Raw genomic sequence first — 72089 nt, forward strand, 5'->3', positions numbered from 1 at the left:
AAGCAATGCCCGCGGGTCAACCAGAAGCCCCTCATAAGGCACCCGCGGGACATATAAACCATCCGCATAAATCATTTGAGGAAGAAACACTCTCATAGCACATGCGGAAGCATCCTGGCACCCTCAAAAGTCACCCGCAAGAAGGAATACCCTTCCGCGTAAATAACCACGAGGTAATGCCCCGGGACAGCTGTCGAATAACCAGTTGCCTTCTAGAAGATTTGTCAAGATGCTTTCTTGGGCAATACGTGATCCTTCGGCCAATCAGCCAGTGACACATGGCGTTACAACCATGCACATGGTTAGTATTACTCCTTTAACCAATATCAGAAGGGCACGTGTCTAGGTTGTTATACATGCACATGCAACGTATAAGATGAACCTATCATGTGAGGATACGTGTCCAGACGGTTATGAGAGCATCTTATGAAAAGGACAGCTGGCCCTATCACCTTCCCACACCCTTCGGCTATAAATACCCTGTCAATCATCATGAGGTATTCATTCACTCCCACTGTACTCTCTCAATTTACTTAAGTGCTTATCTTCTACATAACAGTACTTATTCTCACGCCGGAGGGTGGTTACGGGAAGACCTCCCCTCTTGTCCTTCCCGTAACGAGCTCATGGTGTCTGTTTTGCATGTCTTCGTCACTGGACTTTGGGCAATTGGGTTCATATCGTATCGGCAGTTAACCGTATCCTACCTTGTTGACTTGTTGGATCTAGGACCCATTAGTGGGGAGTAGATCCGTGTTTCTTCAGAAACCTATATATTCTTGGTAGAAAATATATAAAACACTGAACCTAAATCTTTGAAAGACCCCGGACCTGGCAGCCCAACTGGACGTTAAATTCATTCATAAACACAACTCTAAATACCAACGTTAAATAAACTTTCACGGAATATAATATTTTTTTTTTAAGTTAGCACAGAAAACAAAAATCATTCATCCTAACACATTTATGTTACAGTTGAGTGAACGTACAATTTAATGCTTTAATTATTAAAAGCTTAATATGGTTTTACCACAAGATTTAATATTCCTATATCTTATTCTATATTATGTTAGAAATAAGTTTAATATTAGCCTTTCTTTTTCATAACATGGAATTTACCAGTTGTCCTATTTGTGAATTGTGATAGTATAGATTATAAAGGTAGATTTGTGTTCACCCAAAGTTTTTGTTTAGGGTCTAAAGTGACATTTAATACATTTTTTTTTTTGAAAGTGACAGAGAATTTTAAACCAGGTCTTCTGGAAAACTCCAATAAAATATCTTTGGGAGTATATAAAACAATTTTGAAATCAATTAAGTACACATCATGTAGGTCCCATGGACCACCCCAAATTCATATAATATGTCATCCAAACCATCCATCATCAAAATGTATCATACGTGTAGAACAATAGGACACTCTTTGAGGTGACTATTTTCCAAATGTATGTTCCCCACCTTCAATAATTCAAGAATCCATCAAATTAATGTACATCCTTTATATTTAGACTCTTCTTGAAACCAAGAAAAAAATGGACCTTGAAGATGAAGAGTGGGTAAATATTCCTCATGATCTTGGACTTCCAGAAGTCCAAGATTACGAGGATCAAAAGATCTTCTCAGAAAAATATGTCAAGAGTACGGAAAAATATTACAAACCGAATTACTTCTATACAACAGAAACGTTTCAAGATTATGTTGAAGATGAACCAATATTTGAAAAGCGATCGGATCACGAAGAAGTCAAAGAAATCATCAAACATCCAATTTTGATCGAGGGGTCTAAGGAAAATTCGGAAAATTCATTTGAGTCTGAGTTAGACTCAAATGATCAAGATCCGATCTTTCATGTTTTATTTAAGAAAGAAAACCAATTTGTCGAAATGAAAACGGGTTCTCAAGAATCTGATTTGTCTCGTATTGAGACGGTTCCATTGGAACAACATGAAAAGGATGGTGACAATTGTTCATCACCATCAAAGATGATCAAGAAAGAAGTGGTTGCTTGGAAAGAAAGTGATCATAAGTTGAATTTTTGGAAGTGGGGTTTAAGTGGGATTGGTGTTTTTTGTTCTGTTGGTATGACTGCTTTTACCATTTGTGTCATAATATGTGGAAGTGGCAGAAGGCACAAACAACAAAACCAAAAGCTTAGGATTCAGATCTACCCTGACAACAAGGTTTGGTTACTTTTTTTTATTTTCTACATTTTTACACAATATTACATGCTTTGAATTTTTTATTTAACTAGTCAATGGGTGTATTTATATACAAGTTTTTGAAGTATTAGAAGTATTGTAACTTCACACGCTACTATCACTATTAACCAAACTAGTTGTATAACTAAGTAAGTGACTTACAATTCGCTTGTAGTTAACTTGGTAAAACTCACTCCTAGCTCAACTTAATCTGGTTTGACCGGTAAAAATTAGGGGTGGGCAGAAAACCGAATTAATCAAACCGAAACTGAATTAACGGAAAAACCGCACCGAAAAACCGAACCGAAACATTAACCGACGGTTAATTTTTTGTTTGTTTGAAAACCGAATTTTCGGTTTCGATTCGGTTATCCATTTTTAAAAAACCGAAAAAACCGAACCGATTGATGGTGATAAAGATTATCAAGATGATGTGAAATTGACTAAACCTTGAAGATGAATAAGACGATGAATAAAAACTGGACTAAACTTATAATGTTTTTTAATTAAGAACTTTGTTGAATTTTAAACTCTATTTAACAACTTTGTATACGTATGGTTTCACGTAACACGTGTCTAATTGTGTTTTTTGAATTCAATATATATGTCGTACTCTAATAAGCTTAAAATATGCATTTTCATTTTTTTAATTTTTTATTTGCAATGTTTACACATAATTGAAAAAAAACCCGAAAATAACCGAACCGAAATAAAAAATAACCGGAAAATCAAACGGTTTGTATATTCAAATAACCGATTACTTCGGTTTCGGTTTGGGTTTCGTCTAATAACCGAACCGTGCTCTGCGCCTCTGCTCTAGTAAAAATATTTAAGCTGCCGCTAGCTCACTCTTGCACTGATTTTTCTTATATAACTTAGGTTCTTTGTCAACTTGACTTGTATTTATTATAAGCTTGAATTCTTAAGTTAAACTAGTAATTACTAGCCACATAACATCACATAACAAGTATTTTCGATCATATAAGTATTGACGTCAAATCTGGATGTGTGATTAGAGGATAAAGCAAGTGGTGCAAAATGCAAATGAAGCAATGTCAACAATGAGAGGAGTTCCTCTGGTCAGGGCTGAAATCACATATGGTGGACACTATGAAAGTATCTAGACCAACTTGCCATCTAAATTATGTACATATTGTAATTAAACTTTATGTATATATAATTTGTATATATATGTATTTGTGTATATATGTAAGAAATAATGTTTGTAAATATTATTAGGAATGTTAAGTTAGAAAACTATGGAAAATAGTTGAGGTGTTGTGGTGACCGTGCTCGACCCCATGGCTTATGCTTTCTAGCAAGTTAACCTTGTCGCATGTCGGGTTGTCGTTGGCGACCCCACCCTTGATAATTTCTTCTTCCTTTTACGTTTTGAGTAAATTATATAACTAGTCTTCGCACTTTATATAGTAATTCAGATTATTTTCATTTTTAAAATCCACAAAATATCATTATTGATTATCCACTGATTCTGATTGTTTACCGTCAAAACTTCAAAAAAGTATATAAATATTAAAAACAAATAATGTAAACATCCCTCGTAATACGATAAAAACTAGTATTAACATATAAATACAGTTAAATTTTTGTGATCAATGTAATGGGTAGATAGATACAAGATAATATCAAAATTTCATGTTCATGTGTTATATTTGTGTACATCATTTTTATCATCTTAATTGTTAGTGATCAAAACACCATCAAGGTTTCTTTTCTACACTCTTTTTTTGCTTTTACAAACTTTTAAGCAAGGTGTTTCATAAAATTTCGAATTTGTCATCACTGTGTGGTTACGACAACTAAGTTTCCATACAAGTTTTTTTCAACGCCGAGCCAGCACCTGTGTATGGCCATACACTTCGTCTTCACGAATGAATATAGTGTTAGGAACAATGGCAATTTTGAGGTCAAGTGCATGACTATTAAAAATGGATCCACATGATTTATGAATTGAAAAGAAAATAAGAGCAAACGTACAAATTCATTGTTTCCTCAACATTCATATCCACTTTGTGAAGAATATTTATTTAAATGGTTATTAGAATTTCATGATTTCATATGCATGCGAGACTGTTAAATTAAAGACGATAACAATTACATCTTTTTATTAAAATATGTTGGTCTCAACTAAACCAAAGGCATAGACAAGTGGTTCCATCGAGGCAAACGCCAGAATAAACTTCTCTTCTAGTGTAACATTGTTTATGACATTCCTCAAACTGACATGGATCTAAGTTCCAAGTTTCTTTACACGCTTCAGCAAACAACCCCATGCTCCTTGAATCAGTTGGGCGTATAAAAAAAATTAATAATAGTAATAATAATAATAATAATGAGTCATTAGAAATTTGTTATTAGAAGTAAAGCATTAACAATAATGTGTTACTTACTGGCAAATACGAGTATAAGAAATAGTGTAATATAAAGTTTTGTAGATGACATGATTATGAGTGGTTAACTAAAAGATTAGATAATGAAATTGCTCTTTTGGAATTTGGATGCCATGAGATTATGAATTTATAGTTGATGAGAATGTAACATACATATATTTTGATATTATGATATTAAATAATAAGTTAATAACCATAAATACGTGATATGGTGTCACACCCCGGCTTATGGTCTAGGCGTGTGACCAACAGTTGGTACCGGTTTTGTAAATATATCAGAGTTTAGCGGAAGTCTTTAAAAAGTATTAATATTTTGAAATATTAATTTATTTATAAAGCCTTATTTATAATAAAATATTAATATACCTTTCAAAACATTTTATTAACAAATCTTTATTTTGTAATAATATTTAATTTAAAAAAACTTTTCAGATATAAATATCCGAGTGTTTTTATTTATAAACCTCGTTTGATTTTATAAATCATATTGTTTATAATCTTTCTAATAATTAAAACAATGAGACATCTCTACCTTGCGAACATCCACTTCATGAATAGCTCCAATTCTTGATACTTTACTTTTCCTGAAATGTTAGAAAATACGTCAGCGATATGCTGGTGAATGCGCTGACGCTAAAAATATTTTCTTTTACTTTGTTACCCCTCGAGACTACGCCTGCCTCGGCCCATCGTGGCTTAGGAATAACAAAGTTAAAACAACACATTTATAAATTCTGAGTTTCTACACTAGGTAACCTCAGCAAACACCGCAGCGTTCGACTTAGTTAAGTACCCGTATGTATACACATGGTCGTGCTTCCTGCAGGAAAGCGTCCTACGACCAGGCGTGGTGCGATGTGCCCACCGCGTACTACCACATATGTAAGGATCCAGACAAACGTATACTACAGCCTGAGGGCTAGGCTTATACCCTTATTTATAACGGTTTTAGGAACACGTATTTCCTTGTAAATAATTTTCATATAATACGTTTGACTCGTTTAATATAAGTTTGTAAAAGTTTGGGGGCGTATTCACCTTTTGATTTGGATTGGCTTCAAACACCGTCCGAGGGTCTTTCCCGTTACTACCTCGCACCTATAGTACGAGTATAGCATTTTCTTTTGGATCAGCTTTAATACACTGTCCGAGGGTCTTTCCCTCTTCTTTGTTATCTCGCACCTATAGTACGAGTATAACTTTTTGTTAGTCGGATATACAATCTGGCTTAAGACCTCTAGTCTCTTTTGTAAAATCTTTACCTCGATTTTATTTTCTTTATGAACCTTTAGTTCAAAACATATTTTCTTTATTTTAAACCTTTAGTTTAAAATATCATTTCTTTCTTTTCTTTTTCAAGTTAAAATTATTTCTTTTTAACTTATTTCCTTCACGAGATAAACTTTTAGTTTAACTTGTTTTCTATGTTTCTTCTTTATTAAGAAACGTATTTTTTTCTTTTACTTATTATATAAGAATAATAAAATTAAACTATAACTATCTTCTACTTTTCTTTTCCTTTTCTTTTATAATATGTTTGAACCTATAGTTCAAATCATATATCTCTTATTCTCATATTCGGACTTTTAGTCCGTCATGTTTTCTTTTCTAAAATCTACATTTTTCAAAACGTATACTTATATATACATCGTTTAGTTTATATTAACGATGTATATATTTTCATTTACTTATTATTATTTAATATATCTTTAAATAATACTTTTATCTTTATTTATTAATAAAGATTCTTTCATTTATTTTCTTTATTATTTCTCTTTTACTATTATTTAAAATTTATTTAAATAATAATCATTCTTCCTTTATAATAAAGAATTTATATTTTTATCTTTATCTTTATTTGTTTTATTTTATTTTCTTTTGTTTATTTTCGAGGTATTGAGTATACCATTGACTAGGGTCTAAGCCTTATTATTTTATTAATATTTTATTCGGACATTATGCCTACCTTGTTTGGCTTATTATTTTCTAAACTCACGGGCAGCACTTCGACGTTGACACGCATATCGAGAATCTTGATCAACACTTTCTTGGCACGCAAATCGAGGTACGCTGGTCTTCAAGTCTCGCCGACACGCACTTCGAGGAGGGTCGTCGGTTCGTTTCGGGTCGGCACGCACTTCGGTTTATGGCACAGATTACGAGGTATAATGTCAGAGTTTTATGGTTACGGAAGACGAGGTGGTCGGTACACATTTATCGAGGTGATTTTTTTAGAGAGATGTTAGAGAGAGAAAGAGTGTGTGAAATGGGTGTGAGAAATGAAAGGGTGGAGGTTGGTATTTGTAGACTTTTTCTCGGGACCCATCGCGTATCGTGATGTAGGCATGATGAGTCACGGGTAGGCTTGCCACGTGGCGGTCTTTGTGCCACGTGGTGACACGTGGCAGGACACGTGTCACCATGTCATGCCTTTACGCCACGTGGTGACACGTGGCAGGAGCATGGTGCTACCATGTGACACGTGGAGGGACACATGTCACGTTGTCAGACCATGTCATCGCGTATCGCGATGACACTGGGTTTTGGTCCGTCGCGTATCGTCGTCTTCCATTTCTTGGGTTTTGAAAACATACCCATCGCGATACGCGATGGGCTTGTTTCTGTGACGTTGCGTATCGAGACCAGACAGGAAACCAAAATTTATATTTTAAGTCCTTGTACTATTGAAACTTAGTATTTTTATCTCGTTATTTTCATGATGTTACATATGACTAATAACAAAGTAATTGGTTGGCGGGTAAATATATTAAAACGAATTTCTAAATTTAAAGAGTGACGAGATTTGCTCTTCTAAATTTATAAAAAATGACTTTTTATTCTAAAATCAAATATTAAAACAATTTTCTTAATTCTCGTAGAATAATGAGGGGGACGGGGCGGTGCGTGATGGAGCTCCCATCATGCGTGGTGAGCCTCTCCACACCGCCGCCGCCCCTTTGTCACGCGGAAAAAATGGATTTTGCGTGATGGGTGTCACGCGTGATGAAGGGTGATGGTGGGGTTCTCGAGGAAAAAAATGACCGTTGGGAGGTGTTGGGGGGGGGGGGGGGTTCACCGGAAAAAGAATCAGGGAAGAAGCTGCGTTAGTATTATTATTATTATTATTATTATTATTATTATTATTATTATTATTATTATTATTATTATTTTAAATACAATTTACACATTTAACCCCTTAACTTTCACATTTCTTTTACACGGAATTTAGAATAATTTATGAATTAAACCTTGAACTTTTGAATGCTATAAAAATTATATAAAAGTCGGGTAAGTTGGCGGAAACGTGACGAGGCCTATATCAACCATTTTTTTGTCGGTTTTTATTTATTTATTTATCTTTGTAACATTTAATCTTGCAAAAAAACAAAAACAAAACAAAAACAAAAAAAAATTTATCACACACCACCACACCACCCCTAGTAAAAAACCATCACATGTGATGGATTTGGGGTTAGTGATGTGACATCATTTTGTTGGGTGGAGTATGTGATGGTCCCCCTGAGTTAAGGAAATCAAACCTAATAAAATAATAGTTTAAAAATAACTATAAGTATGAGTTTTAATACTTTTATTATTATTTTAAACTTTAATAATTAATGTTTTTTTAATCATTCCTATTTATTAAAAATTTTTAACTTGAAAAATTATTTAGTTTTTTAATATGCGAGGATTGAAAAACAAAAGTTGTTTTATGTAGTTTTTAAGTATTTATTGATTTTTTATTAAGTTATTAAAACTTTAAAATTTTAAAAAGCAATTTAATTTTCATTTTTCTTTTTTATTTTAATGACGAGAAAACACAAATTATCCTCTTATCTCTTTTTTAATGGCAAGATATCCCATAATATCTCATTGGCTAGGCAATACTTGTTTTAAAAAATTATCTTTTTAATAAAAGTGGCGATATATTATGGGGATTTCTCATTTTCTCGGTAGCATGACGAGAAAATCCCATACTTTATCGTTGAGAGAGTGAGAAATGAACGCGTGTAAGATCGCTGGTGGTTAAGCAAATTTGTAAATTCAAAGGTCAATATTGTGTTATATATATCTTATTTGGTTATATAACCATATGATCTCTTTTATCTGAATATGTTAGGTTAACCATATGATCTCTTTTATCTGAATATGTTTAACGGAACCAACATCCTCTTCATGCAAAACCTAGTGGTCAAGCAAACCCTAGTTCCGAAGGATCCGATAGGAATGGGGTTCCTTATGCATCAGTTGGTAATGGGCGTTCTTTTGTTGATTCTTTGTTAAATCGGAACAAAGTAGATGAGATTAAGGTGGATGATTCGGTGGAACGGTTTTCTCATTGGAAGGGATGTGCTCTTACGGGGAGGGTGGTGAATCTTCACACGTTAACTTCTTTGAAAAAGTTGGTTCGGAAGCATGGTTGGAGATCATTAGATATTAAGTATCTGGGAGGGCTTTCAGTGGTGTTGGTATTCTACGTTAGTGGGGATAGGGATGCCTTCCTGAATGACAAAGGCAAATGGTCAGACTGGTTTGAGTTTTTAGAACCTTGGTCTGATAGAACTAGTGTGGAGGAGGGTCGGATCGCCTGGCTCCAAGTTCATGGGGTTCCGGCTCAGTTGGTGTTAGACGAGGTATGCGATTTGATTGGAAGCAGATTTGGCAAGGTGGTTCAATCGGCTTCATTATCAGGTGAAGAGAACAACTTATCGTATACTCTCATCGGTGTGTTGAGTAAAGAGTGCAAACGGATTGTGGATCGGGTGGACATTAATTGGAGGGGAAAAATTTTTAAAGTGTGGGTGGATGAAGATGTTGGGGAATGGATACCTGAATGTGTAGTAGAGTATGAAGAGGATGTTGGTTCCGTTTTACCGGAGGAGGATAAGTGTGATGATAATATTGTGCAGGATGAGTTTCATAATGTGCATCGTGAAGAGGGCGAATGTTCTCAAGCTAATGAGTTTTCTGTCAGGGAACATGTTGTTAATGGTTTGAATGGTTGTGTGAACGATAATTCTAACGTGATGGTCGGTGAGTGTTCGAACTCTTATGATCATTCTAATGAGGAAGTGGTCGACAATGGTAACGTTGATAGTACAAATGTTTCTGTGTTGAAAGGCAAGGGACATAAGAAGTTCAGACGGAAGTCTTTATTTTCTAATCGGAGTGGGGGTAGTGGTTCTAGGAAGCGTCCTAAGAAGAGACCAAGGGAGGATAAAGATATGTTTGATCTTGATAGGTTTATCGGTATTATGCACGTGCCTTCGGATGTTACTAGGGGTATCGAGACAGGTGTTGAAGGAATGTTCTTAACACCGGATCTTAACAAAGGGATGTCTACTAATACGGAGGTGGTTCGAGACATCGAGGGAGAGACTGCGGAGCCCTCGATGATTGGTAGAGGTATTGATCCGGTGCAACACCAAGGTCCGATTGAGGTGGAGTTGGAGAAGACCATTGAGTTGAGTAAGGCGTTAGGTGTTGAGAATTTGCAAGATTTTGTTTCTAATGTTAAAGAGGTTCTTGTTTCCGAAGGCTATCAAGAAGGTGTTCAATGAATGTTTTTTCTCTGAACATTCGTGGGTTAGGGAGTTCTAGCAAAGCCGACTGGATTCGAGGTCTTCGAGTCCATCATGAGGTTAGTTTTATTGTTTTACAAGAGTCGCAATTTGTTTCCTTGGATTCTGTGGATGCGGGACGGTTTTGGGGTTATGGTGAGTATTCATTTGATTGGGTTCCTTCGTCTGGAAGGTCGGGTGGGTTATTATCGATCTGGGATTCCCAAGTCTTTCGTATGGAAAGGGTGGTCAAGAATAATAATTGGCTTTTAGTTTCGGGCACTGTGAAAGGAAAGAGTAGCTTGTTTCATATTCTCAATGTTTATTCTCCTCAAAATCTAGTTACTAAACGAGCACTTTGGGGGGAAATTCGTGATTTAATCGGGGAGGGTAATGGGAGGTGGATTGTGGCAGGAGATTTTAACTCGGTTCGGTGTGCCGAGGATAGGCGGAATTCTTTGTTTAATGTGGGTGAGGCCAATGAGTTTAACGATTTCATTGATGATTCGAATCTTCACGAGTACTCCTTGAAAGGGAGGCGTTTTACTTTTGTTGCAGGAAATAAATTAAGCCGTATTGACAGAATCTTCGTTAATTGGGATTTCTTTATGGAATGGCCGTGTGCGGAGTATATTGCTCTCGAAAGGAATAAGCCGGATCATAGTCCGTTGGTTTTGAAAATTGGTTCTTCCAAGAACTATGGTCCCAAACCGTTTAGGTTTTTCAATTCTTGGCTTGGTAGAGAGGATTTTGGGACGTTGGTTAAGAAGACGCTTGTTGATGGCTCGTTTCATGGTTCTCCGGACGCGAGATTGTTGTATAAATTTAAAGCTTTGCGTGATGCTATCTCTAGATGGGCGATCGATTGTAAAGCCAAAGAAAAGGAGGAAAGGGTTTTATTGGAGCAAGAGTTGCGTGATTTGGACCAAACCATGGAGGTTCGGGATTTGTTGGAAGAAGAGACATGGTCTTTAAGCGAAATTAAAAGACGGCTAGGCGAGTTGGATAATCATTATTACCGGGATTTGAAGCAAAAGGCTCGGTGTAATTGGGCGATTCATGGAGACGAAAATTCACGATTTTTTCACGGTTTTATTAATAAACGTAAAGCTTCAAATTATTTTCCGGGTTTGGAAGTGAATGGGGCGTGGGAAACAAACCCGGTTCTCATTAAAAAGGAAGTTTTGCGTTTCTTTGCTGGGAAGTTTAAAGAATCTATTACACATCGGCCTCGGTTGATTGGGTATGGGTTTTCGGTCTTGTCTTCGGTGGAGGCGGATTTTTTGATAAGTGATTTTTCCGTGCATAAGATCAAGAATGCGGTTTTTGAATGCGGTGGTGACAAAGCTCCTGGGCCGGATGGTTTTAATTTTAGGTTCATTCGGTTTTTTTGGGAGTTGTTCGAGAAGGATTTTGCGGATATTCTTGATCATTTTCATAGTGTTAAAAGTTTTTGCTGGGGGGTTGGTTCGTCTTTTATCACCTTAATTCCTAAGGTAAACAATCCGTCATCTTTGGGGGATTTTAGACCGATAAGTCTCATTGGTTGTATTTTAAAGACTGTGTCGAAGGTGTTAGTGAATCGACTCAAAACGGTTATGAATAAGATTGTCTCAGAGCATCAGTCGGCTTTCTTATCCGGGAGATATATTCTTGATGGCCCTTTGGTGGCTAATGAGGTTATTGCTTGGGCTAAGAAGAGGGAGAGAAGAATTTTTATGTTCAAGATTGACTTCGAGAAAGCCTATGATAATGTGAATTGGGAGTTCTTGTTGTCGGCTCTTTCTCAGATGGGTTTTCCTTCGGTCTGGTGCGATTGGATTAGTGGTATTTTGTTGGCGACCAGATCATCTGTTCTTGTTAATGGATCTCCTACATTCGAATTTGGGTGTCATAAAGGCATTCGTCAAGGTGACCCGCTATCGCCTTTTCTTTTTATTATTCTGATGGAGGCTTTTTCAGGTATGTTGAAACAAGCCTGTGATATAGGTGCGTTTCATGGTATTACTCTTCCTAATGAAGGTCCTACTTTATCCCATCTTTTTTATGCGGATGATGCTATGATTATGGGAGAGTGGTCTTCTTTTAATTTTGATAACTTGAAACGTATTCTTCGCATATTTTACTTGTGTTCGGGGCTAAAGATTAATCTCCATAAATCAGTGTTATTTGGAGTAGGTGTAGAAGATGGTGAGATCGATATCCAAGCTGGTTTCATGGGTTGTAAGCCGGGTAGAATCCCGTTTTCTTATCTAGGGATTATGGTTGGCGCTAACATGAATAGGGTGGTTAATTGGGAACCGGTTGTGTCCAAGTTCAAGAAGAGGCTTTCTAAATGGAAAGTTAATTCGTTATCTATTGCCGGTCGGTTAACCCTTATTAAATCGGTGCTGGATAGTCTTCCCACTTATTATTTTTCGCTTTTTAAGGCACCCAAGAAGGTTACCAATGATTTAGAAGCTTTGATGAGAAGGTTCTTATGGGGTGGTTCGGATGAAGTGAGGAAGATGTCATGGGTGGCTTGGGAGGTAGTCATCAAACCTATAAAAGAAGGGGGTTTAGGTATCGCTCGTTTAGAGGTTAATAATCAAGCGCTGATTACTAAATGGCTTGGGAGATTTCTTAATGATCATCACGCTATGTGGAGAAGAGTAGTGTTGTCTATTCACGGGTCCTCGCGCTGTTGGGGGCTTGCTCCGGTTAATAATGGGGTTTCTGGGGTTTGGAAGAATTGTGTTATGTTTTGGAACAAATTTAAGGTTGATGGTGTGGGTTTTAATAGAGTGATCCGGGCCACAGTTGGGAATGGTCGCCAAGTTCGGTTTTGGATGGATTTGTGGTTGGGTTCGGCGCCGATTATGGACAAGTATCCGTCCTTATATGCGGTAGAAAAACATAAAAATGTCTTGTTAGCAGATCGGTTGGTGGTCACTGGATCCTCTCGTCGCATTGTGTGGGATTGGCTTAGAGCTCCTTGCTCCCAACAGGAGGTGATCGAGAAGCAAGAGTTGGAAGATCTCCTTCAAGGGGTGGTGATGGTTGACCGTGAAGATTCATGGTCTTGGGCGGTTGGTAGCTGCAAAGAGTTCGAGGTTTCGTTGATTAAAAGATGGATGGTGCGGTCCGTTGTGGATGCTGGGAGTTTCGGTTTTCAATGGAGCGATTGGGTTCCGAAAAAATGTAATATTTTTATGTGGAGGGCCGTTCTGGATAGTCTTCCAACAAAGGAAACTTTAGCTAGACGTCATTTGCATTGTGATGATCATAGTTGCGCTTTATGTGAGAGTAATGAGGAATCGCTCGAGCACTTGTTAACCAGGTGTTTCATTTCTATGGCCGTTTGGAATGCGATTGGTTCATGGTGCAACATCCCTAGATCTTTTGTTTTCCATGTCAATGATTTGGTGGAAGTGCATAAGGTTTGTGGTGCGACGGGGAACAAGAGATTGATTATTCATGGCATTGTCATCATTACTTGTTGGAGGATTTGGCGGGCTAGGAATGAAAAGATTTTTTCGGGCAAGAACACTAAGGTGGTAGAAATGGTTGCGGATATAAAATCTTTGGGTTTTCTTTGGTACAAAAATAGATCTAAGATAGGGGTAGTGGATTGGAAAAGATGGTGTTTATTTGATGTAACGTGATTGTTGTTTTTGGTTTTTGGATTTCGGCGTCTTTCTCCGTCTTGGGGAGAGTCGTTGGTTGTGTTTGTTTTTAATGAAAGTCAATTTTCAAAAAAAAAAAACTTATCGTAGTTTTTATTTTCTATTTCCTCCGATCCCTTCATTTATAACGTCAATTCACTTGTTGAAAACATAACGATATTCAATCGTTATAACATACCTGTTAAACGTAAAACAATATTTGCTTGGCGTTCAATGGTGGTACGATTCGATCTCGTAGGGGCGGTAGGAGGAGATCAAGATTCAAATAAAAAGATAATAATTAAAAATTTTGGTTTATCTTTTAATAGTGTTTGAGTTTATCTTTAAGTGTTTTTATTTAGTTTATTTGAATTTAAAGTCGTAGTTGAGTTTGGTTAGGATTGCTATGTATGGATCTATATAAACCCATTAGTTTGTTTATGTTTATTGTGTATCTAGTTTTCTTTATCGTAAGTCGTTTAATAAGAAATGCTCTTCGAGCAAACCGTGAGTCGGTGCGCGTGTGTTGCGTTGTTCTAGATACCCACTTCCAAGTTCAACAATACCGACCTCTTGATACTCCGTTTATAACACAAAACAAGTTGTGTGTCAAAGCCAAACTCATATTGGATAGTTAGGTTAACCTCTTAAAAAGTGGTACATTAGATAGTTAAGTTAAACATATGTGTGCATACAAACATGTGTATTGTGGTACCACAACAACATTAGCAACTCATTATTCTTCAAATAAAAAGCAAACACGATCGGTCAATCATACTAGTGAAAAGCACTGGCTTACACATTTACACTAACTAGTAACCAATTAACCATAAACACTAGTAACCATAAACATGATCCATGTTAATTAGATTTCAAAAGATGCTCACTTGCAACGCTTATAAGGTTAAGGAGAGGTTCATTGGTGATAAGAGTAGCATTAGCAGCAAACTCTTCCTTAACCTCGTACTCAATCGTTAATTTCTGAATACATGATGAACCTGTGGCATCATTTGGATTCTCTTTGATCTCAAACCTTATCCTATATAAGGTAAATCCGATATCAAGAAAACCCCCTTCCACAACTTCGGTTTCTTTGATCATATTCTCATTATCGACCTTTGTAAACTTCTCTTTGTAATTTGGGAAACCTAACCCTGCAAAATGATACTATACCGTCATTTATTCGTGTACAATATATCTACACTCGTTTAAAATATAAATCCAACTCAACCTAACAATTTGTCAATCTACTATCAAATGATATAGCTCACTTGTCCTTAATAAATACGCGGTGAGAGAATAAAAGGAATCCATTTTTGTAACATTTTTTTCCAAGTCTAACTGTGACATGATTTTAATTGCCCCCATTATTTGACGCTTCATGTCAGATTGAAACCAGGCTATCAGTAAGTCAAGTCAGAAAGCCTATTGATTTTATTATATATGATAATAATCAAATACGTACCGGGCTTAAAGGTGAGTTTAACACTGCTTCAAGGAGTTTCCCGACAATGAGCTTTCCTAAGTCAAGAGTGCCATAGAGTGCCCAAGCTTTGCTTGCTGGCACCTTCACTTCTGCTTCTTCTGTTAAGCTTCCAAACAATTTTCTTTGTGGTTGGAGTGTGCATAGGAGGTTAGTTTTATACATAAACATGTCAAAATGGAACAGCTTGAATATGTTGTATTTTTTTTTCCAAAAAAGATTCCAAAATTGTTTCATTTGTCTTTTTATCTCTGTTCATGAGTTTTTTTAAAGGAGGAAAGAAAATGAAAACTAAGGATAGTTAAAAAATGAGTGTTTTTGAGTTTTTTTTAGGATGGAAAGGAAAGAAGTATGAGAAGTTAGGAAGGATTAAATTAGTGTATTTTCCCAATAAGTTATCATCCAAAAAATGGGATGATTACTAAGGATAACATAATTATCCTTTCCTTTCCTTTAATTTCCTTCCAACTCAAGAACACACCTAATTAAAAAAAATATCCTTCCTTTCCCTTCCCTTTCTTATTATTCCCTCTCCTTTCCTTTTCTTTCTTTGGTTAAAGAACTCAAGAACAAGGCGTTATTGTTTCTTCACCACATCCACTTGTTTTTATTAATTTATGTTAGGTTATGTTCAATTTTTTTAAAGAAAAGTTGAATGAATTATCTACTTAATTTTTATATTTATTCGTTCATGTTTATTTGTTATAATTTGGATATTATTTTGTGAAACTTTTTATTTAAGTTAAACTTAAAAGAAAAAAGAATCGTCTAACTAAACTCACACTGACAAATTAAATTATGGTTTGATTACGGGGTTTGTTTTATATTTTACGTTTCTAATATTTAAATATTTTTTGTATTTTAGTTTTATTTATTGTAAGAAAATTAATAACATACATAGGGTTTGATGATAAAAGAGTTTCACAAATAAATGAAATGTTATAACCCGTTTAAAAGCTATTTGGGTTTGATGAAACTTATGGCTCGCTTATTTTTTTTTACTATAAAATTGTTTCATAATTATAAATAGTATCTTTTAAAAAAAATAGATATAGATAGATTATCGATGTTTAACTTGAAAATTATTCAATTTTTTAATATGCGAGGATTGAAAAAGAAAAGTTTTTTTCTGTAATTTTTAAGTAATTATGATGTTTTATAAGTTATTAAAACTTTAAAATTTTAATAAGCAATTTAATTTTCATTTTTCTTTTTTAACGACAAGAAACAAACGTTATTCTCTCTCTCTCTCTCTCTCTCTCTCTCTCTCATGGAAATATATCCCATAATATCTCATTGACTAGCTAGGCAATATTTGTTTTAAAAAATTATCTTTCTAATAAAAGTGACGAGATTTTATGGGGATTTCTCATTCTCGGTGGCATGGCGAGAAAATCCCAGACCTTATCGTTGAGAGAGCGAGAAATGGACGCGTGTAAGATTGACATTGATTAAGCAAATTGTGCGTGTAAGATTGCCAATGGTTAAGCAAATTTGTAAATTCAAAGGTATATTGTGTTATATATCTTACTAGCTTTTGAACCCGTGTTTGCACGGGATTTGTTAAATAATAAAATAAAAAGATCCATTATTTGAAAGAAATGAACAAAATTAAAAGTAAAAATAAAATCTATAGTACAAACAATAAGAAGTCTAGAATCTCAAATTTATAAAATCGATTTTTTTATATACAATATTTACATAAATTGTTTTGACCAATTACCCGTGGGTAACTATGATGAATGAGATGAGGGATTAGAGAATTAGAATGAAAATTATAACCCATTTCTCAAAATTGTTTTGTCACATGACCCATAGATTGTTAGGATAAATAAGATGAGAAATAAGATAATTAGAAATGAAAATATAACCCATTTGCCAAAATTATCTTGACCCATGACCCATGGATTGTTAGGATGAATTAAATGAGAGATTAGAGAATTAGAAATGAAATTATAACCCATTTATCAATATGGTTTTGCTCCATAACCCATGGATAAGTAGGATGAATGAGAAAAGAGATTAGGCCAAGAATGAATGTGGGATTGCCACATTATCTTCATTATTTTCTTTTATTAGTATAGTTAGATTTTGGTTATATAACTATATGATCTCTTTTATCTGAATATGTTTTGGTGCCAAAGCCAAACACATATTGGATAGTTAAGTTAACCTCTTAAAAAGTGGTACATTAGATAGTTAAGTTAAATATATGTTACATACAAACATGTGTATTGTGTTACCACAAGAACATTAGCAACTCATTATTCTTCAAATTAAAAAGCAAACGCGATCGGTCACTCATACTAGCGAAAAGCACTGGCTTACACAGTTACACTAACCATAAACATGATCCATGTTAATTAGATTTCAAAAGATGCTCGCTTGCAACGCTTATAAGGTTAAGGAGGGGTTCATTGGTGATAAGAGTAGCATTAGCAGCAAACTCTTCCTTAACCTCGTACTTAATCGTTAATTTCTGAATACACGATGAACCTGTGGCATCGTTTGGATTCTCTTTGATCTCAAACCTTATCCTATATAAGGTAAATCCGATATCAAGAAAACCCCCTTCCACAACTTCGGTTTCTTTGATCATATTCTCATTATCGACCTTTGTAAACTTCTCTTTGTAATACGGGAAACCTAACCCTGCAAAATGATACCATACCGTCATTTATTCGTCTACAATATATGTACACTTGTTTAAACTTCAAATCCAACTCATCCTAACAATTTGTCAATCTACTATCAAATGATTTAACCCTCTTGTTATTAATAAATACATGATGAGAGAATAAAAAAGAATCCAAAATTTGTATAAAATTTTCTTTTTTCATTGATTTTTGTTAGAATTTACCAATCTTTTTTTACAACGTTATTCCGAGTCTATCTGTGACTAGATTTCAATTGTCCTCGGTTATCAGACGTTTCATATCCGACTCAAACCCTCCCCCACCCCCACCATCCCCTAGGGGTGTTCTTCAGGTTAGTTTTTCGGGTTTCGAGTTATTCGGGTTTCAAAGTTTTAAATCCAGACCCGAAACCCAACCCAAATCTCTCACGGGTTATTCGGGCTCAGGTAATTCGGGTTCGGGTTCGGGTTTTTTCGGATTAGGTAAATCGGGTTTCGAGTATCCTAAGAAAAAACAACATTGCTAAATTTAAATGTAACATATTCTTCTTTAGTCGTAATGTAAATAAACCAATAACATTACAAAAATAAACCGATAAAACATCCTAAAAAGAGTAAAATTTAAAAAAGTTCAACCATAATAAACAAGACCAACATAATCGTCTTCGGTATGTCGTGATTAGGTGTTGGATTATAGTTCTTTTAGTCATAAATTGAAACATTAAGGTAGCGTTTGTTATGCAGTAATGACATGCGGAATTGAATGATTCATTACGTTGGAATGAAATAAGATGTGCTTGGTTGCACTAGGGATGAGATCGGGACCGTACCCGTACCTATACCCGTACCTGTACCTGAAAGTACCCGTACCTAAAATCAGTAAATCTTGGTACCCATACTCGTACCCGAATTATATGGTACGGGTACGGGTACGGGTTCAGGTACAGGTACAGGTACAGGTACTTTGGGTACGGTACTCGCTTTGGTACCTCTTTGTTCTTTTAAAAAAAAAAATTCTTCAGTAAACTAGGTATCGGTAATGGTACGATACCGACAATCAATTATCTATAATACCAAAACCGTAATAGCGCAACCAAAACATAATACCAAAACTAAACATGAAACAAATCAACCATAATATAAAATCCATTCCCTTTTCCTTTTCTTACTTTATTGCTTCCTCAATTTCTATAAAAAAACATGAGAGAAAGTTAATAAATGTTATTTAATTATATACACAATTACACATATACGTTTTAATGAAATAAAAATATATGAATACACAATATATGAATATACACATATAAATTGAGAATGAACTTATTCAACTAATATATATATTATGTTTTGAAATCTTGCTTGAAAGCTAAGTCATAAGTGTTGGAAACATAATAAAAACCCCTGCATATTCGAAACGGGTACTAGTACCCGTTATACCCGTACTTGTACCCGTACCTGTACCCGAAAGTACATGTACCCATAATCTGTAAATTTGTGTACCCATACACGTACCCAAAAGATATGTACAGGTACGGGTACAAGTATGGGTACTAAACAGGTACGGGTACGGGTATTTAGGAAAAAAAGCTCATCCCTAGGTTGCACAATGGAATGGAATCATCCATTACACATGGAATCCAATTCCATCAAAACCATTTCTTCCCACCCCCCTTCTTTTTTTTTCATTCCATTCCTCCTTCAACTTACTTTCTCAACAACACCATCATCTAACAACCACCGCCACCACCACCATAGCCACCACCATCATCTGACCACCACCACCTCCGTCGCCACCACCGTCGCCGCCACCACCACCTGACCGCCATCGTCGCCATCACCACCTCCACCACCACCTTACCACAAAAGCTACCACCGCCACCATCGTCGCCATAACCACGGCAACCATTGTCACCGTCGCCACCCGACCATAACCGCCACCACCACTATCACTGCCTGGCCACCACCACTGTCATCACCACCCTACCACCGCCATCACTACTAATGCTACCATCGCTTCACCACCACCACCCCCGTGGCCAGACCGCCGCCACCATTTTCATCTCTACAGCTATATATATATATTGGGATAAGAATAAATTTATTATTTCTATTTCATTCTTAAAAATTTTTTCGGATACTAAACAACATAAATTAATTATTCATTTCATTCCCATATGTTAACCAAACAAGACAAAGGAATGGTAATGATCCATTTCATTCCTTTGTCAATTCCATTCCTTCTCTCATTCCATTCCCCCTTCATTCCATTCCTTTCAACCAAACATACTGTAATAAACAATCGATTCATAATAGGTGGAATGAGAACCATCAACTTGGATTAAATTTGATGACGTCAACGACTAAGCGTAGCCTATATTACCTAAAAAATATATATAGTTTTAAAATTAAAAGTTAATTCGGGTTTTTCGGGTTGACCCGAATATTAGAATTTGGACCCAAGAACCCACCCGAGTTACTCCGGTTCGGGTTTCTCGGGTCAAGTAAGTTCGGGTACGGGTTTTCTCTATTTGGGTTTCGGGTAAAAGTGACAGCCCTACCCTCCTCATGCATGCGGCCTCTCCTTTCCTAAGAGAAGCAACCAGGCTACCACTAAACCAAAATACATGTGGTATCTATTAGTATTATATGATGAGAATCAAATACGTACCGGGCTTTAAGGTAAGCTTAAGAATGGTACCGACCCCACCATCGCCTTCAACCACATCGACTGCTTCAAGGACTTTCCCGACAACGAGCTTGCCTATCTCAAGAGTGCCATAGAGTGCCCAAGCTTTGCTTGCTGGCACCTTCACTTCTGCCTCTTCTGTTAAGCTTCCAAACATTTTTCCTTGTGGTTGATAGAGTATATGCATAAGGTTGGTTTTATACATAAACATGTCAAAATGGAACAGCTTGAATATGTTGTATTTTTTTTGTTCCAAAGAAAGATTCCAAAATTGTTTCATTTGTCTTTTTTCTCTGATTTTTTTTCATCACCTCCACTTGTCAACAATTAAAAGCCGGCCATTATTTTTCTTGTTTCTTTTTAATGGTGATAGAAAATGTCACATCATCATTATGGAGCTTAAATAAGCATGTCATTCATAAATGTTTTTAAAATATATATTTAATAATTATTAATTAATATTTGCAATGTTACAAAAATAAATAAAATAACTAAATAATATATACATCATATTATACATAAAATTATAATTGTAAAAAAAATATATATATAAAAGTAATTGATAAATAGTAAACTAGCCGAGCTCGAGCTTCAAAATCTACTCGCGAGCCGAGCTCGAGTTTTAAAAATAGAGATCGAAATGAGTTGAGCTCAAGCTCTGTGTAAGTTAAACGAGCAAGCTTGGGCTCGGGCTCAGCTTGACTCGTTTACACCCTTACAGAAAGCTAACCATGCACACATGATAGATACCATACCATCGTTTATTTGTCTACAATATATTTACACTCATTTAAAGCTTAAATTCAGCTCAACCTAACAATTGTTCAATCTACTTAGGTAGAATTGATGTGTCAACGATTAACGATTTTGTGTTTATAAAAGAACAATTATTTAAAATTGGGTCGGTTATTATTGGTGGTTTACTTTTAAAAAAAATGAAATATTATGGTTTTCTGGTGGGAAAAAAAGTGAAACTTTTTTGTTTTTTGGCACCCAAGTAGAAAAAATAAGTGTAAAATTTCTTGGATAAAATGACTGAAAAACCCTCATCTAGTCATGTAATTTCTTAATTTTTCGTCCGGCTACTAGCTTGCTAATAGGTGTTTTTCAATGCAACACCGTCATTAAAAGAAATAGCTAATAGGTGTTTTCTAATGCAACACCGTCATTAAAAGAAATATTGATTTTAAGAAGAAAAAAAAAAGAAAATAATATAGAGATGTGTTTAAGAGGTAGTATTTAATTAGCTACACAAAAGTAAAATCTATTTTTTTTATAAATTATTGATAATCATTTTCAAATCCGTATGAGACAGGGAAGAGTTCAGCACCACACCTGTAAGATTCCGATTTTTCTAAATTATGGTAACGATACATGTACCGAAAATGCTCAATTCGATACCAGTACTGTATGCAAAAATTGATAAATACTGGTGTTGATACCGATATCAAATCGCTTAAAAACCTGATACCAAAGCCTTGGTATAGTACTAGTACTGTTATGATACCGCCATACCGGTATCCAATACTATTTACTCATCCCTAGAATGAGATGCCTCTTTTTTTATGAACAACCAACAAATTAGAATGTATAGGTACTTCGTACAGGATGGCCCAATGGCTAAAGGCCACCGCCGGCTGGCCCAACCAAGCCGTACGGAGCTCTTAAGCGTCTCCAAGTTATCTCCAATTCCGGGGAAAAACCCACCTGCCCAAAAGCTCACTGGTGGTAAAACTCAGATGCGCTCAGGATCAAACTAGAGATTATAAAATTTTCAGTCTTTCTTCATTGAGCTACATATGTCTCCCAAAGTGTTGTAATTGAGTTAGAATAGTATTTAATTTAAAAAACCAGAATATAAAAAAGCAAAGTGTTTAAGTGAGTTAGAATATAATTTAAAGATTCTTGTTGATCTCATTTTGGTTGTTTGCTTATACTTTTCTTTGTAATAACCAATTTCTATAACATATCACTCTCACCAAAGAATGAGATGCCTCTTACATGTTCAAATCTTATTCTTTGTAAAAATATATTTCGATAAGTGAGTTACAATAGTATTTAATTTAAAAAACCAGAATATAAAATCAATTTGGTCCACCAAACTATTATATCTTTGTTTAATGTGTATGGTGAGGGTGATATGTTCTAGAAATTGGTTATTACAAAGAAAAGTATAAACAAACAACCAAAATAAAATCAACAAGAATCTTTAAATTATATATTTTAATTATTTTTATTAAAATAACATTTCAAATATCACAAATCGAATTATACAAAGTATACTAGTTTCGTTTCGTTCGCTAGATTTCGTTTCCGACAAGAGGCTTTATATATACACGTAAAGTAACACCAATCCATCTATCGACAATTATAACTGTCAACTATCCACTAAAAGAGCGTGATGATTCGTCACTACAGGCCATAGAAGGACGATCATTACTTTGTAACATGTTTTTTAAAATTGCGTAAGTTCTTGTCAAGTTATCTATCATGTCTTTTAGCATTTATCGAAGATGGTCTTTTTCACTTGGTCGTTTTTCTTGAGCTTGGTTTTGTCGACAATCAATATAGGTCACGCATATCACATACAACCCATGTGTTTTGTAAAATTTGGTTCGTGTAGACGATTGATGCACAATTGATTCGTGTTTCCCGACTTTTAATGTAGGCAGGTCAATAATAAGAACGATTGTAATGTAATATCAACCATGACACTTGGCATTAACCGTAGACCTTTCGTGAGCAGTTTTATACATTAGTCACAAAATTCGAAAAAACCAAGACAAAAATGTTTACAGAATACTAAAGTTTTGCACTCAAGACTTTTATATTTTCATCTTTAAAAGTTTAGAAAATGAACTTCCAAAGGCCATGGTTCATATCATTCATCTTAAAACCAAAAGGTTCAAAGAGGGGGTTCAAAGTTAAAAGTTAAAATCATTATTTTAAATTTTCAAGCATGAAGAAAACCATTTATGTCCAAGTAAGAAGCCACTTGTGCAGCCATATCACATGGTGTGGGACAAACTCCATTTTTCTGTTCAATCTTGATCTGCAAAAAATAGGGTTCATTTTCGGGTTCGAATGATTAAAAAACAGGGGTTCAAATGAAAGGTTCGTGTACCTTGCAGTTCAGCGGCGGTTCATAAGGATCGTCGATTCCAGTGAAGCCTGCAGTGGTTTGAGATTATATGAATGAAATGTTACGCTTAAAAATTATTAAGGCGAATAAAAGGGCTCTCGAAAGTAGGCTTGTAAATGAAACAAACGTTCAGTGAACCGTTCGATGGGAAGTTCGTTTATCTTCGTTAATAAACGAACGAACATTAACGGAACCTTTTGTTCATTTAGTTAAACGAATGAACATGAACACATGTCTCGTTTATATACATTCATTTATGCTTGTTAGCTTACGTGTCTTTTAGTTCGTTTGTTTATGTATTCATTAAAAATCACTATGGTCATTACAATTAGTCTATTTTCATATAATTAATATATCACCTCTTACAGTTTATCTAGTTATTATATTTTTAGGCCCAACGGATTCATGTTCACGTCTACTTTTAATTGGTGCTCGCACGGTCATGCTCGTTCATCTATGTTCATTCATTTATCGGTTTGTGTACGCTTACGTTCATGAACAGTTTTGTTTACACTGTTAACAAACAAACATAGACCAACACGAACATGCTCATGTTCTTAACGAACGAACATGAACAAGAAAACCACGTTCTTTAATTGTTCGATCATTTGTTCAGTTAAAGTTCAACGAATGAACACGAACACGCTCTGCTTGTGTCCCACGGTTCTATTTTCCAGTTTAACTCACCAATCACAATATTATTAAACTTCTAAAAAAACCAAAACTAATAGAAACTATTTGGATTTAATTAGTAATTTAGGTTTAAAAGATCAAAAATTCATGTAAAAATCCTACCTTTAATCTTTCCAGCTCGTGCGAGCTTGTAAAGGCCTTTAGTATCCCTTCCTTCACACACTTCAAGTGGTATGTTCATGAAAACCTGCAAAAGTGTCAACAAAATTTAACATTTTTAACACACGAATACACACAGAAAAAAACACACAGAAAGAAGCATTGCCTCTATAAAATTCGCATCTGTCAACATTGCACGACATGCATCTCGGTCTTTTCTATAAGGAGATATCAGACTGGCTATACAGATTAATCCAGCATCTGCAAACAGCTTTGCTACTTCTCCTAATATGATTATAAAATCAAATATGTGTCAGATCATCATAAGTCTTTAACCAGAATAACCATAATAACTGTAAATCTGAGTTTTGACAAGCAGTTAACAAAATCAAGAAGAGGCTAACTTTATAATGCACATCAGACTGAAGTTTTCCAATATGCAACTAACGGTTTATTCTCATTGACGACGCGTTTGAACGTAATTTTGTTGTTTAAAGTTGGAATAATCAGAAAATTATACGTTGATTATTGTCAAACTCTTTATTATGCAAGATTTTAATTGATAAATTGACCAAAAAGAAATGTTTATTATATTTCGCCATGTCATCCAAACTCGATTATTTGTACTGTCACTTCGAGCCACGATAATTGAATAACCATTTACAAAATGCAAATTCAAGCAGCCACTAAGTTTACAAATAGATAAACTTAAATCAAGATATAATGAACAGATCGATTTTAAAAGGAAAATAGATAATACTTACCAACCCGACGAATATTTTCTGTTCTATCTTCAGGTAAAAACCCGAGATTTTTATTTAATCCATGTCTAACATTGTCACCATCAAGAACATATGAGAGTTTTCCCCTGGAGTGTAGTTCTCTGTTCAATGAACATGCAAGTTACTTTTGCCTACAAAATACCCAATAAAAAGCGGTTAATATATAACTTCTTGCCTCAAGCATGCACAAGATGGATAATTTGGTGTAGGCCAGGTGAGTAGGGGTGCAAACGAGCCGAGCCCGAGCTCGACTAGGCTCGAGCTCGTGAATGGATTTTGAAGCTCGAGCTCGGCTCGTTTACTATTTATCAATTATATTTTTATATAATTATAATTATTTTATATATTTTTTTCTATTGTAATTTTATGTATAAAAGAATATATATTATTTAGTTATTTTTATTTATTTTTTCATAACATTATATTTATTAATTAATAATTATTTAATATATATTTTATAAATGGCAGGCTCGTTTACGCTCGCCAGCCGGCTCGGGCTTGTTTATTAAACGAGCTTATTTTTAGGCTCGGGCTTGGGCTTGGGCTCGATATAGCTCGGCTCAATCGAGCTTTTTAACGAGCCGATTTCAAGTAGCTCGCGAGCAGCTCGGCTCATTTGCACCCCTACGGGTGACGAGTCAAATGGGTAACTTTTTATATAACTATGAGAACATGTTACCAAAAAACTCATGGGACCCACCAATACCCTACTAACCAACAAATCAGGTAAATCACAGATTGTGTTAGGCAGGTGGCCTTCAAAAGGCTATGGTAAGAACTAAGAAACCAATGGAATCAAGATACAAACACGAGAAGGTTTAAAAGATTTTATGCATTAAACATACAATTTGGGTAGCTTGCAACTAGTTCGACACTTCGACCCGTTTGAAGCTCTATTTATAACCCGAAACGACCCACCCAAAAGTAAAAAACGGGTCAAAACTGACACCTTTTGAGTGTGTGAATCTTGCAGGTACTGTATAACAAGAACTTAAGGTTCGAGTGCAAACCTGACCCACTAAGACCCGTGATCCATACAACACACCCCTGTTGGTTAATCAGCTTTTGCCGTTCTGCTTTTCCAACCGCACATTCGTGCCAGAAAATGTTTGTTGGATTGCCAATTGCAGACATCACACACCGATCTCACTCCTCTACTTGCAAAGTTACCCTGAAAAAACATTAGATCAGTCAATTTTCTGAAATATATACACAATTTCGTATAGGGCTGTAAACGAACCGAACTGAACAAGGCCTTGTTCATGTTCGTTCGTTAGGCTTTTATCGGACAAGCGAACGGCTCACGAACAACTAACGAATGAAATTCCTTTTTTGTGTTCATTCAATTAAGGAAATGAACTTGTTCATGAGTGGTTCACGAACACAAATAAACACAAACAATGTTTTATATGATTTGGCTAACCAGAATGGTCACTGTCAACGGTCTGGTATGGCTACCAAGTTTGTGTAGGGTTTTTTCTTTTTTTTCTTATTCATATTCATATGTTAATTCTACATATAAATTAATCACATAATACTCATGGATTTCTGTTTTATAGTAGATAATTTTGCTTAAATCTATATGATAAGATTAGAAAAGTCATTAAAAAATATTAAAAACCTTTAATGAACAAACAAACATTAACGGACGTAAATGAACACATTATCGAACATTCACAGACACAATTGAACGAACATGGCCTCTCTTTATGTTCATTCATTTAGTTAATCGAACAAAGTTCCTTGCTCATGATCTTTCATCTATTAAACGAACTTCTTGCCGAACAGATTGCCAAACATTTGGTTCATTTATAGCCCTGATTACAAATAAGCCTGGTGTAAGCAAACCAGACGAACACCAGAACACGAACAGAGGCATGTGCATGTCCGTTCATTTAACTTTAACTAAACACGAACATATAATCGAACAAGTTTTGTGTTCATGTTCGTTTTTCAAGAAAACAAGCGTCTTCATTCGTTTAAAACCTAAACGAACAAAAACTAGCAAACTTAAACGAATATAATAAAACAAAAGCAAATAAACATAATTGACCAAACATATCCAAGTATACACACACATATATACATATAATTTAAATAAGCCCATTTTATGTTGATATTTGTATATATAGGGGAAGGTTCATGTACATTTTAATCTTAAAATGAGAACGTAGGAAATAATACTAATTTATAAAAAAATGAGAACGTAAGAAACAATACCAATCTACATAAACAATGATTTATAATAACAAAAAAAAACTAAAAATTTCAACAAAAGAATTAAAATCAAGAATAAAATAATAACAAGCAAAAGAAAAAAAATCTAATAATAACAACAAAATATAAATCAGCAAATACTTGTAACGTCTCATAATCGAAAATTAGCAAATACGAACAAAAAATAACAGCAAACACCTATAAAAATAAACCTAATGATAACAGCAAATTTATTCTCACTGTTTTCATGTTAAAAATAAAATGTATTTGATCATGTTTTTATATAAATATAACTACTTACGTGTTTATTTATTAAAATGTAAACGAACACACTTTGTGTTGGCATTCGTTCATTTAATTAAATGAAAAAAGAATTTCGGTCATGTTCGTTTCATTTATTAAACGAAATTCGTATTAAATAATTACTAAACGAACGGACATAAACAAAAAACAATTAGCAAAGCGTTCGGTTTGGTTCGGTTACAATATACAAACATCTACATCTACGTCAAATCAAACAGTTTAAAGCTAACGACAGATAACTGAAAGTATCAATGAGTGAGGGTACCTGTTGATTCCAGAGGATCTGGAGAAGATGTTGAGTGTGAAGAATTGAATTGAAGAAGATGTGTTGATTATTATTATTAGAGTGGGTTTTAATGTGAATGAATGAATATGGACGTTATTATAGGCATGATTAATGATTATGAAATTAATGGTGTGGATTGGAATCCAAACAAATGTTTGAAATTTCGGGGAAAATGTATTCAATTGGATCTCTTAAATTCCTTCCTGGCTTTTCCTTTTTGTTTAGTTGGGTTTTGCCGCTCTTGATATTTTTATTTAATGCGCGCTTTGTTTTAGTAATTTTCCATTTTCGGTTTAGAAGTGACGTATTAACTGGTACCGATCCTAAATTTCTCCTTTCGAATTTTCTTGAAAACTATATAGGTACTGGAGTGTTTATTTTGGTATTGGTATAGATACCGTTTGCTCATCGACTACTCTCATTTGCAATCTCATATTAAAATTGGCGGGCCCAAAGTTAAAAAGAAAATAAAACAATCTAGATTGGCAATCTGGGTTGATGGAGGAGCAAACCCAGATTGCAATCCAAACTAACCTTCAATAACTTAATTATTCAATTAAAATTAACTTTTAATATTCGAACTAAAAATAATAATTAAGTACAATATATTTCTAAAAAGAATTATGAACATTCTGGCCTAAATTTTATTAAAAACGGATTTCGTTGAAAAAAATACGTTTTAAGTTGGGATAGGTTATGAATGTTTGTTAAGAATTAAGTAGGTTTGGGTGTGTAGATTGTAAAAAGAGATATTTATTATTATTTTAATAAAGATTGAGTTGTGAGAGATTGTGAATGAATATAGTCAATAATTACATTTTGTGTAATAATTTGATATTCAATTTAGCCTTTTCAATTTGTGTAGGGTTTGAAAATGGGCTAGATCACTTCATGATTATAAACTTATTGGCTCCTTTTATATTCATAAAAACATCCAAACGATTTACAATGAAGTGGCAGGTAAGCGGGCAACAAGCTGCGCCGCAACCCCCTTTTAGATAGCAAACCCAATCCGACTAAAAACAAAGTTTTGATTCTTATGGGCTGATACGTTACTATACACAACTTTCTGAACCCTATTCAAAAGGTCCACGGCATCTGATGTGCGTAGCTATGGTTGCAGAAGTCGCTAGTTGTTGTTAGATCGGTCGACTAGAGAGTTGCGAGTAATCGGCTAAGGCGGGGAGTATTCGGACATGCCAAGTATAAAGAAATTGATCTTTTAGAAATTACATATGTGTTGAATATCATACTTGTATTTATAACAAAAAGAAATAAATAGAATAAAAAAATGATAAATATCAAATCAAAAATATACATGTTTAATCACTCAAACACTAAAGTATTTCAAAAATTAATGTTCATTCTTTAACATAATCATGTATTCTTGTCATTCAAGGCATCTCTGTGAAAAGCAACCCGTTTGACCGAGTAAGACCGAGTCTATTTTTTATACCGAGTTGAATAAAATCGGTTTAGTTCCCTCCCGAGTAGCAAGTAAGCGTTGAGTGTTTAATTACCTATAATGAGTTTTACAACATTGTGTGCATTCTTACGCTGCACTTTGTGTAGGAGATTGTTTCTCACGACTTGAATTCATGGCCTCTAGGTCAAAAAGTAATAACCATACCAGTTACTTCAATATCTGCCCTCTTTCAATAACTACCAAAACTTCTATTAAAACAACTACTAACGAGATCATACCAATTTGACTTGATCTCATGTATAGCTATTTGTGTAGAGCCTGTCTTTATATTGAAATTTTGTTGTTTCTTGTTCTTCAAATTGTCCAACACGTTATCAAAATAAATTGTTTGAACAACTTTGCTCAATATTACCAACAAGTTTTCAAATAAATCGTTTAACCAAATCAAAAGCATTATTTTTTACTCGTGTTAGCATGTTTTGATTTTAGATTTCCAATAACTTTTTTCTACTCAGGCCCTCACATAACGTACAATGATAATCACGTAAGCAATTATATTAATCAACTCATATTAAAAACTTAATTATATTTTATTAAAGCATATTTAATGTTTTGATGTTTAAAATTCAAGTAAATGCAAAGGCTTAACAAACAAGAAAAGGATCATGATTATGTTCGGTATGCTGTAACCTTTTTTTAGTGAATGTATTGTTTGGTTATTTTTAGTAATTTTTTCCGTTTTTGTAAATAATAAATTGGAAAATAAGTTGGTATGAAAAATAATCATGACGCATGATATTTGTAATTTTGTAGGTCTCCTATTGTTTTCACACTGCATCCAACTTTCTTTTTTGTGTATTTTAATGATTAATACAAAATATAAGTTAATATTATTTTCTACTCTATTTATAATTCTTTGCTAATAAATTTTAACAAGAAATTGAGGTTGTTTGGTTCATTCAAATCTGAATGATTCAGGTCTAAATGTGCCTCTGTTCTATTCAGAGGCAACAGCAAGTCTGAATGATTCAGACCTAATTTTAACCATTCAGATGTTTTTCTGTTTAGAACCAAACAGTCTGAAGTCTGAATGAATCAGATGTTTACATCTGAATGGTTCCATTCAGATGTAAACAAACAACCCTTAAATTGATAAGACCGGGTCCAGTTAGATTAGTTAATAATCTCATATCGCATATTTGCATTTCTTTTAGTGCAACTTATTTTATTTTTTAAAAGATTATGATTCATATTTGAAAACCCAATCGCATCTTTTTATAAACCATTTTTTTTAAATATATATAACATCAAATTCTTAAAACATTAACTGCTCATTGTACATTTAAAAAAAATAAATTATACGAAATTCGTTGCTACAGTTTGGGGAATGATATACTAAGGGTGTTCGGGTACTTCCTGAGCATCCCGCTTGCAACAAACTAGACAACCAATCAATAAAAGTCATATCACTCTACCCTATTGAACCTGACCAATTGACGGCGGTGTATCCAAATTACTCTAATCCACAAACCCAACTGATCGTTGCTTAACGGTCATAATCTACTCTCAAACTTTTGGCTTCGCATGCCGTATTCATAACTTGATTTGCTTACACGAATGGTTGGGGACGGTGTAGCCGACCAACACGATTCCATACTGAATGACACCCTTAATACTTTAATTCGTCAAGTTGGGTGGGCCAGTCGAATCTTTGGGTTTTTGAAGAAACACTAAGTGACCCTGGGCAGATTACGGATAATCTGGGGGTTAAGTAATGTTTCCCACGAGGATGAGGTCCAGCAAAGAAAGTTGTTCTTCAGGTGACCTGCAAAACAGACACCGTAAGCTCGTCACTGAGAAGGGGGGGTTCCTCCTTGTGACCACCCTCCGGCGTGAGAATCAGACTAGATTGCTCTGAACATAAGTGTATATTAAGAGATTGTTAGAGAAGATAAGATAATGAGATATCAGATGATGTCCTTACCATTCCAAGGTGTTGGAGTATTTATAGCCGAAGGTAGGTTTCCTAGAAGGTACAGCCGGCTGAATAGTATTCCTGTTCTACCAACAGTGGGCTACGCACAAGCCATGCTGGTTGGTGGATAGGCTGCGGCCGACAGTGACAAGGTCGGCTGTATACTGTTCCTTTACTGCCGGCTATGCACTGTTCCACCAACTGTAGGCTGCGCACGTCCCATAGTAAGGGTTGGTGAGTAGGCAGCGGCTAATAGTGAAACAGTACTAGAGGGTGCTCCTCCTCGTACTGTTGTCGGTGAGCTGTCACCCTGTGATTGGTTCATGGGCTGCTCTGGTCAGATTGTCTGTTTTGCCCATACCTTGGTAGGTATAATACAAAAGATCTTCCAGAAGCATACGGACTGGCTCATTTGGGCGGGAGTATTCCCGCCTTGCTCATTCCTTCAGGTGACTACTGAAGTAGCAAGAGTTAGTGCCTTGTGCGTGTAGCCTTGCTATCAGTGCGGGTAGCCTTCCCTGATGGCTTGTATCCGCAACTGCGGGAACAAGCGGGGTACTTCACCATTGGGAGGCTTTCCCTGCGGGTACAGCTGGCGTACTGCGCGTAAGGTCTTCTCTGAGCATGGTGGGTCCTGCGGAAGCAGTTGGTCGTTGCGCAGACGTCCCTGTTCAAGGTGAGTCTTGCGGGTCCAACTGGGCTCTGCTGGGACCTACCTCTTCAAGTCCCCCCAGTCCAATGTTCTTCTCATGAATTATTAATAAGTGAGGTGAACTTTTGGACTAGCAAGTGGTTTTGAAAAGGGTTTTTAGTTTTAAGGTTTTCCGTGGGGATTCTTCCCGCGGTTTTCCTAATGTCACGCAGAAATTCCCGACTTTTCTGCTTGATCTTTGGGTGTGAAGCGGGTAGGTCTGTAACCTCCTCGCAAGTCAGGAGCGTTGAGTCCCACTTGTGTGGATTCTCCATGGGGTTTTGGTAGTTTTCAACATAGTGATCAATTATGTTAAAACCACCAATTCCTTCTTGGAGTTTCAAACAATATAGTTCTCGACGTTCCCGCCATGCGGGGATGTTATTCCCGTTTCCGCAAGCATGGCCCAGAAGATCCTTCTTGGTTTGAATTCCCTGCGGAGTGCTAAGTATGTGAAGGGTTTTGCCTTGACACTGTACCCGCACTCGTCTTACGGTTACTTTACTTCCAAGGTATTCCTGGCGTCAATTCCCTGCGGGTGCTAAGTATGTGAAGGGTTTTGCCTTAACACTTTACTCGCACCTGTCTTATAGTTACTTGGTTGCCAAGGTAAGGGGTATTTTCCCGCTTTTGAATCTTTTTGAAATTTTGAAATTCGAAGTTGGTGAAAGGATAAGAACAGTCCAAACTATTGAAACGTCGTCCGACGGTTTCTTCTGACAGTGTTAGGACGTGCAGGAAGTTATGGTGACGTGACAGTATATGGTCATTCCAGGCGCTTTTTCAGGCGCGTGGGCGCGAATTTTCGAGCTCGTGGCCGCGAAATTACTGGCACGCGTCCTTTCAACAGCTGTTGCCAGCTTGCTTTTTGCCACATGTCAGAGTTTCATTGCTCCTGCGATTTCTCTCTCTTCCGCATTAAATTCACCGCATTAATTGCGATTAGTATATAAAGGGGGAGAGGGTCCTTTGTAATCCACACTTTCACTTTTCTCTTCATCTTCAAAACGATTTCCGGCGAATACTCATATTTTCAGTCGAGCATTCTCTTGAAATCGTTCTCTTTTTCATACCTGCAAAATGTCTTCTGTTCACGATCTTGAGGCTACAGCCCAGGAGGCTGGGGTATACGCCGAGCACCCGTCATCCACGTCCGACAATGATGACAAGAGTACTGCTGGCGAGTGCTAGTGTGCTCTGCCTGTCGATCTATATCAGTACATCGTCAGGAAGTTCATGCTCGAGTCTCTCGAGCCTGAGTTTCCTGAACCTCATCAGACGGTGTATGATGCCCCCAGAGGCAAGATCGGGGTATATGCCGCATTCTTTGTCTATGGGAATCTTAGGTTCCCATTGACAAAGTTTGTGTACCGTGTCCTGGAGAGGCACGGTGTGCACCTGACCGAGGTGCACCCGATGGCGATCGCGAAGATTCGCCACTTCGAGTGGGTGTGCCGGATTCTGGGCGTTGAGCCCTTCGTCGACCGCCTGATGACCTTCTACTCTTGGAGGTGCATCCAAGGGTGGTATACTCTGATAACCCGGATCAAGGGTTTGAAGATTTGCGCAACCGAGCGCAGTCTTCGTTCATGGAAGCGGGAGTTCTTTTTTATCTCCGCTCGCGCCATCCCCCTTGCCATGAAGTTCAAGAATGGGCAAGCACTCCCCAGCCTTCACGCCTCCAACTACCAGGAGGCGGAATGGTTCTCAAAGATATCCCGAGTCCAATCTCCGGTTTACCGCTTTGCGGAGTCCGGGATGGTGATGCTCGGGATGAGCCGGGTGTGGAAGGATGCGGATGCGCAAAAAATCCCGATCGTCCTTGAATACGGTTTGAATTCTGTCCCTTACGGTACGGTCTGTCTTCTTTGTTTATATATGTTTGTCTTCTAACTGTTTTTCTTTTATTTCAGAGGGGAACGACTTGCAGTCGCTCCTGTATCCGCGGGAGGCTGATAGTCCCGCTCGGATGGGTACTCGTGCTCTAGATGAGAACGAGTTGCCCATCCTTGCACAGACGGCGGATCGGTTCGTGGAGGTCTACCCGCCAGGCCACGAGATCCTGAGCGCCAGGCGGCCAGGTAAGGCGTTATTCAACCCTCGACCCCTCAATGTTGAAACCTCTGCTGAAATTCCTCTAATCCTGTGTTCTGATGAGGAATCCGCAGATGGTCCTTCGTTGGTGCGGAAGAAGAAGGCTGCCGGCGGGAAGGGGAAGGCGAAGGTGGCCTCCACTGCCGATCCGGTGCCTCGGTCTGATTCAGAGACCGAGAGCGAGGAGGTGGCGGGGAACCCCGGTGGTGATAAGACCACTGCTCCGGAGGCTGCGACGACTGTCACCTCCGGAGAGCCCAGGAAGACAACGGTGAGCGGCGTGAAGAGGCCGGCTCCATCGGGTTCATCCCCGCCTGTCCGCACTTTCAGGCTCAAGAAAACCCGTAAGTACAAACTTTATTTTTAACTTCATAGCATTCCATCATTAATACTTATCTTCTTTGTGCAGGCGTGGATGCTACCGCATTCCAGGGTGAAGCGGGGAGGAGTACCTCCGGACCCATGACGGTAGGCTTGGTCAGCCTACCTGAGGCGACGACCCAGGCGGCTGCGCCTGCGCCTGCTTCCGCTGGTTCAGTTGCTCACTCCGTTGAGCCAACTGTTCCAGCTGTGATGACATCACCGCCGGCTGTCAGTGCCGTATTTACCGCATCTTTCACTGAGCCGGCGGTTACTTTTTCTGCGGACTCCGCAGCGGCGACCACGGTTTCTACTACCGCAGCGGCCTTCACCATGCCTCCTCCGTCATCGGCAACGACGGCCGATCCTTCAGGTATGCATGGGGCTTCTCGCCAACCTCTGCCTCCTTCCCATCTACCTGATCTCTTGGACGGATTTCCCTTGGGTTCAGGTGATGGGTTTGGCGGCTATCGGCCTGTTGTTGACCCTACAGGTGCGTAGGGTTCTTTTGGCCTCCTTTTTTTTATCATCTTTTCCTAACTGCTTTTTGTTATTTGCAGTGTCGGATTCCAATGAAGTGTATGTTCCACGATGGAACATCCGCCGAGGAACAACCCTTCGCACACCTGTGGAATGCGTGGAGTGGGCTCGTCACGCAGCTCCCAGTGGTGCGTTGGGGGAAGCCATGGCTAGCTACCAGGAGGGTAGGCTAACCAATGAGCTTCGGGTTCTCCTGGCCCGGATGCAGCCGCGCGTCGAGCTGCTTTGTCGTGAAAAAGACAAGTTAAAAGCAGCTCGAATCCAAGAAGTAGCTCAGGCGCGGGCTGTCCGGGAGGAGAATAGGAGGCTCTCCGCGGCTGCTGCGGAGAAGGAGAAGGCGTTCAAGGCCCTTGAAGTTGAAGTTCAGGCCCGTCTCGAGGCCCGTTCCAAGGCTGCCCAAGCTGTTAACGAACAACTTCGGCTGGCTAAGGAAACCGCTAGGAACGCAACTGAAAGGGCCACCAAGGCTGAAGCTGTTGTTGAGCCTCTACGCCTCGAGAATGAAGAACTTAAAGCTAAACTAGAGGCGCTCCAACAGGCTCATGATGCCTTGGCGATGGAAGACGCGAAGAAGCTTCAAGAGATCCTGGACCAGAGGGGGGTGCTTGACCAGACTGAGCGGAAGCTAAAGGGCGTTGAAGAGGCTGCGGCTAAAGAAGTGTTGCTTGCCAACCTCAACCAAAGTGAAGCCGAACGCGCCCGTAACCAAGCTCAAGCCGCCCTCCAAGAAGCTCTGGTTGCCAAGGAATGACTTCTTCGAGAAGCGTTGTCTCAGGTAAGTTTAAATTCATAATGTCTTTACGCTTTCCTTTGTAAATAGAAAAGGTTTTGATACTTGTATTTTTTCTTTTTTGTAGGTTGTGCATCGGGTCTTCACAGAGACGTCTTATGACGATGCTATGAGCGCAGCCCTCGACGCTTCTCATGAGGATGGGGAAAAGGCCGGCTTCCTGCTTGGTCTAGGGTTTGTTGAGAAAGGCATACCGCCTTCCAACTTCCCTTTGTATGATGTGGATACTGAAGCTGTTTATGACCAAGCAGTGAATCAGTATGCCGCCTTCCCGCATCCGGTGGTGGAGAAGGTAAACGAAGTCGCTGCTGCTGATGATGGGCTAGCTATCCTTAAAGCTTTTCTTGAACCGCCACGCTCTACTGATGGTGCGGGTCCAAGTGGAAGTGGTCCTGAAGCATGATCCTGAAGATCCCTTTCCACCATTAGCGTAGATTTTTGTTTTTGTATAGCTTCTTTTGTATGCGGGTATGCACCCAGCAATCTTTGTAATATTTGAATTTTGATGGAATAAAGATTGTGTTAATTCCTTGCCTTGTTTATTTTACGCATGTTTTGATTTAACTTAGCAATTTCTTTAGTACTTAGATAAGTTAACTTTTTAACGTGGCAAATTATAAGTTTGTTTCGCTTCCTCTTTCATGATTGTGCGGGTATGACCGTCACTTACACTTAGTAGGATGGCTTAACTTTACTTATATCTGACCTGCGTGGAAGTTTTCCTCATCTTTTCCTTTGAAATTTTCTAAGTGTTCAGAATAAGTTAACCTTTGAACGTGGTAGATAATAGGTTGAAGTTTTGCCTCCTTGTTCGTGATTGTGCGGGTAAGACCATCACTTGCACTTAGTAGGATGGCTAAACTTTGCCTACCTCTGACCTGCGTGGAGGTTTTCCTTAAAACTTGAAATTTTTACCGTTTTGTGTTTATGCGGGTTTTGCCGCCTTCCACACGTAACGACTTACTTCTTCCCCTATTTATGCGGTGAATACCGGCACATCAGTGTGGGAAGTTCATAAGTATAAAGGTAAGGCTATCAACACATTGTGAAAGGAGAATCATTTCCATTAGAAGTGGCTCTAGGCCTTTTCTTTACAAGTTTGGAATTGATCTACATATAACATTTGCGTAATTGAGCTCCATTCCATGTTCTTGGGATGGGAGTGCCATCGAGCCTTTCGAGCCGGTATGCGCCCTTTCCCAGAACTTCTTTGATAATGTAAGGCCCTTCCCAGACCGGGGCCAGTTTTCCTGGGCGTTGTTGGTTCGAAGCCTCGTTGTTACGCAGTATGTAGTCTCCTACATTGAAGTTGCAGAGTTTTACCCGCGTGTTGTAGTACTTTTGCATTTGTCGCTTGTAGTTCTCTTCACGCACTGCGGCTAAGTCTCTGCGTTCCTCGGTTAGCATAAGGTCTAACCGTCTTTCCGCATCATTGTCTTCTGGCTGAATCAAGACCCTTGGTGAGGGTAAACCAATTTCGACCGGGACCATGGCTTCAGTGCCATAAGTGAGACTGAACGGGGTTTCTCCCACGGATGGCGCCAATGAAGAAACACTAAGTGACCCTGGGCAGATTACGGATAATCTGGGGGTTAAGTAATGTTTCCCACGAGGATGAGGTCCAGCAAAGAAAGTTGTTCTTCAGGTGACCTGCAAAACAGACACCGTAAGCTCGTCACTGAGAAGGGGGGGGTTCCTCCTTGTGACCACCCTCCGGCGTGAGAATCAGACTAGATTGCTCTGAATATAAGTGTATATTAAGAGATTGCTAGAGAAGATAAGATAATGAGATATCAGATGATGTCCTTACCATTCCAAGGTGTTGGAGTATTTATAGCCGAAGGTAGGTTTCCTAGAAGGTACAGCCGGCTGAATAGTATTCCTGTTCTACCAACAGTGGGCTACGCACAAGCCATGCTGGTTGGTGGATAGGCTGCGGCCGACAGTGACAAGGTCGGCTGTATACTGTTCCTTTACTGCCGGCTATGCACTGTTCCACCAACTGTAGGCTGCGCACGTCCCATAGTAAGGGTTGGTGAGTAGGCAGCGGCTAATAGTGAAACAGTACTAGAGGGTGCTCCTCCTCGTACTGTTGTCGGTGAGCTGTCACCCTGTGATTGGTTCATGGGCTGCTCTGGTCAGATTGTCTGTTTTGCCCATACCTTGGTAGGTATAGTACAAAAGATCTTCCAGAAGCATACGGACTGGCTCATTTGGGCGGGAGTATTCCCGCCTTGCTCATTCATTCAGGTGACTACTGAAGTAGCAAGAGTTAGTGCCTTGTGTGTGTAGCCTTGCTATCAGTGCGGGTAACCTTCCCTGATGGCTTGTATCCGCAACTGCGGGAACAAGCGGGGTACTTCACCATTGGGAGGCTTTCCCTGCGGGTACAGCTGGCGTACTGCGCGTAAGGTCTTCTCTGAGCATGGTGGGTCCTGCGGAAGCAGTTGGTCGTTGCGCAGACGTCCCTGTTCAAGGTGAGTCTTGCGGGTCCAACTGGGCTCTGCTGGGACCTACCTCTTCAGTTTTACAAGTTTAACGGTTTTAAACCCATTTTTATTATTTCATTTTGAAAATGAAAGTGAATAATCATATCTTAAAAAATATAATATAACTAAAAATAATCATTCTATATGAAACAATTGTATTTTGAGTCATGGTACATGCACACCAATGACATATTAACTACATAACATACATGTAATATGACCATGCCTGTATGAGGGGCTACATTGGTCGAATGAGTGTTTCACTGATCATGCAGGTCATATGATATCAGACATGTAATAATACCGTATTATTATATGGTTTTTTTTTGTTTTGTTTTGGTCGATTCGGTGTTTTAGTTTTGTTTTGGTTGGTTCGGTGTTTTTGTTTTGTTTTGGTCCACTTTTCAGTTACATTTCGCTTTTTTTTTGTTTCGTTTTGGTCAACTTTTCGGTTTCATTTCGGTTTTTTTGTTTCGTTTTGGTCGTTTTTCTATTTCGATTCAGTTTTGTTTCGGTTTGGTCAATTCGGTGTTTTTGTTTAGTTTTGGTTAGCTTTTCGGTTGCATTTCACTTTTTTTGTTTCGTTTTGGTCAGTTTTTCGGTTTCATTCCCGTTTTTTGTTTCGTTTTGGTCGTTTTTCTATTTCGGTTCAGTTTTGTTTCGGTTTGGTCGATTCGGTGTTTTTGTTTAGTTTTGGTTAGCTTTTCGGTTGCATTTCACTTTTTTTGTTTCGTTTTGGTCAGTTTTTAGGTTTCATTCTCGTTTTTTTTGTTTCGTTTTGGTCGTTTTTCTATTTCGGTTCAGTTTTGTTTCAGTTTGGTCTATTCGGTGTTTTTATTTAGTTTTGGTTAGTTTTTCGGTTGCATTTCACTTTTTTTGTTTCGCTTTGGTCAGTTTTTCGGTTTCATTCCCGTTTTTTGTTTTGTTTTGGTCGTTTTTCTATTTCGGTTCAGTTTCTTTTTTGTTTCGTTTTAGTCAGTTCGGGGTTTTTGTTTCGTTTTGATCGTTTTTTGGGTTTCGGATGAGTTTTGTTTCGCACGTGACAGTTTGAGTATTTTGAATTAGATAAATTTGGGATAACTTGGATATTTTGTTTTGACCTATTTTAACCTATAAATGAAACTCACTTGTATATTTCATACCCATCCTGACCCATTTGAACAATTTTTATGATCCATTATAACTCATTTTACTTTTAAAGTTTATCCATCTTTACCCATAACAATCCATTTGGGTTGGATTTGCCACCCTTAATAATACGTTATGACATAAAAGTAACTTATGTGATAACACGCCAAAGTATATCATAGATTATGAGCTATTTAATAGGGGTATAAGCGAGCACAATGATGCACATGACACCACTAATATATCATGTAGGATATTTAATAAGGGTATAAGCGAGCCGAGCTCGATTCGTTTTTATTAGATTTTTTTTGAACGACAAAGAATCTCACGTGTAAACTTATTTTTCCGGGGCTATGTTCAAGGTCGACTCCTCGACCGTACCACCTGATGCGGAGGAACCAGATGGAATCCGTAAACCCTCACCCCTTGTCGGGTTCGAACTTGAGATTAAAGCTCTGATTCGTCCCTGCAATTAGATGTCCTTCGAACTAGCCTAAGTGGAAATCGAATCCGCGTCTCCACTAAGGATGTACATGCCTCTTACCATTTGGCCAACTTCTCAAGACTCTCGTTTTTATTAGATAATATTATAGATATTATAAAATATATGATTAGAGTTTGATTATTATACTGATACCATAATTAAAAGATCGTATTTGATTAGGTTTATTTATATTTATCTCATTGTATTCCTGTATATAACTGATCAATCATACATCACACTTTACGAGTTTTCATTTTCATTTATTCTTTGGTTTTGACTTACGAGAGCTCGAGCCCAACTCGTTTTGAGCTCTTTTTCTAAAGCTTGAGCCCGACTTGTTAGTTGTTTTTCAACCTCAGGCTTGGTTCGACTTCAACCTGTCAATTATTTATTAATTAATTTATACACGTTTTAATTATTTTTTATATATTTTGAGAAAAACCTTAAACAACCCTAAACTCGGTACGAGCTAAACCAAAATAGGTAAAACACAAAAATACACTAGGCTCGACACACTTAAACATGCTTCCTACACAAGGCTCGAGCTTGAACTCGGTAATTAAACGAGCTTTGTTTGACACTCTGGATAGCAGTATTAGAGGTGAACAAAAAAACAATTTTAACTGAACCAAAACCGAAGAACTGAACCGAAGGTTAATTTTTTGTTTTTGTTTTGAAAAAAACAAATTTTTGATTTCGGTTCAATTATCCAGTTTTAAGAAAGAAAAAAAAAAAACAACCCGAAAACCGATGGGTTTGTAATTTTATAGATTCTAAAAACCAATGACTTCAGTATCGGTTTTGGTTCTGGTTTTGCTATTAAATCAAACCGAATCGAACCGCATTCTGTTGCCTCAAATCAATCCCCAAAATATCTAATTTTCATCACACGACGAATGCTCGAACACCAACCACTATGCACTCGCGTCTATTTCCGGTGCCAATCTCCGGCGACGGCACCGGCATCTTCCGTCTAATCTCCACTTCTCTGCCGCTCCACCGCCGCCGTATCGGCGTCACGTTCGCCGTATCCAACAGTCAATTGAATCACTACACGGTCTTAGGTGTATCCGCAGACGCTTCAACATCAGATATCAAAAAAGCGTATCGTTTACTCGCTCGTAAGGTATATAATTAATTAGTTCATTAATGAAGTTGTTAGGGTTTGGATTGACATTTGTGTGAAATTAGGCGAAAATTGTGAATTAGGTTTTGATAACTGTTTGGATGTGATTTGATTCTTGTGATGGATACCTAACAAGTAACAAGCCTGTAATGACTAATGAGCTGAGCTCGACTTGTTTAACTTATAGAGAGCTTGACCTCCGCTTGTTGTTTCGAGCTTCATTTCTAAAGCTCGATATTGGCTCGTAAGTAGTTTTTTTAGCTTGGCTCGTGTATTATTTATTAATTTTGATATTTTTGTAATTATTTTTGTGTATATGTTTTTTAACTATCACTTTATATATAACATAAGGGTTTGGATCAAATACAAATTAAATTAACTTGCTAACTGTGAGGATCAAATAGTGTAATTATATATAATTATATACAACATAGTGTAACTATAATGTAGTGTAATTACAGCATATTGTAATTACACTATTATATAATTACACACTTGTATATATAATTAAATTATTTAATTCACACATTTAGCACGCTTTTTTAGTTTGTACGTTAGTTTTCCCGCTTTTTTAGTCTGTACGTTAACTTTCCCCTATAACATAATATATATTATTTAGTTATTTTTTGTCATAATTTTTTATATAACAGTTATTATTAATATTAATTATTATTTTAAATAAAAAGTAAATATAAAATAGTCTCATTTAGACTCACTAGCTGGCTCAAGTTCGTTTATCAATCAAGCTTGTTTTTAGGCTCGTGCTTGGGCTCGTTTATGCTTGAGTTGATTTGAGCTTTTTTGCGAGCCGGACTTGTGTAGCTCCCAAGCGGTTTGCCTCTGATTTCAATTTATGTTGTTAGCGTTAAAAATTTGTAATTAGGTGTGATGCTAGGGGCCTAGGGCTAGGATTAACATTTGTGTAGAAGTTAGATGAAAAACGTGAATTAGGTTTTGATTAACTGTTTAGATGTGATTTGATTTTTATTCTAAGGTAGGTTTATAAGAGGAGACTTGTGATGGATACCTAACAAGCCTGTAGTGTGTGCAGAATTTGTTTCATGTAGTCCTGTTCAAAGGCTTAGGTTTCATTTTGTAATTCAAATTATAAAAAGCTCGAACCGAGCAAGCTTTATCGAGCTCGATTTACGCAGTGTATTTTTATCTTTAACTCTTTTGGACTTCTATCATTTTTCTCAAAATGTATATAAAAAATTAATAATTAACAATGTACATAAAATTAATTTATAAATACTAAACAAGCTGGCCTGAGCCGAGCTTGAGCTTGAATAAACAGCTAACAAGTCTAGCTCGAGCTTTAGAAAAAGAGTTTGAAATAAGTTGAGCTCGAGCTCTTGTAAGTCAATATTAGCCAAGCTCGAGCTCTTGTAAGTCAAATCTATTAATTGGTAAACTTTGATGATCTCATTCAATAACCAAACTGGTTTAAACACAATTGGTAAACATAACTATTTTAGACTATTTTAGGAACCGATAACCTATTTAAAATACAAATCTCCTCTATCTCATATTTTCTAGAGATATTCACAAATCTTGAATAATATTACAATATATCGGTTATTAAAAGCAAGCCGAGCTCAAGCATAGTCGAGTTTAGGCTCGGCTCATTTACACCCCTAGCTAGGACGCCTTACGAGTTATATGCATAGGAGTATAGGACCAAGTAGATGGACTAGAAGAATATTAAACTAGTTTTTTACCTTCAACGTTATGACTTGAAAACAAGCATTACTATATTAAATATGTAAAGCCGGTTTGTCTTAGTCTCCACTTTATTGAAGTCAATATCGTAATCCTGCAAGGCCACATGGATAAATTAAAATTTGATTGTATAAAAGGAAAGGTAATAAAAAAGTATCCATGTGATTAAAGTACAAGATTAAAATCTTGCATTTGGTATTAGCATTATGATCTACCTTTCTTTGACAGTTTTGTCTGTTAAGATATTGACAGTTGTCACTTGTCCTTGTAAGAATTCCAAAAGAACATTGATGTGAGTCTATAATTCATATTCCAAGTTTACTTTCTGGTAGCCTCTGTACAAGGTCATTAATACTGAAGTCTCACCAATATTACAAATTCTGAAAATAACGTTGAACATAGAATCGCTGTTTTGACAGTTTTTGGTTTGTCTCCATTTTCCATTGTCGAGTTCATCCATGAATAAGTAGTATCGTAATGATACATATGCAAGTTAACCCAATATATCCTGGATTCCTGGCTCATACCAAAGTATAAAAATGACTGATGATATCTTTGTTGTGAGAAACTAACATAACAAACCAGGTATATTTAACCTGTTACTAGAAAGAAACACATAAGAGGAATGAACAATGAGAGCATTGGCTTCTCTTGATGTCAAAGTGCTTGATATTTCACATTTTCACCTTATGATGGCAGCCGGCTCCACTAGCTGTAAACACGCACACATGTTACCCTTAGTGAGTAATGAGAACTTAGAAACATGTGTTAACATTTAATTAAGGGTAGGTTGTTCCAAGCTTCAGAAATTTCTTGAATATTTGTAGCATACATTAAACCAATAAGAAAACTAGCTCTGCTACCATTTGTCCTAGAAGAAATGCATCATTTTTTTTTCTTTAATTAATACTCTTAGCTATGATCTATATTGTTGATCATTTTCTTTTGTATGCGCGTCTTTATATTCCTGCCCTGTGCTTTTGCTTTTATTGTATAAGATGTTGCAAATTAGTACTAAAGCATATAGCATAAAACACAATGATGAATTGATGAGTAATATTAATAATAATTTGCTCATGTCAGTATCATCCGGATGTTAACAAGGATTCACAAGCTGGTGAGGTGTTCAAAGGCATCTGTCTTGCATACGAGGTTAGAATTTTTAATTTTATTTTTTTTTGTGTGTGTGTGTTTTAATATGTTCAATACCCGTATTTAGTGTGACTTGGTAACAAAACAATTAAAAATCATCATTGAAATATGGTCAATGCCCGTATTTAGTGTGACTTGGTAACAAAACAAACTAAAAATCATCATTAAAATTGTCATTTACTTAACCTACGAAATCAGTGGTGGAACTTGAACTTTTAAATTGGGGGGGGGGGGGGTAAATATTAAAAATTAACATTAAGTTATCACACATAAAATAAACCAATATTTTTCACCAAATAAAAACCATAATATCTAAAAAGCATAATTAGTTATTTTAGTTGGTTTGGTTTGAGCTATCAAAACTCATTTATTACCATTTCTAAGCCCAAAAATATTATTGGAAGTATATGGGGTTTATTTATCAAAAATATACGGGTTATATTTAAAAGTGTTGAGCCCAAAAGCAGGAGGGGCCGTAACCCCTCCTTGCCACTTAAAAGTTTCATTCATGTACCAAACTGTTATGTAGTTGATGGATGCTTTATATTAAATACCTTAACGTTGAAGTTAATCAAATGACACATCTACTCTATTTTCCTTCAAGCTCTCGCCATTCATCAAAAGTTTTAAAAGATGTGTAAAACATACTAAAGTTAATTTGTTAACTAATTATAAGTTTCTACCATAATATCTGGCAGGTTTTGTCGAATGACACAACGAGATACCAATATGACAGATCACTACAGTTTCAACCATATGGCAGCCTGCCATGGCGGACATACGACATGGACTTAGAAAACGAAATAAAAACACACAGATGGTCCGATTTGAAACAGAAAATGGGGAATCAGAAATATCGCGAATGGCGCAATTACGAATATGTTGATGATGACGTGGACGATGAAGGCGACGAGACAGATGATGTGGCAAACGAAAGAGGCTCCTTTATCGGAGTTATACGATCTGCATTTCTCTCCATATTCTTACTGAAAACTATAGGGGCAAAACTGTCTTTAACATTTAGCAGTATAATGGCTTTGCTTGACCCGGAGCTGGACCGAGGGTATAAGGCGGGGTATGTGGTTGCGTGGGTGTTAGGGGGTAGAAGTGGAATTGTGCTTACGTTATGCCTCTCGTTTGCGAGTTGGGTGTGTGGGAAAACAAGCAGTAATGTTGTGGCGTTGGTTGTTGTATCCATGTGGGTCGGGTCAAGTCTTGCGAGATTTTGCTCCGCTTCCACAAGGGGCTCTTCTTACTCTTCTTTATATGTCTGTTAAACTTCAGGCTGATCTAAAGTAAAACTACATCATAGTTGCTGAATCTGTTGTATTTTTTAGTGTTTATTTTTCCATTAAAAACTCTTGTAAATATTGACATGGATAAACTTCAGTCCAAATTAATGTATTTGTAAGCAAATGGGCCAAATGGTAGTAACAATATATGGTTAATTGTACGGTTCGGTTTGCTTTGGTGAAAATTTTAGGGCAACTAGGTTGGCTGAGTCTCGGTTAAATTGACTGTACTAGAGAGTGGAGGTGCACAAAAAAGTCGGGTTCAGACCCGACCTGGTGTACCCAAGCCGGAACCGGTTCCTACTCGTACCCGACCCGTGGGTAGGACCAAGTATAGGATTTCTCTCCGGAGCCGGACCCGGAACCGGAAATACCCTGTCAAAACCCAAAAAAAATCAGAAGAACCGGTCAAAACCCGGTCAAATACCTGACTATACCTGGAACCGGTTCCTACCCGAACCTGGTTTGACTTTTGTTGACCATACCCGGAACCGGTTCCTACCCGGTTCCGGGTTTAAATAATACTCGATTTGTGCACGTCTACTAGGGTTCTTGGGGCACCACTCGATTACTGCATTGGTTTCATTGGCTTGTTCGGTAACACTCACACAATTGGCTTGGTTTGTGAAATTGGTAGACAAATTCAGGCTAGTGAAACCAAAGAATGCTTGTTGTGGCAATCGGGTAGTTTTGTGCATGCCGAAAAGCATCCCTAGTACAATTGATTAGTTGTGAAACCGAAGGTGAATGATTAGTTGACACACGGCTTGCTCGGTTAGGCCCTGCAGAAAAAAGATAAAACAATAAAGTAATCTTAAAAAACCATGGCATCGAGTCACCGACCTCCGCTTTTTATCTTATGTACATAATGGGTTAATTTATTATACAATGAAGAATAAAAATGAGAAGGATGAAAAGAATTTGTAGCCACATAATAAAACCCCTCAAACAAATAAATAAAAAAATCATAACTCAAAATTTAATAAAAGAAAATGAAAAAAGTAAAAACACAAAAATGTTTCCACGTCTTTCTCGTTCTCATAAAAAAAACACAATGTTAAGTGAAAAAAGTCTTTGTGCCTTTGTCTATAATTGTGTTTTATGTTTATTTCCGTCATTGATTGTGTCTTTTTTTCCTTAACATCGTTTATTTTTTCTTTATATTGTGTTATATTACTCAACATTGTTTCATATTTTGTTCGTCATTGTGTTATTTTTTACGATCTACTGTGTCTTTTTTTAGTTATAATTGTGTCATTTGTTCATTTTCAGCATTGTGTCTTTGATCTCGACATTGTGTTTTTTCGTCAATTTTTTTAAAAATTTTCTTGAACAGGAATGATGGCGGAAACATTTCAGTTTTTTATTTTTTTGGTTTTTTATTTATAATTTAAGTTATGCTTTTTTTATTATTTTTTTAAATTTATTTTTAAGAGGTTTTTGTGTGGTCAAAAATCTTTCTCACATTTCTTATTTTTATTTCTCTTTGTATTTTAACTTATGTCACCAAATCTACTTCGTCTCTAGAAGGGGCACATCACTTATGAAGGGCCCGAGGGCCCTTCTCCCGACCGTGTGCATTTTCATTTAAGCGTCATCACTGGTCTCTGTCACTCTAAATAAGTAAATATCGACACTTAATGTAGTTGTGTGATCGAGTGTGGCACACATATACTAAGACGTGCTCAAATACATTAAATTGTGATTGTATGGTCGAGTGAAACACACGTTACATGTCATTTAAGTGGATGGTGAAGGAGGCTTTTGTTTCTCTATCACCATTCACAATTATTCATTTTCAATGTGATTTTATGACTAAAAAGACGTTGCAATATTGTTTTATTGGAGAAATAAACAATTTATCTTGAGATATAACATGAAATGTATTTGCCTATTCGGATAAATAGTAACATTGTTTTGTGTTGTTTCTACAATATAAAATATAAACTATTTAGTTATTTTAAGTAGGTCTAGAGTCTCATTAAAAACAATCTCTCTATCATGTGATGTGATATAGATGGTTTGCTCACATTTTATTCTCCCCAGACCCTATTAATATCCATGCTATGGATGAGATTTTAACTTGATATGATTGATTGATTGTTATAGTTATTTTAAGAAGAATGGTTTAAATTTCATTAAATGCATATCATACCGTGTTTGTAAGTTATAATATATCATAAACATATAGTTGAATAACATTTATGTAATTAAATATATAGAAAAGTAGAAACCACGTACAGTGGTACAAAAATAATCAATATGTAATTAGAGTGATAAATTAAAGTAACAAACTTTGTGAGGAAGTGTAGGATTGTAGAATATGGCAAATAGATACATAGTATGTTACCATCGCAGGTTCATCCAGGTAGTTAGGGGCTGGGGGTCTTAAGTTTGAGTCTAAGAAGTGTATAAGGAGGGAGAACACCCCTGTTCTAAGATCAAGTTTGTGTAAGAATAAGTTTGTGTTATGATCCTTTGAGATAAATATCGCTGTCACCAAACTAATGTCATTAGATTTTCACTATGATTCCAACGTTTATTGAAATTGCTCGATTAGTTGATACATGTGAATGTGACTATGTGTTTACTTTTGTTATGGTGGTTGGTAACTTGGTATCTCATCCTCATCCTTAATAGTATGATCATACATCGTCGAAATAACTCGTTATCAATATGATTCGAGTGAAAGGACAAATTTTTATTTATTGTTATACTAGTTGTAGTGATTTACAATTATCGCATGGATTTGTCTTTTTAAATATTATATATACACAAATATGTGATTTATATTTTCACACATGACGCAGGTAGCTTTGTTGGATGAATTAAGTATTGAAGTTTAGATGATACCTTAGGTTGTTTTGATAAATGAAGAACACATTTATTTTTTTAGTCATTTATGATTCGAATATTTATTTGTAACGGTATTTTTGAGACAATGTTTACACTTTTGAAATTTGATATATGAATGAATAATTTAGATATAACACGTGTATTTTATTTAGTGTCTTCTGAGCTATGATACAATATTATCGCGCTCCGGCATGTTCCACCGTAGGTTGGTGTGACAGAATTGCTGTCACCAAACTAATGTCATTAGAAAAAGAGAGAGAGAGAGATAAGATCATAAGACGTAGGGTGTGATATATATATATGACGGCACATTGTTAAGGCATGTGCCTTATTTATAACAGATATGCCCAAGCATAACTGGGGGCCTAGGGCAAAGGAAGATAAATATGGCATTAATAAACGTTCTACATATGAATAATGGCAATGGAGATTCAAGTTATGCCAAAAATTCATTTCTTCAGGTCTTCTTTTAGTCTATTTGCCACTATATCAGTTCCCAGTGAATTATGTAAAGTGCTCAACTACTTTAACCTAGCTTTATTTCTTTTCAGGAAAACGTGATGCATAGAGCGTTACCCTTTCTAAAGCATACGATTAAGAGTATGGCAAATCATGATGTCTTCTTCAACAATTGTTTCACGATGGCGGACTTAGGATGTTCCACCGGCATGAATACACTATTTGTGGCATCTAATGTTATTAATATAGTCCATGAGGTGTGTCAAGAAAACAATCGTAAAACACCACAGTTTCAAGTGTGTTTAAATGACCTTTATGGAAATGATTTCAGTACAGTTTTTAAATTATTACCAAAGTTCTATGAAAATCTTAAGAAGGAAAAGGACCAAAATATCGGTCCTTGTTTTGCTTCAGTTGTTCCAGGCTCCTTTTACAGTAGACTTTTTCCCGACAAAAGCTTGCACCTAGTTCACTCCTCTTATAGCATTCAATGGCTTTCTGAGGTTCAATACTATCCAACTCTATTGTTATCATATATGCTATATTATCATGAGGAGGGATAATTTGAGAACTTGTTGAGTTATAAGAATTTTAAGAACTTCATTCATAACCACACATTTAATTAAATATGTTAGATTATGTGGTTGAGATTAAACCTGATTAAAAAACTAAGTAAGAGAGAGAATAAAGATGGTGATTACACTAATTTAAACGTCCGTTACACCTATGCAAAAAGTCGACTCGGTGGGTAAAAAATGTTGTAATTTGTCTACGTATTTGTAACTTACATATATTACATATATGCAAAAAAAAGTCATTTTTTTACGTTGGGTTCTTTCGAGTTCTTTAAACTCAATGGTTATCAAAAGAAATCAACTCATATTATCATAACTATATGATCAATCCTCCAATGTGTAGTGTATAATTGATCAATTATTTATAAGAATATATCATTTATACCTAGTTTTAATAAGATAGAGATTTGAAAACATGTGTTTATACCTACTTACCTAGGACTCTAACTTAACCAACCAATTGATCAAGATAATGATTCCAAGTCATTTATTTATTTTTGTTTATAGGCTAATTGTTTTGAATGATAAAATTATTCCTGTGATATAATAATGTGATAGGTACCTGAAGGTCTTGAAAGTAATAAGTTAAATATATACATTTCGAAAACAAGTACTCTTAATGTACTACAAGTATATGGAGAACAATTTTATACCAACTTTACAAAGTTTCTACAACTGTGCTCTGAAGAGATAGTACGCGGTGGACGCATGGTTTTAACATTACCCGGCCGGAGTAAAGTTGACCCTAGTAGTGATGAGTGTTGGAGATTGTGGGATTTACTCACCACACTTCTTGAGTTGCTCGAAGAGGTATAATGTCATTTTGTATCCGCATGCGCGCTAACTCAAATTAACGTAGAATATTGGTGCATAGCGGAATCAATAAAATAAAACATAGAAAAATTTTCTTAAGAAGATTATTGAATTTCTGAATACTGAAATGAATAGTCCTTTATATAAGCGATTTCATAATTTGGCATGTTTACCAATTTTTCATAATTACAAAACGGAATTTGAAACATGAACTTAAGACATTAAGTAACGGCCTAAATTATGTAAGAAGGCTAGAAAGCTCGTCAAATAATTAAATATGAAAAGACTTCATTGTCGCAAAATTTTAGGAGAAAGTCTTCTCAGGTGGAATCAGAGGCTTAAATGATGGATTATGAGTCTGAAAGCTAGGCCACAAGATTCGACTCACCAAGACCTTTCCGCTAATTGTTTTTAGGCCTCTTAATTCCACTTGTAGCCCGAGTTATCCTATTTTTAAGTTTTAGGCACTTTTAGCAGCTCTTTTAGCTATATTTTTCTCTATCAAGTTGATCCATATAAGCGTTTAATTGCTAACTCTTAGCTTCTAGTTTACTATTCATATCTACTAATTAGTTTTATCTTCTAAAAAATACTACAGGCATTGGTTCAAGAATCAGATTTAAACTCATTCAATCTTCCATTCTATCTTCCATGTGAGGATGAACTTAGGAACATTATTCAAAATGATGGATCATTTTCTCTTGATAACATGAATGTTTATGAAGTCAATTGGGTTCCACATGATACTGATTACACAACTACGAATGATTTAAACGTAGAGCGAGGCCACAATCATGCGACAAAACGAAACCAAAAAGGACACGGCGAAGTTGATTAGAGCTATTGCGGAACCATTGTTGAGTTCTCTCATTTTGGGAGTTCCATAATTGATGTGCTATTTGAGAAGTATGAGAAGCATGTGGCTAAACATTTGGCTGTCAACAAAACAAAACAGTTTACTATTGTTATTTCATTGACAAAGAAATGAATAATATGTATGATGTATCATGTGCTAAATTCATTTTCTGTGTATTGATGTGATGAATTTTATTATATATAGATCTTTTACTTATTTGGGAGACTTTCCTTAAATAGATAAATTCTAATGAAAAAAATAGAAAGTGGTCCTGATGACAAGTTGATATGCATGTGCATCATCTGTCTTAATGTTGTACTCTCCCTCTCTGAAAATTATCACAAGTAGTCAAACAACTTAACGAAACAAGTAAGTCGGATGTTACCCTCGTTAAAACGGTCCCCAAATTCTTGGATTTGCAAATCTAGAACCACATTGAAGCAATCATACTCATAATAGTGGCAATTTTTCATGTTTGTTTTTTTTCTTGGCGTTAGTATGTTAATGTAGTCATCATCGATCGAAAGGACGAAGTGAGGCAGCAGATGCGGTAAATAAAATAAAGTTTAGAAGTTAGAATGGGATTTTGGGTTTTGGGCTAAAAACTGAGTAGGGTTTGAATTGGGTTTTGGGCTTAAAAGTTGGATTAGATATTGGACTAATGGACTTGTTAATATTAAAGTCAAATTTAATAGAAAAAATTGTTTATATAACGTTTATATAATTATATTTATAAAATTGTCATTGTATTTTTTGTTAGGGTTAGTCTTAAAATCTCATGAGGGTCGTCTCGAAATTATACAGGGTACGACTTCAAAGTTTTACAGAGGTCGGTGCCAAAATTTTACAGGGGCGGTCGGGAATTTTTCGGTATATTAACACTATTTTTTTTTTCACAGGGGACGGGGGACACCCCTCAATTGTGAGTGGCTACGCCACTGGTCTAGTGGTTGTGTCATTGTTGAGCTTGTTGCTGGGCTTGACTGGAGCCTGGAGCATAACCCGGATAACTAATAATTGTTAGCTAAGTTTGTTCTAGATCGATGGTTGATTGTATCTTTAGTTTGTGTTGAACTAAAGATTTGCATCGTGTTTTTGGTTGTTTGTTCGATTCAATAGGAAGATTATAGTTTTCTCACATGTTTACATTATTAACTAATAATTTAATGAGATGACACAATGAGGCCAAACATGTGCAATAGATGTTTCGCATTTCACACCCACGGTCTTTTTTCACCATTGTGCCCGCCCGCACTACCTTTCGCACCCCTCCGTGGCTGTGTTCCACGCAGACAAGGCTTAGCGCCTATCTCCAATCTTCACAACATGTAGTCTAACCTCTAGTCATTTCGATTATGAATCAATAGAGCCCAACATGCAAAGCTTTCCAAATGCATGTAGAAGAAACAATATTCTCTCTGTTAAAAATAGAAATATTTCATAATAAAAAGAGAGTTCTTTACAATGTATTAAAAATTTATGATAATATCAATTAATGCTCATTTGACCACTTACGCGTTAGCATTTTCTTTTTAACGACGAATTTTGTTGTCCGTGAGACTTGAACCAAGACCTCCCAAACTAAGGTGTTTAAAGGCTTTATTTTTGCCAATGAACCACCAACCCATTGGCGCTTAGCTGTTAATGTTAGCATTCATGCCACCTAAAAGAACCTTATTCGAAAAACCACCATATCTTTCTTCTTTCTCTTCTTGATCATCACTCTACCACCCTTTCTTTATCACACACTTACGAACACTAAGTTGTGACTCCCAAATGGCAATAAACGCGTTACCCAATATTACGACTTCTAAATCTAATTCCGCTTTTCAACTTAACTATATGAGAGTATATGACCCTTTTGGTTTCACCTTTATAACCTATTATCTCAAGTTCTATGGTTCCAGTAATAACCAGTTAGTTTAGATTGTGTTCTCAAACAATACATCTCAACAAGATTAATATAATATAGTATAAAAACTACATTCAAATAACATTAACATACAAAATTTTTTATAAAAAACGTTAGTTTTCAATGGTTCCTTCAAGTTCTTAAATAATTTAACAGTTCTGTAATGATACTCATCACATATATATATATATATATAGGGAGAGGATCATAAGAGAACTCCTTTTTATGAAGAGAACTAGAGAACTAATAATGAAGTATTTTTAATTTAATTAAAAAAAATATTTTTAAATTTTTTTTTCTTTCATCCTTCTTATATGTTGTTATTATTACCAAAAAAAATATAAACACTAAAAAAAATTAACGTTGTAATGCATATATGCAATACATCGACTTTTTTATAATGCATATGTGCAATAGTGTGAATTTTGATATTTGAAATAGTATTGAATAACATATATATAGTTGTTTGTATGTATATTTGCAATAGTGTTATATTATATACAAAAATAAAAAAAAAATCGATATAGTGCATGTGTGCATTAGTGTTGTATTACATATATGCAATAATGTGTTTTGCATACAATTATTAGTGTCGTATTTGCATATATTCAATAGTGTGTATTAGATAATGTATTTGTGTTGTATTATATACAATAAAACACGCATTACATCGACGGTTTTTTTAGGAACAATATCATCTTATTAGAAGGAGGAAAGAAAAAAATCACAAAATAATTTTTTAAAAATAGCTAAAAATAATTCTTTACTAGTTCTTTAGTTCTCTCTTTAAAAGGAGTTCTCTCTAGATCACACCCATATATATATATATATAGGGAAATGATCAAGAGAGAACTCATTTTAGGGAGAGAACTAGAGAACTCTTAAGTAGAGGGATATAATTGTAAAAATGCTACCCAATATGTCTCAAATGTACCCACGCTTTCCCATTCTGCAATTGAATCACCATAAACCACTGTGTTGGTTTATGAACCCTAATTATCAAAACAACACTTACAAATCGATACGTATCAATGATTTAGAACCCTAATTCTTAAGTATATTGAAGATCGATTCATGTTTACTGCCATAGATACACCTGCAAGAAAAAAAGACGATGATTCTGAAGATCGATTCCATTGAAATAGAATGAAAATCAAAGATTGATCCTTCCTAACAATATGCAATAAGCATTAGAGTTCCTCTTTCTACTTCTAATTCTCTAAATTGCAAGTTTTATATGGTATATTTCAATTCAGATCTGCAGTCTCTGTTTTTTTGTGTTTTAATCAACAAATTGATTGATAATCTGTTTGTTTCTTGTAATGATTGAATTGTTTGATTGATTAATTGTATGTTATGGCATTATTAGGAGACAATCAATTGTTAATTATAAGTTGGTATGGAAATAAGGAAGATAAAGTGTTCAGTTTGACCTAATAATTGGATTTGGGTTTTACAACATACAATACATGTATTACGTATGTATAATACATTTATTACATATGTGCATTAATACTCGTATTAGATAAGTGGATTAGTTACATGGACAAGATTTTTCGAACTAATACTGAGTATGGCACATGTGTAATATTTCAGCATTACATATATGTTTACAGCATTACATATACGTAATAGTGCTGGTATTACATATTTGTAATAATAAAAAGAAATAGCTGATGTGTAATACCAAATATAATTTTGTAATGTTGTTACTAATACGTATATGTAATACTAAAAGGCAATAATAGTATGCAGTTTGTTGACTATTCTAACATTATATTATGCAGTTTTGGAGATGACCTTCAATACTATTGATATGTGGTATGTCGGTTGTTGTTTGAGCTTTATACCGGTATCAATTTGTCCTCGGATACACAAACTAATCATTACCATCATCCCTTTAGGCGAACTACTACACAACGGTGCAAACTCTACACCATCGAGTAACGATCGTACACATAAACCAGGTGTTAATGAAAACATATTAACATGATGAAAAAAATAAGAAATATGCGTGTTTGATTGTTGATGATGACTATTTTTTTTTTAAGTATTTGTATTAGAAAAGTACATTGGGTTATGATCGCGTTCGTTCTTATGGTATTCTTAACGTATTCAGTTTTGAACAGATATATAAGGTTGAATTGAGGCTATGATTTGAATAAGAACAAACCACGATCCCTCTTATATTCAAATCTTCATAACTTGTTTATAAAATAAAGTAAAACAATCGTGTTTCTATGTAATTATGTGATGCATATATGAAATACTATAGTACTACATATATGTAATACAATAGTGCTACATATATGTAAAACAATAGTACCACATATACATAATACAATTAGTACAAACATATAATAGTGTTTTTTTAAATATATAGTGGAAATATTATATACATGCATATGCCTATACAAATGTCACATTAACATCATCATCATAACTTTCAAATACAATACATATACGCATTACTACTACATACATGTCAATAGAAACAAATGAAAGTGATTTAAAAAGACACAAATGCACTAAAAATACACTATCATAACAACTTTAAGACACACTACATATATCCACTAATATTACTACTTTCGGCGCTACATATACACGATATAACTAAACTATACATTAAAATACATCATTTATGTACTACATAAATTGTAATAAATCAGCCTGCATATATGTGCAATGTATACGTAATACATGAGCATTGTAATAAAATCAATCATTTTCCTCCTCAAGTTCCTCAAGCATGTGTGTTAATGCACAGAAATTTGACAATATGTAACGGCTAGAAGACCTGGTCTACCACCTATTTCGCAGCCTGAGTGATGGAGCACGTTGTCAAAGTGGCTGTTACAAGTATATTCAAGATAAAGGCGGATTTTTAGGAAAAATAGTTAATGGTATTTATTATTAATAACTCCATTGAGTTATTATCTTTGATTTATATTGAGATGATGATTAGTTAGGAAACACATGTATTCTCACACACACTAGAGCAGAAGTAAACATTCTCTCTACTCACTAGTTTACCTTGTATTCTCGATCACTAATTCCACAACGATTGTAACTACTTTTTATTATCAATATACTTGAAGGTGATAGTTTTCACCGTCCGGTGGTTTTTTGTGTCGGAGATTACGATAATCACGTACTAGCCAAATTGTTTTGGATAAAAATCACTCAAGGATAATGTATCCAAATCTGTTAAGTGAGGTATAGTGCTAATTCGATAATATTGGATGCGTAATCATAATTTGTGTGAACACAGTGATTTGATCACGAGAGAAAAAGCCCTTAACCAAGATAGTCTTACTTCGGTCAAAACTTATCAAGGTAATCTCTGGTCGAACTTCCTCGGTCAAGGATTAACTAAGTAATCGTTGGTCGATTCTTTTCGGTCAAAGATCAACAAGGTATCCTTTGGTCGATGAGTATGTGATTATCGTGGTCTCCGCCTCAAAAAACCCTCGGACGGTAAAAACTATCACCGTCAAGTATATTGATAAATAAAAGGTGGTTACAAGTGTTGTGGAGTTGATGATCGATGTTACAAAGTCGGCTAGTGTGTAGAGAATATATGGTTATGCTCTAGTGTGTGTGAGAATACATGTGTTTCCTAACTGATCATCATCTCAATATAAATCAAAGATAATAACTCTATAGAGTTATTAATAATAAATACCATTAACTATTTTTCCTAAAAATCCGCATTTATCTTGAATATACTTGTAACAACCACTTTGACCACGTGCTCCATCACTCAGGCTACGAAATAGGTGGTAGACTAGGTCTTCTAGCCGTTACATATTGTCAAATTTCTGTGCATTAACAATTGCCCCCAAAATGGCGGTTGTGATAAGACCAAAGCTGTCATTTTGCCTTTGAATTCAAACTTCCTGCAAAAACATATGAGATTTGACAAGCTGGATATAATTGTCATATTTTAATGAAGTTTCCTTGGGAACTTCCCTTCCGGTTAATATCCTTCTCCCTGCAAATCATGAACAACTAGTAACACCTGTTTAACCCGGGTGGATGATCCATTTTTATGAATGGTGAAATCCGGGTTAAGATTTTTGGTAATTGCAAGTAAGTTTAATAAATAGTATCTTTTAACTATTTGTTGATTGTCTGTTATTTTGAAAGTTTGTCTGATATAGCTTTAGACTTGTTGAAAGTTTTGAGAAATATTCTTTAGTAAAAAGTTTTTAGGATAAAATATCCTTGCAAAAATAAACCAGGATCTTAAGTCCTTATTTAAATATATTGAGAATAATGAATCCTTATATCTATGAAGATATAAACTGAAATAAAATAAGTGAAAACCGATAAACAGAAATCATATCGTAAGGTCTGGTTAGACCTAAGTTACCATAAGTATTGATCCTTTTGCAATCCTTATAAAACTGATGCAGATAACTTATGATATTATATGGGATTAAATCCAATAAACTGGGGACAATCCCAAAAAATAAACTGGGGACAAGCCTGTGCAACTGGGGATAAGCCCGTGTAACTGGGACAAGCCCGTGTAATCTGGGGACAAGCCCGTGCAACTGGTGTTAAACTGGGGACAAGCCCAAAAACTGGGGACAAGCCCAAACTGGGGACTGGCCCAAGGATACGGATGTTAACTGGGGAGTCGCCAAAACCGGGATTTAGCCCAAACGTGAGATAACGTGAAAACGTTATAAACCTTAGCTAACATGAAAATGTTAGAAACCTTTGTCTTGAGATAACGTGAAAACGTTATAAACTGGTGGTATGGTACGTCTACCATAAATCGTAGTATCCTCCATATAGCCGAAGACAACGAAATTGTCAGCCACTAAGCGTGTACTGGTCTCGCTGCCCAGGACTATACGTTGGATAGTGTGCGCTCCAGGCGAGAGTGTAGAAACTCTAATTTATAAGAAAGGTGAAAACCTTTAAACCTTGGAGGATATGACCATCGGGGGTCATATCCAATCGTGGGCTAGGCCAAGGAAAATAGCAATGTACCTTAAGCGTGAGGGAGAGGTGGCCAACCTCTTAGACATTGAACCTTTTATTGAAATATGCATTGTTACTTAAAAACTTGGAAAAGATAAATGTTAAGAATACATTATCCTTAAATTAATAACAAGAATATGAAATAAATAAGTGATCAGATAGATATTACCAATTTTAGGATCCTTGATCCTAGATGGATGCTTGATCCTCTTAGGATACTTGATCCTGATTAGAAAAAGTACTTCTTGAGATGGATAGCATTCCATGCTTTTGGTAACATGTTGCCTTCCATTGTGAGCAAATGATATGCCCCCTTTCCTGCCTCCGATTCGATAAGATAAGGACCTTCCCACTTGGGTGCTAGCTTTCCATCTGCCGAGTTGGTTGTATTTTGGAAGGCTTTTCTCAATACCAGATCTTCTTCTTGAAATCTTCTGATCCTTATATTTTTGTTGTATGTCCCAGCTACCCTTTGTTGATATGCTGCCATTCTGATCTTAGCTAGGTCTCTGAGTTCATCAACAGTATCTAGATCTTGGAGAAGGATTTCATTATTGGCCTCGGGATCACGGATGCTCATCCTTGCTGTAGGAACCACCAATCCTGTGGGAATTACTGCTTCTGATCCAAACACCAAAGAGAAGGGTGTCTGGCTTGTTGCATTTTTAGGTGTAGTTCTATCTGCCCAAAGAACATAAGGAAGTTCTTCAGCCCATTTTCCCTTCTTGGATCATAGCTTCTTCTTTAGATTGTTGATGATGATCTTGTTGCTAGATTCTGCTTGACCATTGGCTTGAGGATGAACTGGAGTGGAAGTAATCATTTTGATGCCTCAACTGTCACAAAAGTTAGTAGTTCTATTCTCGATAAACTGGGAACCATTGTCACAAACAATTTCAGCGGAGATACCAAATCTAGTTATAATATTTCGTTTAATAAAAGATATTACTTACCTTTCTCGGACTTGTACAAATGCTTCTGCCTCAATCCATTTGGAGAAGTAGTCAGTCATAGCTAGCATAAAGTTCCACTTGGTGCTTTTGGTAGCTTGCCTACAATATCCATACCCCATTTCATGAAAGGCCATGAGGAGGATATAGGATATAGGGGCTCCGCTGGTTGATGAAGGATATTCGCGTGCCTTTGACAAGCATCAGATTTCCTTTAATACTCCACTGCATCCTTCTTCATTGTTGGCCAGAAGTATCCAGTTCTAAGTATTTTGGAAAATAATGCTCTTCCACCTGTGTGATTGCCGCAATCTCCTTCATGAAAATCCTTGAGTACTTCTTGGATCTCAGGATCCTCAATGCATCTCAAATATGGACCTGCAAGAGATTTTCTATATACCATATCGTTTAACAAAATATATTGGGATACCTTGAGTTTGAAGGACTTGGGATTTTCTGTGGCTGGAATTTCTCCAGTCTGAATATAGTTCTTGATAGGATGGATCCATGATCCTCTGTTATTTGAGGATAAAGGATCCCAGAGCACGATTTCTTTATCATTTGTTATCTCTCCAACTTGTTTTTCTCCTATTGCTGGCGAGAGAATGTGGATTATTGGGATTTTCAAATCCTCAGGAATCTTCAGAGATGAGGCTAAGTTTGTTAAGGCGTCTGCCCCAGCGTTTTCTTCCCTCGGTACCTGTGTAATACTAAATATTTCGAAAGATTTCGATAACTTCTTCACAACATCTAAATATTTCATTAGTTTCTCACATTTAACAGCATACGAGCCATTAAAGTGGTTAGTTATCAATAAAGAATCTACATAAACTTGAAGATACCTGATCCTCATGTTTTTAGCTAATTGCAAACCTGCGATTAAAGCCTCGTACTCTGCTTCGTTGTTTGTTGCTTGGAACTCACAAGCTATGGACTGGGGTAATATGTCCCCCTGTGGCGATTTCAGTAGGATCCCTAATCCTGTTACTCTCACGTTGGATGCTCCATCAGTGAAGAGTATCCAATGATCATTGGTCTTTTCCAGTTGTTGTACTTCCAAGTCAGCTTCTTTTTGTAGATCACTAGTGAAATCAGCCACAAAGCCCGCTAGTGCTTGAGACTTGATTGCTGTTCTTGGCTCGTATTGGATATCATATGCACTTAATTTCACAGCCCACTTAGCCATTCTACGTGACAACTCTGGTTTTCTAAGAACATTCTTTACTGGATAGTTAGTTCTCAAAATAATAGTATAAGTTTCAAAGTAGTGTCTCAACTTGGTGAGGCCATAATTAAAGCAAGAATTAATTTTTCAAGGTGAGAATACCTAACCTCTGCGTCTAGAAGACTTTTACTTACATAGTATACATGATGTTGTTCACCTTCATGATCCTTTACCAAGACGGTACTCACCGCATTTCTTGAGACAACAAGATATAGATACAAGGATTCTCCATCCATAGGCTTCCTTAGAGCTGTAGCTGAGGATAAGTAATCCTTTGGGGCTGTAAGCGCAGCTTCATGCCTTTCAGTCCATTCAAATTTCTTGTTCTTTCTAAGGATATCATAGAAGTCTTTGCACTTCTCGGAGGATCTTGAGATGAATCTATTCAAAGCCGCTATTCTTTCGGTGAGTCTCTGGACATCTTTGGCATTTGCAGGAGACTTGAGATTGATAATGGCTTCGATTTGCTCCGGGCTTGCTTCAATTCCTTTTTTTGTGACCATATATCCCAGAAACTTTCCAGCGTTAACACCAAAGTGGCATTTGGATGGATTCAGTTTCATGTTATAGTGGTCCAGGATATTGAATGCTTCCACAAGGTCCCTGAGGTGATCCTCTGCTTTCTTCGACTTTACCACCATATCATCTATGTATACCTCCATAGTCTTGCCCAATTGGTCCTTGAACATCATGTTGACTAGTCTTTGATACGTCGCTCCTGCATTTCTCAGTCCAAACGGCATAGCAGTATAACAATATATGCCGGTTGGAGTCATGAATGTTGTATCCTCTTGATCAGATGGTTCCATCTGAATTTGTTGGAATCCAGAGGAAGCATCCATAAAGGTGAGCATTTCATGTCCAGCCGTTGCATCCACCATGGCTTCTATATGTGGTAATGGGAAAGGATCCTTGGGGCATGCCTTGTTTAAATCCGTGAAATCGACACACACCCTCCACTTTCCATTCTTTTTTGAAACAACGACCACATTAGCTATCCATCGAGGATATTGAACCTCTTTGATCATACCGGCCTTAAGAAGTTTTTCAACTTCTTCTTGTATGATCTTGTTCCTCTCAGGAGAAATTTTCTTCGCTTCTGATGGACGGGTTTAACAGTTAAATCCAGGCCGAGTTTATGGGTGATTACCTCTTTTGAAATACCTATCATGTCCGAGTGCTTGAAGGAAAAGGTAGATCTTCTTCTCCCTAAGAAGGATATCATATCCTCCTCAATCGTACTGGGGATACTGGATCCTAGGAACACCTTTACTTCCGGATCCTCGGGGTCCAAGGATACTTCTTTGAGATCTTTCTCCCAAGCTTCCAGCACGTTCCTAGGATGTTGCTGTAGTTGCTATGCTATAGTTTGCTTGGTTGTTGGCTTCATTGATGAAGAATAATAGTTCCTAGCCTCCGCTTGGTCACCCACTATCTTCACCACTCCCCAAGGAGTAGGTAGCTTGATGCATTGGTGATAAGTTGAAGCTACAGCCTTCATTCCATGGAGCCAAGGCCTACCTAAAATAACATTACAACAGGAAAGGTTATCTATAACACAAAATTTTTGGTATGAATTTAACCCTTCGATATAAATCGGGAGGTTGATGTCCCCCAATGTCTTCTTGGTTTCACCACTGAAACCGACTAGCACTGATGTTTTAGGAATGATCTCCGAATCCGGTATATTCATCTTCTTGAGGACATCATGCTGGATAATGTTGACCGAGCTCCCACCGTCAACTAGGATCCTGCGTACATAATGGTCAGCGATAAATAAAGTAATAATTAAACCGTCATGGTGAGGATCCTGGATGTTTAGTTTATCTTCCTCATCGAAGAAGATCCTTTTATCTGTTGTCAAAGTGGTAGATACTATCGGTTGGTCTCCGTTATCCAATTTGATCTCTTTAGCGAGCCTCTTTGCCGCGGAGAAGGAAGTTCCACATATGTCTGATCCTCCAGAGATGAAATTGACCATTCGCACATCCATTTCATCCTGGTGAGGATCCTGGATACTTGAATTGAAGAAGACTCTCTGATCAGTTATTCGAGTAGTGTGGATGAGCGGTATTTTTTTCATCGTCCAACTTGAAGTATTCCACAGGTTCTACTTCTGCAGAACAATAGGTTTGAAATATGTCATAATCTCGGGCGACGAAGTTGATTACATGAGCATCTTGTGGTGGTGGTGTTTCTTTTTGTGGAAGATCTTCAGGATCCTGGATCTTGGATCTCTTCCTTCCCAAGAGTTCTTTGAAGTGACCCTTGCTCAGGAGATATCCAATTTCCCTCCTCAAGCCAATGCACTCGACCGTCATGTGGCCAAAATCTTCGTGAAAGGCACACCACTTAGACTTGTCTTTGAAGGCGGTAGTCCTCTCGTTCTTCAGGGGCCACCTTGCTTTATCCCGCAGATCCTTCATGGCACAAATCAAACCATGAGTATCAACAGAGAAGCAATATTCAGAAATACTTGGGTAGTCCTCATCATCATCTCCTTCTTCAACTGCCCGGATGTTTTGGTTGTTGAACTTGGAGTAAGGCTTCGAGTTGTTGTTTCTGTATGAGGATCCTTTATTCTTGTCAGGGGATTCTTGCTTCGTCTGAGCCCCCAATCGTTCTTGGATCCTTTTGTCGTCTTCCAACCGTATGAATCTTAGTGCCCTGTTCCTTACTTCATCTAAAGTCCTGCAAGGAGTCATCACAAGATCGTCATAAAATGGGGAGCCCCTTTGAAGTCCCATCTTGAATGATTCAACAGCCATAGCCATATCAAGATTAGGTATTTCTAGGGCTTCCCTGCCAAACCTTGTAACAAAATCCCTTAAGGATTCATCATAAGGTTGGACAACTCTATATAAATCACTAGTTAACTTCTCAAATTTCCTACTACAAGAAAACTGGTTGTTGAACAAGTTAACTAAATGTGAAAAAGATGTAACAGAATAAGGAGGAAGACTTAGCAGCCATTTAAGTGCAGATCCTGTTAGTGTGGATCCGAAACCCTTGCATAGACAAGCTTCCTTGTGTCTTTCAGGAATTGGATTGATCTCCATCCTTTCCCTATATTGGGTTACATGCTCTTCAGGATCAGTGGTACCATCGTACACTTTCATGTTGGGGGTTCGAAAGCGTTTTGGGATCTCCGCGTCACACATTGGTGGAGCAAATCTCTACAGTTTGTGGTTTCCTTCTGGTATCTCAGGAATTGGACGGATCACCCCAGGTACGTTGGATATCATATCCTTGAGTTTCTGTAGTTCCTTAGCCATAGCTTGGTTGATACCTGCATCCTGCATGGAACCACGGTTAACATCTAAGGATATAGGATCATACAAGTTACCCCTTTGTTGCGTGAAAGTCGACATTCTAGAAGAGTGGCTGATGTAACAAGCGTCTGCTACAGGAGTTGGTCCACTAGAAGCTATGGTCTGCATGGGGATTATATCTCCTTCATGGATTTCAGAAGATCGTTGGTGTTGAACTCCTAAGGATCCTTGGCCCTGGTAGATGGATCCTTGAGGCTGGGAGTTGTAGGATCCTTGGTGACACTCCCCAGAGAACCCTTGTTGAAGGATTGATGATCCTCTCTGGAACATGGAGGATCCTTGGACCTATGGACCTCGGATCTAGAATGGATGATCCTGAGTGAAAGATCGAGTGTTCTTTAGTCTGTTGACCCATGGATCCCTGCTGAAGGATAGAGGATCATTGCGGTAAGAATGAGGATCCCTGAGCTTGCTGACCAATGGACCCTTGTTGGAGGATAGATGATCCTTGCGGGAATAATAAAGATCCTTAAGTCTGTTGACCCATGGACCTTTGCTGAAGAATAGAGGATCCTTGCGGAAAGAATGAGGATCCCTGAGCTTGCTGACCCATGGACCCTTGTTGAAGGATGGATGATCCTTGTTGAAACAACGAGGATCCTTGAGCCTGTGGACCCGTGGACCCCTGTTGAAGGATGGATGATCCTTGTTGAAACAGTGAGGATCCTTGAACTTGTGGACCCGTGGACCCTTGCTGAAGGATGGATGATCCTTGTGAGAACTGAGCCATGGATCCTGGACTGGTGAAATCCAGCATCCTGGGCATCAGGGGAGTCTGATCCTCCGTTGGCCTCTTTCTTTTCTTGAGATCTTCAATTTCACGTAGGATCATCTGGTTGGTTTTGTTCTGTTGCTCCATGTATGCCTTAGCCTGTGAAAACATTGCAGAAATATCATTGTTAGATTTGACCACCGAAGTGGCAGCAGTGGTTTTTGAGCTCTGGAAGACTGGAGTTTGTGTCTTGTTTCCAGCCGCGGTGGTCCTTGGTGCTCCCGTAATTGGAGGAGGCATCGGCGGCAAAGATCTTGATGAGAGAGAAACCGAAGATGGCATTGTTGATGAAGCAGAGGTTGATTGAGAGGCCATTGATGGTGATATGGGTATGAAAAGTTGAATATTGATATGGTATTTTTTGGATTATAGCACCAATTGCCCCACGGTGGGCGCCAAATTGTTTTGGACAAAAATCTGCTAAGTATAAAGTATCCAAATCTGTTATGTGAGGTAAGGTTCTAACTCGATAACAACAAGTGTATAAGCGTAATATTGGTGAACACAAAGGTTTGATCACGAGGGAAAAAGCCCTTAACCAAGATAGTCTTACTTCGGTCAAAACTTATCAAGGTAATCTTTGGTAAAATAACCTCGGTCAAGGATTAATAAGATAATATTTGGTCGAATTACTTTAGTCAATGATCAACAAGGTAACCTTTGGTCGCTGAGTATGTAATTATCGTGGTCTCCGGCACAAAAAACCCCCGTACGGTGAAAACTATCACCGTCAATTATATTGATAAATAAAAGGTGGTTACGAGTGCGGCGGAGTATATGATCGAGATTACAAAGTTAGCTAGTGTGTAGAGAGAATGCTTGCTTCTGCTCTAGTGTGTGTGTAAGTACATGTTTTTCCTAACTGATCACAATCTCCATTATATATAAAAGATAATAACTCAAGGGAGTTATGATTAATAAAGACTATTAACTAATAGTCCCTAAAAATCCACCATGTCTTCAATATAATCGTAACAGGCACTTTGACCACGTGCTCCATCACTTAGGCTGCGAAATAGGTGGTAGACCAGGTCTTCTAGCCGTTACACTTATTAAATATCAGCCTTCATATAAGATACAACCGTTAATAGTAGCAAATACCGAGGATCCATGATCCTGACATAGCTCTGGAACTCTTCAGAAGGATAATTAATCCAGACACGTCAATATCTTCTTGACTGCAATTTAGTGGATAGACTGAGTCTTCTAACCGTTATACCTGCTAAATATAAGACCACACTTGAGAACAACCGTTAGTAAATAATAAGTACTGTGGATCCTTGATCCTGACGGGATCTAGAACACACGATAAGGATAACTGATCTAGAACATATGTCAGGATAACATATCCACAGTGTCAAATTTCTGTGCACTAACAATGTGCATTCCTCATTCACCAATGTCCTTTGTTTTGCTTTTTCGTGACCTTTTTGACCTGCTCGTGATATTCGTGTATGTGAAATATATGTAAGGCCATGGATACAAACATATCTAATCACAATACTGTATGCATTAGTTGTAATAAAATATTTAAATCATACCATTAACGCTGTTATTTTCAATGTTCACCTCGTTTCATTGTTCAATAGCATCCCCTGTTTCACCTTTGCTTCTTTTTTGCCCCCTTGTTTTTGTGTCTACATCATATTTGAAATGTCATAATATAAAACAATATACAAATATTAACATAACGTAGTTGTAACAATCATGAACAAAAATTAACATGGCAGTGGGTTATGATTCAAGTACCAACAAATGAAATGCACAAATATAACAATAGTCATATTTATTCAAGATGTATTTACCATGAATTATAAGTATCTTAAAGTCTTTGAACAATTATTTTGCAACAATAATCGAGTAAGCATGTAATTACCAAAATGAGTTCTTTTAGACATTTCATCAAACAGTTGGAGGGCATAACGAATCAAACGCTGTAACACCGCGTCCTTTACCCTCTTTAATTTAAGCATAAATATATTAACTTAGAAAGTATAGGGACAAAAATTGTAAATTCTGAAAATCTTCCCCCGTCGCGATACGCGACGGGATAGCAAACAACCCATCGCGTAGCGATGGGATTGGTGAGTCACCGGACACGTGTCCGACGACGTGTCAACACGTGGCATGTTGTGACAGGCCACGTGTCACCACCGCATAAGGCAGCGCCGCGGTACGCGACGGGTACCAAAGAACCCATCGCATAACGCGATGGCGTATGAAATCAGCCTATAAAAGGGGGTGACGGGTATTGAGCTCTCCTCATCCCATTTCACCTCCACTTTCACATAGTTAACATCGAAAGGCGTGCCCGGTTGCCGTAATAAGCCGACGTGCTGTTTTCTCGTATTTCGTGCAAGAAACGAGGTTAAAATCAAGTAGCAATCACTTAAGCAAGTAGATCAAGATCCTACCTTTTTCTTATTATCAATCTAAGCGTTTAATCGCAGGTAGGAGTTATGTTTAAGTTATTTGAATTATTTCTTAAACTATCAATCGAGGCTATGGCCTTTAACCTTGATCGTATTTTACAAACGTTCAATCACAATCAAGTTTTCATAAAATGTTGCTTCATAGCGAAGTAATGTTGAACCAAAAGATATATTTTGACGGGCATGTGGTAACTGGAAGGGGAATATCACTAGTAGTAAGTTTCTTGTCTAAGGAAAAGTAATTCGCATAAATCCCAATCAACCGAGGGACCCGTTTACTTACCTGGAGAAACTTACCAACGTGTTGAACCTATTAGGCCAAAGCATGCTATATCAAACGTCACATAAAACTAAGTGTTTTCATTCATAATCAAAGATAAACGATTTCAAGGTTAAGCTTACAATCATAGCTTAACATCATTCAAAACATTCATACGAACCTATTTGTGTATAGGTTAAGTATCATTCACAATCAATCAATCAGTCAAGGTTTTCCAACACCGACGGTACAGGTGAATACGTTAACCTTTTTATCAGTCAAAAGATATTTATACTCAATAAGACAAACGGGTGTTTGTCTTAACGAGTCAATCAATGTTTACATGAGATCATGTGATCTCTAATACGTTATAATACAAATTAGAAAATAAAGACAACTCAGACCGAATACACATGTGTCTGGATCCAAACATAACCGTTCAGCCTAAATCATTCCAAGGCTACGTGGCCGTGGACTAATGGTCATAACTAGTCTCCCAATAAGGGCTACGTAGCTCAGGAACAATTGTGTGTGTAGGGAAGTGGTACATAGACCAGAAGTAGAAATGCTTCTGCTGAGCTTGTAAAGAAAACTATATTTGTATTGTAATGTCATTCAAATGTTTTATTGAGTCATACGTGTTCACCAGCATGTAGCTGACGTATTTTTCCAACCCATTGCTGGTAATTAAGCGTAAGTAGTATTAACAAGGATTGGAGTCTTAATAAAGATAGAAGCGCGTACAAGATGGCTCCGTTTTTATAACTAAAATTCCTTGTAATATGAAACATATATTTTGTAAACTAATACTCGGGTGTTTAATTCCCGAGTAAATTTTCAATGTAAATTAATATTATATTCAACCTAAAGTCTTCCGCTAAAATTAACCCATAAACTCTGATATATATACAAAATAGGTACCAACTTGTGGTCACACGCTTAGGCCCTAAGTCGGGGTGTGACAGGTTGGTATCAGAGCCATCGGTTTCAGCGAATTAGGTATTAAAAATTAGTACGTAGGCTTTAACTATTATTATGATTACTATTATTTTTCGTAGGGATAAGATAGGATTGGTAAACCTCCTATCCCTAATCTAACTAAAAGTGCAGATGTCTTATATTAACTACTTTGGTCGTAGACACCAAGTAGCCATTCGATCAAAACCGACAATCAATCTTGAACCATCTGATATGGAAAGTAGCAATAGTTATTATACTAGCTTTTTCAGTCACAATCAACAAATCAATCCGGTAATACCCTATGGGAGCCAACCCGTGTATCTCCCAGGGAGTCAGCAAATGGCAATAGAAATTTCTGACGGCACCACCGACAATATTCCACAGTATTATCCATCAGATATTCCAACTTACCATCCTTCCAAGGAACAGGAAGTCCAAAGTAAGATGAAACAATAAATAGAATCGGAATCATCAAGCTGGATGAATTGTCATTTTGATCAAAGGAGATGGCAATTCGGATCACCGCCATTGGGTTATCAATACCAGATTCCACCGACCATTGCTGAACCCAGTCATAAACCAAAAATGAGGGTTAGCATGCCATACAAAAAGAGACTTAACTTATAACCAATCAAGAATCCTTATGAATCGGAGGAGGATCCTGAAGAAGAGGAGGATCCCAAAGAGGAAGAAGAGAACGAGAATCCTTACTTCCCTTCATACTTAGGATCAAGGCTTTCGATCTCGCAACAAGCTAAGGAGATTCGCAAGGAGGCAAATCTTATCGAGGGATTTTATACCACTAATATCCCCGATGAAGAAATGCATGCATACGTGGCTAATCCGAATCTTTATCCAAAGGAAAATGCTTATCTCTTTCCAGCTGCATCTGCACCAACGGGATATCCGAACCCGCCAAACTCGGTGATGGACGAGCTGAGAAATAAGGTTGTGGATAAGAAGAAAATGGGAAGGAAAATAGCCAAGAAATGTGACAAGATGAAGAATCTTGTTACTAAATGGATTAAGGATTAGAAATCATAGTTGTGTACTGTTGTAGTAATTGTAATCCTTTTTCTTGTAAAATAAATAATATAATATAAAGTGTGCCCTTCCTAAATCTTGTTTTATTCATGTAACAACATGTCTAAAGCAAATAGTAATCCAGAAATTCAAGTAAACAATAAAGGAAAGACAATTGAAGAAATTTTGCAAGAAAAAGCTACCGCGGATAATATACAAGCCATACCACAAAATTATGTGCTTGGTATCCGCGATTTAATAAAAGAGGCTGTAAATCTAATCTATGAAATTCTGAAAAATGATCCAAGTAGAACCGCCTCACAATCTAACAAAAGATCAAGTCGAAGTGAAACCGCTACTTCGAAAAGAGAATCAAAGAAAGAATCCAAAAAGGAATCGGAAAAGAAGGAGAGTAAGAAAAAGGAAACCGAAAGAAAGAAAGAAACGAGTGATGCAAGTTCAACGGCTGAAAATGACCTACGTGAGAAAACAAAGAAAATCAAAATACACGAAGATTGTGATTTTAAGATGTTTAAAGTTTATAACCCCAAAGAATTTCACGGGGATAAAGGAGCGATACATACCCTCCGATGGTTGGAGGAAATAGAGTCGATTGTGTTGATAAGTAAGTGTACGGAGAGTGAGAAAGTTCAGTACACCTCTCAGATGTTCAAAGGAGAGGCATTAGAATGGTGGAACACCCTGATTGGAGTCAAGGGTAGAGAAAATTTGTACAATCTAGACTGGGTAATGTTCAAGGCTATGGTATTGAAGAAATTCTGTTCGATCAATGAAATTAATCAGATTCAAACCAAGCTGTGGAACCACAAGGTTGTGGGAACCAATATCAAGGAATATAATACCAAGTTCCATGAGTATTGTATAATTGTGCCCCATCTAGTCACTCCTGAAATCAACAAGGTGACACGATACATTTACGGACTACCAATCGAAATCCGTGATTTAGTACGTTCACACATGCCGTCTTTGACGGAATCGGCCATGGAGTTGGCTGGGTATTTGATGGATGGAATGATAAGGAATTGGGACGAGAGGAAGAAATATGATGGCAAGACGCCAGTTGGAGGAAAAGTGAGGAAAACTGAAAAGAAAAGAGAATGGGCGTTTGTATATAAGCGTCCTGTTTGCAAGTTATGTGGTAGGAGACACTTCGGAAAATGTCTTCGACCAAACAACTCGGTTACATGCAATTTTTGCAATAGACCGGGTCATGTGGAAGCAAATTGTACAAGGAAAACAGTGGAATGTTTTGTGTGTGGTGAGAAGGGACATTATAGTAACGAGTGTTCGAAAAAGAAACCAACGACGATGACGGTTGGTGCAAGTGGCAGCGGTGCAAAGACCGATGCAAAGAAAGGAAATGCTCGTGTCTTTATGCTATACACACAGAAGGCAGCTGATATACCGGACGTGATCACCGGTACGTTTCCTATAAATAATGTTTATGCTAGAATATTATTTGACTCGGGTGCAAACCAAAGCTTTATAGATTATAAATTTTATAGTCTATTAAATGAGCCCTTAGTTAAACTAGATAAACATTATGAAGTAGAAACTGCTGATGGGAATGTAAGTAGAATAACCGAGGCTTTAGATAACGCCACAATATCTTTAGCAAATCACGTCATACCTGTACGATTGTTACCCATGACATTAGCAGGTTTTGATGTAGTATTAGGTATGGACTGGTTATCGTTTAATCAGGCCCGTATCTTATGTAACGATAGAGCCATTGATATCCGAACATCTAACAATAAAACCATTCGTATAACTGGAGATAAAGAAGGAGGAAAAGCAGGAATTATTTCCAAGATAAAAGCAAGTCATTGCATAGGAAAGGGATGCCTCGCATTCATGGCCTATGTAACCAAAAAATCCAAACCAAAGAAGATGGAAGAGGTACCAGTCGTATCGGAATTCAAGGACGTATTTCCCGAAGAACTACCAGGAGCCCCGCCTGACAGAGAGGTAGAGTTTAGAATCGACCTTATACCTGGAACTTCACCGATAGCCAAATCTCATTATCGTCTAGCACCGACAGAAATGAAAGAGTTAAAGAAACAATTAGATGAACTTTTGGAGAAAGGATTCATATGACCGAGTTCGTCATAGGGAGCTCCAATACTATTTGTAAAGAAGAAGGACGGGTCGATGAGAATGTGTATAGATTACCGAGAGTTAAACAAGGTCACGATTAAAAACAAGTACCCACTACCAAGAATCGACGACTTGTTTGACCAGCTCCAAGGAGCAAGCTGTTTTTCAAGATTGACCTTAGATCGGGTTACCATCAATTGAAAGTACAAGAAGAAGATATCCCTAAAACAGCATTTAGAACCCGATACGGACATTACGAGTTCACTGTGATGCCTTTCGAACTCACTAATGCACCAGCAGCTTTCATGGACATGATGAATCGGATTTGCAAGCCATATTTGGACAAGTTTGTTATTGTATTCATCGATGACATTCTTGTTTATTCAAAATCCAAAGACGACCATCAAGTTCATCTTAAGATCATACTTGAAACCCTAAGAAACGAGAAATTATACGCCAAATTCTCCAAATGTGAATTTTGGTTGTCCAAAGTACAATTTCTTGGTCATGTTATAAATAAGAAGGGAATTCAAGTAGATCCAGCAAAGATTGAGGCTATAACCAAATGGGAGAAACCTAAGACACCGACTCAAGTCCGAAGTTTCCTAGGCTTAGCCGGATATTACAGAAGATTCATTCAAGACTTTTCCCGAGTAGTTGTTCCATTAACTTCACTCACAAGAAAAGCAATTAAGTTTGAATCGGGACAGAAGCAAGAGGAAGCATTCGAAACACTAAAACAAAAGTTAACCAATGCACCTATCTTGGCTTTGCCAGATGGACTAGAAAACTTTACCATTTACTGTGATGCTTCGCACATGGGAATGGGATGTGTTTTGATGCAAGGAAAGAAAGTGATTGCTTATGCTTCGAGACAATTAAAAGTTCATGAAAAGAATTACACCACGCATGATTTTGAACTAGGCGCTATACTTTTCGCCTTGAAATTATGGCGACATTACTTGTATGGTGTAAGGTTCATAGTATACACTTACCACAAAAGCTTGAAGCATATATTCGATCAAAATGAGTTGAATATGAGACAAAGGCGTTGGATGGAAACACTTAATGATTACGATTGTGAGATCATATATCATGAAGGAAAAGCCAACGTAGTGGCTGACGCCTTAAGTAGAAAAG

General features: G+C 36.9%; 4 protein-coding genes and 2 pseudogenes across 6 annotated transcripts; 3 read left to right on the top strand and 3 right to left on the bottom strand.

Annotated features, from left to right (window-relative positions):
- Positions 1-1399: 1399 nt before the first annotated feature.
- Positions 1400-3429, top strand: LOC143571640 (uncharacterized). The gene is made up of 2 exons (XM_077057015.1): positions 1400-2180; positions 3215-3429. Exons 1-2 carry the CDS (start codon positions 1533-1535, stop codon positions 3320-3322), a joined length of 756 nt encoding a protein of 251 aa, XP_076913130.1. The 5' UTR covers positions 1400-1532; the 3' UTR covers positions 3323-3429.
- An 11246-nt stretch (positions 3430-14675) lies between these two features.
- LOC143571655 (norbelladine synthase-like) lies at positions 14676-15468 on the bottom strand. Its single transcript, XM_077057026.1, has 3 exons — positions 15280-15468; positions 15086-15191; positions 14676-14968 (listed from the first exon to the last, which is right to left on the bottom strand). Exons 1-3 carry the CDS (start codon positions 15466-15468, stop codon positions 14676-14678), a joined length of 588 nt encoding a protein of 195 aa, XP_076913141.1.
- Positions 15469-17539: 2071 nt separating this feature from the next.
- Positions 17540-20820, bottom strand: LOC143571641 (norbelladine synthase-like). Its single transcript, XM_077057016.1, has 2 exons — positions 20601-20820; positions 17540-17949 (listed from the first exon to the last, which is right to left on the bottom strand). The coding sequence occupies exons 1-2, from the start codon at positions 20803-20805 to the stop codon at positions 17657-17659; spliced, it is 498 nt and encodes a 165-aa protein (XP_076913131.1). The 5' UTR covers positions 20806-20820; the 3' UTR covers positions 17540-17656.
- A 2608-nt stretch (positions 20821-23428) lies between these two features.
- Positions 23429-26734, bottom strand: LOC143571642 (adenylyl-sulfate kinase 3-like; annotated as a pseudogene). Its single transcript, XR_013142129.1, has 6 exons — positions 26326-26734; positions 25317-25465; positions 24719-24837; positions 24556-24640; positions 23743-23789; positions 23429-23670 (listed from the first exon to the last, which is right to left on the bottom strand). The product of XR_013142129.1 is annotated as an adenylyl-sulfate kinase 3-like (transcript).
- A 14236-nt stretch (positions 26735-40970) lies between these two features.
- On the top strand, positions 40971-45590 carry LOC143571643 (uncharacterized). The gene is made up of 3 exons (XM_077057018.1): positions 40971-41243; positions 44049-44117; positions 44816-45590. The coding sequence occupies exons 1-3, from the start codon at positions 41034-41036 to the stop codon at positions 45392-45394; spliced, it is 858 nt and encodes a 285-aa protein (XP_076913133.1). The 5' UTR covers positions 40971-41033; the 3' UTR covers positions 45395-45590.
- Positions 45591-48651: 3061 nt separating this feature from the next.
- Positions 48652-51100, top strand: LOC143571644 (S-adenosyl-L-methionine:benzoic acid/salicylic acid carboxyl methyltransferase 3-like; annotated as a pseudogene). Its single transcript, XR_013142130.1, has 5 exons — positions 48652-48726; positions 48817-49227; positions 49858-50109; positions 50711-50845; positions 50892-51100. The product of XR_013142130.1 is annotated as an S-adenosyl-L-methionine:benzoic acid/salicylic acid carboxyl methyltransferase 3-like (transcript).
- The last annotated feature ends 20989 nt before the right edge of the window (positions 51101-72089 follow it).

Source organism: Bidens hawaiensis, unplaced genomic scaffold (assembly GCF_021521415.1).
Source record: "Bidens hawaiensis isolate Kalapana, Puna unplaced genomic scaffold, B.hawaiensis_p1.1 tig00025457_1, whole genome shotgun sequence".
In the NCBI taxonomy this organism is placed as follows: Eukaryota; Viridiplantae; Streptophyta; class Magnoliopsida; order Asterales; family Asteraceae; genus Bidens; species Bidens hawaiensis.

What these genes read in the sequence shown, in the direction of transcription:
- LOC143571640 (XM_077057015.1), top strand. Translation starts at nt 1,533, where the DNA reads ATGGACCTTGAAGATGAAGAGTGGGTAAATATTCCTCATGATCTTGGA. An exon ending in AGATCTACCCTGACAACAAG is followed by an intron (nt 2,181 to 3,214) that starts GTTTGGTTACTT and finishes ATGTGTGATTAG; the next exon opens with AGGATAAAGCAAGTGGTGCA.
- LOC143571655 (XM_077057026.1), bottom strand. Translation starts at nt 15,468, where the DNA reads ATGTTTATGTATAAAACTAACCTCCTATGCACACTCCAACCACAAAGA. An exon ending in TAAACTCACCTTTAAGCCCG is followed by an intron (nt 15,192 to 15,279) that starts GTACGTATTTGA and finishes TCTGACATGAAG; the next exon opens with CGTCAAATAATGGGGGCAAT. An exon ending in CGCGTATTTATTAAGGACAA is followed by an intron (nt 14,969 to 15,085) that starts GTGAGCTATATC and finishes ATCATTTTGCAG; the next exon opens with GGTTAGGTTTCCCAAATTAC.
- LOC143571641 (XM_077057016.1), bottom strand. Translation starts at nt 20,805, where the DNA reads ATGCATATACTCTATCAACCACAAGGAAAAATGTTTGGAAGCTTAACA. An exon ending in TAAGCTTACCTTAAAGCCCG is followed by an intron (nt 17,950 to 20,600) that starts GTACGTATTTGA and finishes ATCATTTTGCAG; the next exon opens with GGTTAGGTTTCCCGTATTAC.
- LOC143571643 (XM_077057018.1), top strand. Translation starts at nt 41,034, where the DNA reads ATGCACTCGCGTCTATTTCCGGTGCCAATCTCCGGCGACGGCACCGGC. An exon ending in ATCGTTTACTCGCTCGTAAG is followed by an intron (nt 41,244 to 44,048) that starts GTATATAATTAA and finishes TGCTCATGTCAG; the next exon opens with TATCATCCGGATGTTAACAA. An exon ending in GCATCTGTCTTGCATACGAG is followed by an intron (nt 44,118 to 44,815) that starts GTTAGAATTTTT and finishes AATATCTGGCAG; the next exon opens with GTTTTGTCGAATGACACAAC.